At 46.8% G+C, this 72089-nt stretch overlaps 2 long non-coding RNA genes and 2 other non-coding genes across 4 annotated transcripts; 2 read left to right on the top strand and 2 right to left on the bottom strand.

The window, feature by feature from the left end:
- Positions 1–15006: 15006 nt before the first annotated feature.
- Positions 15007–16897, bottom strand: LOC120690229. The gene is made up of 3 exons (XR_005681667.1): positions 15949–16897; positions 15661–15771; positions 15007–15541 (listed from the first exon to the last, which is right to left on the bottom strand). It is a non-coding gene; the product is annotated as an uncharacterized LOC120690229 (long non-coding RNA).
- A 16016-nt stretch (positions 16898–32913) lies between these two features.
- On the bottom strand, positions 32914–33020 carry LOC120693715. Its single transcript, XR_005683169.1, has one exon. It is a non-coding gene; the product is annotated as a small nucleolar RNA R71 (small nucleolar RNA).
- Positions 33021–35644: 2624 nt separating this feature from the next.
- LOC120687542 lies at positions 35645–39134 on the top strand. Its single transcript, XR_005680778.1, has 2 exons — positions 35645–36371; positions 38317–39134. It is a non-coding gene; the product is annotated as an uncharacterized LOC120687542 (long non-coding RNA).
- Positions 39135–60342: 21208 nt separating this feature from the next.
- On the top strand, positions 60343–60449 carry LOC120693722. The gene has a single exon (XR_005683176.1). It is a non-coding gene; the product is annotated as a small nucleolar RNA R71 (small nucleolar RNA).
- The last annotated feature ends 11640 nt before the right edge of the window (positions 60450–72089 follow it).

Genomic DNA, 72089 nt, shown 5'->3' with positions numbered 1-72089 from the left:
GCCACCTGGTTTCCACGAATTTTAACCTTCTGATAAGTTACTCAAATCGATTTGGGGTAGTAAGACTAAATGATGTTTCCTAAGTTATCAAGCTGCTGTAAAAATTTGAGAATTTTTGAAGCCTTCTAGCATGGTATTTGTATTTTTGGATCAACCCTGTGTAAAACTGTTAACTCTGAACCGTCTATACAGACGAAATTTTTCGACCATTATAAGTTGTTCAAACTAAAAATCGTTCAACATGAAAGTTGTAGACAACTAAGTGATGAGATTACCATAAAAATTTGAAATTTTTTTGACGTCTGGGTTGAGAGTTATAGTCAAAATACACCCTCTCTGGACACTCAGTTTTCCTGGTTGACATCACTCTGAATACCTGAGCATATCACCCCCATGGAATCCGAATTGAGCTTAGTGATGACTAGGTGAATTGTTCCTTAATATCAGAGGGATCTTGTGTAAATTTTTGAGAATTTTTGAAGCAAGTTCTCTACAGTTTTGGCCATTTCTTTCACTGTTCCAGAGTTAGTAGTTCTTGTTACCATCAGCTGATCTATCGGTCTTTTGTTGGGACAGATGGAAGAGCTGCTGGTCGTTGACGCGCAGGGGCACGTGCACTCCGCCTGCCTGCACTGGGACGGGTTTCCCCGCCGTCTTTGGGAGCTTTTGAGTGCAGCCGGTTACCTCCAGCCACCGGTTTACGATGGCCACGAGTTTGTTGAGGACGGAGTTCGTCGCTGCAGTGTGACGATGGTGATCCCGCAGCACCCGCTCAACGGGTGGGAGCCGATCGTGACTCAGATGGTCGGTCACTATCTGCTGGACACCTGGGAGCTTACCGCCATGAGGGCGATGACCACCTTTTGCTCTTCGCACCCTCTGGAGGTGGTTCTGACCGCGTTCGGGTTGTTCCCTGCACCTGACCCGGCAGACCCGCTTTGGCTCGACCGGATGGCACACGTGGACGTGGTCGCTACCCTTGACCCGGTCGGGGCACTTCGGACGACAGCGATGTGCTTGGACGGCCTCTACAGGCTTCACACTTACCAGAGTTACGCCGTCGCTCAGTTGGTGGACCACGCTCAGGCCTTGCACCTGGCAGTCCAGCTGAGAGATGGGCAGCTTCAGGAGGCTAGTACCGAGCTCGAGAGCAGGGCTACTCTTATCGCCCAGCTCCACGGCCAGGTTCACGAGCTTCAGGACACTGTGTCGGATCGTGACGCTACGATCAACTTCCTGGAGGACCAGTTTCACGACCTGCAGCTTGAGATGGACGAGGCTCAGGGGCAGCTCCACGCGATACAGCACGCGCAGGATGCCCTTCACGCACCTCCCGACGAGATGCAGGTGGACGAGGAGGACGAGCCCCAGGAGATCGAGGGCTTTTCAGAGATGGACTCCGAGGACCAGGCGCCGCAGCCCGCACCGGTTGAGGTTCACACTCCCGCGGCGAGTGAGGCATCGGTCAACATGTAGACCGAGGCGCTGTTTCTTAGCTTTTGTAGACTCCTCTTAGTGTGGCCTACTTTTGGATCATGACTACTAGGCTAACTTAGAGTTGAGTAACCCCCTTAGTACTGATGTTAGGAGTGACCAAGTAGAAATGAGAGAACGATGGATGTAATGAACCCCTAATGCTACTAGTGTTAATTATAAGTGATCGGCAAAAAAACTGAAGGCAGCAGCTAGTTCGAATTTTTATCCTCTTTTCCTTTCGGATTTAGCTCCTGAGTTGAATACCAAAGTTGTTCCAAATTTCATCAGGAACCTACTCGCAAAATTTCAGCCCAAACGGATTGGTATTGCAGGAGATAATCGCAATTTACAGAAGCTCTGTTTTCTGTGAAGCAGAAAAAACAGAGGAGGAGTAATGGAATTTTTCGACTAACCTACTCTGGAAATCTGACTTTGTGATGACTACCAAAGTTGTAGATCATGAAATTATCTATCTCCTGTAAAAATTTCAAGTTTATATCATATACCGAACTCCAGTTATGAGCATTTTCGTATCGCTGGTTTTGCTGCACAACCTTATTAAGCAATTTCCAGTATCTCCATGTCATGTTGAGTTGTATATTCCATTTGAAATGATGATAATGATGAACCTAATGCAAAAGTACTCACATTTCAGATGGTTGGATCAACTCGAGGCACCCCTAGTGGTTTTGGAGCCGGAGGGAATGGCGATCCACCTCCACCTCCTCCACCAGTGGGTATTGCTGAGGTTCTTGCTGCCCAGACAGAGATTTTGCGGCAGTTGGTTCAAGCTCAGCAACAACCGCGGGGTGGGCATCATGCTCATCACGCACAAGAGGCGAGCTACCAAGATTTCCTCAGCACTCAGCCTCCGCTGTTCAATAAAGCGGATGAGCCTCTGGACGCTGACGCTTGGATTCGCACGATCGAGTCCAAGTTTTCTCTATTGACTACTCCTTGTTCCGAAGCGAACAAAACTCGCTATGCCGCGCAGCAGCTTCGCGGATCAGCTCGTATGTGGTGGGATCATTACCACGGGATGCTACCGGCTGATCATGTGGTGAATTGGAATGAATTCAAACTGGCTTTTCGAGATCATCATGTTCCAGCCGGACTTCTTGACCGTAAGCTCAACGAGTTCTTGGCCTTGACTCAGGGCACTCGTACTGTGGTGCAGTATGCCCAAGTATTCCATCAATTGTGTCAATATGCTGGACATCACGCGGACACCGACGCTAAGAAGCGTGAACGCTTCCGTCGAGGCCTCAGTACCAAGTTACGAGAAAGGCTAAATCTTGTCCATGCGGACTCCTTCAATGAATTGGTGAATATGGCTATATCTCAGGAGGATCTTATTTCTGCACACCGCGCTGAAAAGAAGCGCAAGGCACCTGCTGGACCCTCGAGTGCCTCTGCACCGAGGTATCGTATTGTGCAAAATAGCCCACCCGCACTCTCTCAGAAGGCCCCTCAGCCAGGGCGTTGGATTATTAGGCCTCCTCAACAGCAGCAGCAGACTCGATTCGGGCTTCCCCAGCAAGCTCGATTTGCACCTCAACAGCAGCAGAACGGCCCTAGGCCGAATGCCCAGCCAGCCGCTCGCCCCGATAATAATAACCGCTGTTTCAGATGCGGGAGTCCGGATCACTTTGCCAAGATGTGCCCCCAGGCGGGACAATCTCAAGGGCAGGCTCCTCGCAGAAACGATCAGAACAAGGGCAAGAGGCAAACCATCCAAGTCAGGCAGGGCCGACTTAACTTCACCAACCTTGCTGAACTACCTGAGGGAGCACCAATCATGTCGGGTACATTCTCTATAAACCATCACCCCGCAGTCATTTTATTCGATTCTGGTGCATCTCATAGCTTCATTAGTTCTAAATTCGGAGCAAGGGTTGGGTTAGATTTTTGCCACACAAAAGGGTCATTCATGATATCTACTCCGGGTGGCAAAGTTGCATCAAACCAAATCGTTAATAATGCGCCACTAAGTTTGGGTAGTAAAACTGTCCCTACCACTTTAATATTGCTGCCACTAGAAGGTATGGACATTATTCTGGGAATGGATTGGATGAACAGACATGGGGTAATGTTAGATATCTCTTCCCGAGCTGTCGAAATAAATTCTCCAACTCATGGTCATTCGGTTCTATATTTACCTCATCACCAATGCAAGAACTCTTGTGCCTATGCCATGAAAGATACTCGTCTCGAAGATATTCCGGTAGTCCGTGAATATGCAGATGTGTTTCCGGATGATTTACCTGGTATGCCGCCAGACCGGGATATCGAATTTATCATTGAACTTCAGCCTGGTACAGCCCCTATTTCAAAAAGGCCGTATCGAATGCCGCCCAAAGAATTAGCCGAATTAAAAATCCAGCTGCAAGAACTTCTGGACAAGGGTTTTATTCGCCCAAGTGCTTCACCATGGGGTTGCCCAGCACTGTTCGTAAAGAAGAAGGATGACAGTCTGAGGTTGTGTGTTGACTACAGGCCTCTCAATGCGGTGACCATCAAAAATAAATATCCACTTCCCCGCATTGATGTACTGTTTGATCAGTTGGCTGGGGCAAAGATCTTCTCCAAGATTGATCTCCGTTCGGGGTATCATCAAATTAAAATCCGGCCTTGTGATATTCCCAAGACCGCCTTCTCAACCCGATATGGTCTCTATGAGTACTTGGTTATGTCTTTCGGTCTCACCAATGCTCCGGCTTATTTTATGTATCTCATGAACTCGGTATTTATGCCGGAACTTGACAAGTTTGTCGTTGTTTTTATTGACGACATTCTGATCTATTCCAAAGATGAGGCGGAACATGAGCAACATCTGCGCATTGTTCTTCAACGTCTCAGAGATCATAAGCTGTACGCAAAATTCTCCAAGTGTGAATTCTGGCTGGACACAGTCAAATTTTTGGGTCACACTATATCTAGTGAAGGCATTTCAGTTGATCCCAGCAAAGTACAAGAAGTGATGGACTGGAAACCTCCTACTTCAGTTCATCAGATCCGCAGTTTTCTCGGCTTGGCGGGGTATTACCGCAGATTTATTCCGGACTTCTCCAGAATTGCTAAGCCCATGACAGAACTACTAAGGAAAGATGTCAAGTTTAAATGGAACACGAAGTGTGATGAAGCATTCCATACATTGAGAGCACATCTAACCACTGCACCAGTCTTGGCTCAACCTGACAACAATAAACCATACGACGTTTATTGTGATGCTTCAGGCACTGGTCTTGGTTGTGTTCTAATGCAAGACAATCGGGTGATAGCTTATGCTTCCCGAGCTCTTCGACCACACGAGCTAAATTATCCCACTCATGATCTGGAACTAGCCGCCGTTATTCATGCTCTCAAGCTTTGGAGACATTATCTTATGGGCACCCATTGCAATATCTATACCGACCATAAGAGTCTCAAATACATTTTCACTCAAAGTGAGCTGAATATGAGGCAACGAAGATGGCTGGAATTAATCAAAGATTATGATCTGGAGGTTCATTATCATCCGGGCAAGGCAAATGTGGTAGCCGATGCGCTCAGTCGCAAGGTTCACTGCAATTGCCTTTCAATGGAGTCATATAATGACACATTGTGTGCTGAAATGCAAAGGCTGAAATTAGAAATTATTCCTCAGGGCTCTTTGAATCATATTTCGGTGGAACCGACACTCTATGACCAGGTCATCATGGCACAATTACACGACAAAAGTGTTGGTATCATCAAGCAGCAAGTAGTAGAAGGTGAAAATAAATATAAGTGTTTTCGAGTGGACCATAAAGGAATTTTGTGGTTCGAGGATCGCCTAGTCGTTCCCAAAAATCCTGATTTGCGGAAACAAATCCTAGACGAAGCACATCTCTCTAAATTTTCTATTCATCCGGGTAGCACCAAGATGTACCAAGATCTCAGACAAAATTTTTGGTGGACTCGCATGAAGAGAGAGATTGCCAAATATGTCTCAGAATGTGACACCTGTCAGAGAGTGAAGGCTAGTCACTTGAAAGTTGCTGGAGCTCTCCAACCTCTACCAATTCCGTCTTGGAAATGGGAAGATATCAGCATGGATTTCATCGTGGGCTTACCAAATACTTTTCAGCACCATGATTCCATTTGGGTCATTGTTGATAGGCTCACAAAGACTGCTCATTTTATTCCAGTGCATACTGAATATCGAGCCAAGAAATATGCTGAGATCTATATTGATCGAATTGTCTGCCTACACGGTATACCCAAAACAATTATATCGGATCGTGGTCCTCAGTTTGTGGCAAGGTTTTGGGAGCAACTCCAAGAGGCTCTCGGAACTAAATTAATTCGAAGCTCAGCTTACCATCCACAGACTGACGGGCAGACCGAAAGGGTTAATCAAATTCTTGAAGATATGCTTCGAGCATGTGTCATCCGTTATGACAAGAACTGGGACAAATGTTTATCCTTGGCGGAGTTTTCTTATAACAACAGCTATCAGGCCAGTCTGAAGATGGCACCCTTCGAGGCCTTGTATGGTCGACGGTGTCGAACTCCTTTGAATTGGTCTCAGACTGGGGAACGTCAAATATTTGGACCCGAATTAGTGGTCGAGGCTGAGGAGAAAGTCAAAATAGTACAAGCTAATCTCCGAGCAGCTCAGTCCCGGCAAAAGAGTTATTTCGATAAAAGAAGGGATCCTTTGAAATTCATGGTTGGTAACCACGTCTATTTACGAGTGTCTCCAACTCGAGGCGTTCAACGTTTCGGAGTTAGGGGTAAGCTCGCACCTCGCTATGTCGGGCCATATGAAATCATTGAAGAATGTGGACCCGTGGCTTATCGTTTGCGACTTCCTTCACGACTTGCCGCCATCCATAATGTTTTCCACATATCCCAACTCAAGAAATGTGTTCGAGTTCCTACGGAAATCATTGATCAACAGGAAATTTTAGTGGAGCCCGATCTCTCATATACCGAATATCCACTCAGAATTCTGGATCAAAAAGAGAGAGGTACTCGTCGAAAGGTGGTAAAAATGTATAAAATTCAGTGGTCTCATCACACTGAAGAAGAAGCCACTTGGGAGACGGAGGATTATCTTAATCGACACTATCCGGGTTTCCTTAGCTCTACCTCAGGTATATCATTTTCCCCACCTCAAATTCAATCATCCAATCTCGGGACGAGATTCTTGTTAAGGGGGGTAGGTTGTGACACCTCAGGTGTTAGCACCTTTAAATCCAATCAATGTACCTTAGTTAAAGTTAAAAAAAAAGTTGAGAAATTAATTTAAAGAGAAAGGATCAAATAAAAGACAAATCATACAAAAGAAATTAAAGGAAAAAGAAAAAGGAGTGAAAAGCTACTCAAAAATTTAATTCAAAAATGTGCACAAAATTTTTGTTGGCTCATGAGAGGTGTTTCAATTGACATGTGCTCAATTGAACTTCAGCCAAAATCAAGTCAAAAACTGAATAAAACTAAAGTCCTTTTGTGCAAATATGCAAATGTGCCAATAGTTCAAAATGTGATTTTCAAATGAAAATTTGCATAACACAAAAGTTGTAGATCTTGAAAAGTTATGCAAAAATGGTATTCAACACTTTTCCATTTGAGCCCTCTAATTAGGAGAAAATTTTAGTTTACCGAGAGGTCCCTGGAAATTTCAGAAATCACAAAAGAGCCCCCATCTCCATCTCTCTCTCTCCCGGTGCTCTGTTTTCCCGCCGCCCGCCGTACGCCGCCGGTGGACTTCGTCCACCGCGCGCCCGCGGCCAAATGGACCCGAGGAAACCGTTTAGCGCCACCTGGCCTGCCCCTTGGCGCCCTCCCACGCCCACACGCGTCCCAGGCCGCTCCCGAGCCGCCACGACGCCCCCAGCCATGCGCCGCGCCGCTGCCTCCTCCGCCCGCTCGCCGTCGACTCGCCCAGGCCGAATCGACCGCCCCCCCAGTCACTCCTTTCCTCACCCAGGAGCTCTGTGGCCTATAAAGACCCCCAGAACCCCCGCAGTCGCGCCCCTTCTCCCCTTCTTCCTCCTCCCGCCGCTCCGCCATGGCCGCCGAGATCCAGCTCGCGCGGACCGGCTAGCCCAGCCCCACATTGCCCCCTCCGACCACCGCAACAGCTTCGCCACCTCCCAGTTACGCTCCACGCGCGCAGAATCGAACCCAAACCCCCTCCCGACGCCGTTCCCCTTTTGCGCCGCCGCCGGCGAGCTCGGGCTCATCGCGGACCGGCCGGCTCCGGGGAAGACCGAGCCCGATAGCTACCCCAGAAGCATCCACGAGCTCACGCGGTGCTCGTGCGCGCCTTGTTCCCCTACCCCAAGCCCTCCTTCGCCTCCAGCGCCGGCGAACCGAACAACCGACCCGCCATCAACGCCGACGAGCTTGAACCTGTGCTCCAATCGCTCGAACGTCGACCAGGGTAGGTGTTCCTCGATCCTTTCTCCCCCACGCGCCTCCCCGTGGCAGCCCCGGTAAGCCCTGCACCGCAGAACACCACCGGCAAGATGCCACGGCGGAGAAGGCCGGCGAAGGACCCGGTTGTAATTTCTTTTTTTCGTTCAAGGGTGTCTCTGCAAGTTTTACAGTGTATACCAGTGAACTTCTAAAATGCGAAACAAATCACAGAAAAATCAGAAAAATGCAAACTCAACTGATCTGGAATCCTTGTAACAAAATCTACAAATTTTGTAACATTCACATTTGCAGAAACTCAACCGAATTTAATCTAGGGAAAAGATTAAGAAAATCACCTTATGCATGTTCATGAAGTTCTGCTCATCAAATGACATTGATTTTTGGATATGTTATAACTAATGGGATGCTAAGATCACAGTAAAAAGATGACATCAAACCAAAACAGTTATCAGGTTAGAACAATCAAGATTCTCTAATCTGTTGTTAGCACTCTCGATTTAATTCTGGAAAATATGTACATGAACTTGCTCTGAAAATTTTACTACAGTCTTGTGCCACTGAATCCCTGTAAGTCTCTAAATTTCAAATTTATTAGAGTTCATTTGCTATATACCATGATTTATGCTTGTTTAATCAACTTAATTCCTCATATATAGTTGTTATGCTCGGAAAAATCCATATTTATTTCTGGAGTCTCTTTTTAGCTCTGTGTCCCTATGTAAAAATTTTGAGCTGCAGTTACTGAGTTTGGCTTTGTCGAATAATCATGCTTAGCATCTTATGGTTAGGGTTACTATTTTTGTTCTGAGAAATCTACAATGTTTCTGATCTTTATTTTTGGGCATGATCTTGCTTAGAGTATGTTCTACCCTTGATAAAAAGTTCAGATGCAATGCTGGTCAAATACATCTTGAGAAAATTATGCAAACTCATGTTAAGTTAACTGAATAACTAATTTAGTATAGTGAGTTAAATCTTGAAAAATTTTCTGGAGTATGTTTAACTCAGTACTAGTCTCTGGTAAAAATTTGAGAACCAAATCCTTAGTAAAACTTTCTGTAGATTTAATCTTTGTTAATGGCTTGCCGTTTTTAATCTTTTTATCACCTCTGCTATATAAGTGTATAAAATCTGGAAAAATTTCAGTACTGAGTGTATGCTTTGAAGTTGCTTGCATAAAATTTGTAGCATCAGAATCCATGTGGAACATTCTGTACAAAAATATGAAGTAACTAGAGTAATCCATTTGCATGATTAGTTATAGTTTTTGCTTTATGGTTAAATGCTGAAATCTATACCATAATTACTTATTTTGAATCTGAGTTACTTTAGTGTTCATCACTAGCTCTTTAGTAGTTGTGATGTTAAGAAATAATGAAAGCATGTTATGTGTTGAAATTAAAAATGAAAACCCAAAACCCCACTCATTCATGAATAACCATAGTTATGCTTACTACTCTATAAACGATTGCCCATGCAATGAAATGTGAAATTGGCACTAAATTAACTTACGTGGACTACAACTTTATCGTGAAGGAAAGAAATTGTTATCCATGAATAACTCATAATCTTGCATTGCATATAGAAACGGTTAATCTCGCGGACGGAGACTACGAACTGGTGCCCGCGGACTCTCGTGCGGAGCAGGAGATTAATCTGAACTGTACTAACTTGTCTCAAGACCTGGGCCAAGCCCCCGAAGTTTTTCTGCCTGACAGTGCCCAAGAAGGCAAGCCCCGGAGCATAATCCCACTATTTTTCCGAATTACCATTCTGTTATCTATTTACTAATGTATGGTAATAGTTGGTTTTCTGCATATAAGTTCTCTAGGCGTTGATCGAGAACCCTAGATGCATGATCCATAGGAACCTATGTTTGATACCGGATCTTTTTATCGACTAGTTGCCATGCTAAATAGGCACGGTAGAAGTCGAGTGGTTCTCTGCCTCTCGCGAGCAATAGGAATTGTACTGACTTTATTTCCTGTTGAAATGTAAGGACAACGGGCGGGGTTGTGTAGTTGTGATACCCCGCTGGTATAGTCAAAAATGGCTAAGGTCGAGGTGTGTGGCTCATTTTGTTAAGCGTTTGAAAGTACTAGCCACATACCGAGCAATATGGTAATCGGTAAGCTTAAGTACCTGATTGGACCGGCGAGTGGAACGATCTCGCACCCTCCTGGTAGAAGTAGGGTTTATTTTATGTCGCGACGTACGGGTGCAGAGTGGTCGGACTCTGTAGTCGGGGAGGGTGTGCCGGATCCACGGACTGGAAAGAAAGGGGAAAAGTAGCGTGGGCGGGAGCGAAGTCAATCCCCATGCGTGTGGTCTAGGTTCCCCTGGCCAGGTTGAAATTCGATTCGGAATCGTCCGCCTCTCACGGCATGAGATTGCTTAATGATTTCGGTCACATAGAGTAACAAGTGGAACAGGATGATGATAATACTGCTGGTTGATTAAATGGTTGCTCTACCATGTTTGAGTAGAGTTAGTTGCAAATTTAGAATGGTTGATTCCACTAGAATCTGGCTAAGTAAAACCTGAAAGTAAGGATCAACACTTAGCGGCATTTTTGGCAAACAAACCTCTCCAACCAAAAAGCTTGCATGTATAGTTATCGGACTATGTTATATCCGGAGACGGGTCAGTCTTGCTGAGTATTAGTATACTCAGCCTTGCTTGTGGCACTGTTTTTCAGGTACTAACTTTGAAGATCTGTTTGCGAGTCTTACTTGGCCTTGTACTCTGCCTCCGGGTTGGTCGGTTGAGTGGGATGGCCCTTCAGCTAGTGCTAATCACCCTCCCGCTGAGTGACGCATTCGTACGGGCTTTACCGATGCGTCACGTTATTTCGTTAGTTATCTTTTAATGCTTCCGCTGAACTTTGAGACTTGAATAATTTGAGGAGTTGGAACTCCTTAGTACTTCACTAGTCTGAACATGGTTTGTAATAAATTTTTCTTTCCGCTGCAATCACTCTGAGATGTATGAAATGGTTTGTGTTGTAATCTCTGGGCTCACCTTCGTGTGAGTGTTGTCTGCTGATCCTGGAATAGCGTGGCTTTTATCGAGGCTTCACTCGAGGAACTACCGGTGAGTGCCAAATTGGGTCAGAGTTGCTTAGCAACGAAGATCAGTGCACCCGGGCCCAGTAGTTTTGGGTGGTTCCGCCACACGCTGCACTCTGCGCTTCTGTGATCGGCTGAGCCCGTCAGGACACCACCTTGGACGATGATACTTGTTTTCCTCTTCTGGCTCGAGATCATCCCTGGATGGCCGCCTCACACGGTCATCGTGACGTGTTCTGGGCCCTAAGCGCTGGAACACCGATGTCTCGTCTTGCTGGCGTCCCCGAGGCCTGCACTCCAAGCAATCATCTATAGTAGGCAATCAGCTCATGCCAGAGTTCCAACAGTACCTGAAGAACGGGCAATGCCAGTGGTCGCGTATAGCCTGGCGTCTCCCCAGCGTCCTCCCTGTGCAGTGCTCATACTCCTCCTCTTTCGGTTCATATCGGCGGCGCACTTTGTACTGATACTGGTACTTTTCTAGAAGCCGATTGGAAGCTGGGAGCTGATTGCGGATGTGACGCACTTGTTCTTCAGTAACATGTTGCTGCTCCGGCTCGTCTTCATTCTGGGGCCGTTTGCCAGAAGTGGCCTCTTTCCTCTGCTCGTCACGGCGGCGCATGGGTCCCGCCATGTTGATCTGGAATGCCAAGTTCTGGCCCACAGGTCCAAGATCCGACAGCTCCACCACGTTAGTCTGCGGGAACGGTTGACTGTCCACCTTCATCGTGTGTTGGGCCCGAATTAATCGGCCCTGCTCGATAGCCGATTGGATCTGCCGACGTAGCTCCTTGCAGTCATTTGTGGCATGGGTGAACGAGTGGTGCCACTTGCAGTACAGCCTCCCCTGCAGTTCTTGTGCCGATGGCAGCTTGTGATTCTCTGGGAACTTCAACTGCTTTTCCTTGAGCAGTAGATCGAATATCTGCTCTGCCTTGGCCACGTCAAAGTCAAAGCCCTTCACAAGCCCCTTCTGTTTGACCCACTTGCACGGGACGGGGTTTGCCCCCCGGGTCCACTCTGCCACAGCCACTTCTTGTTCCTCGCCAGAATCATCGGAATCACCTGCTTGGGCCATATTGACATGGCGCTTGAATTTCTCCTGGTATAGCTCCGGATGATAGTGCTCATATGCCGTGAGCTTCTGCACCATGTGTGCCAGCGAGGTGAATTCCAACTGAAAAGCCAGATCCTTGATCGGCTTAGCGAGTCCCAGAACTGCCAAATCAACCGCTTCCTTTTCTGTTATGCGCGATGTGTAGCATCGGTTCTTGACCTCTCGGAAGCGCTACACGTACTCTGAGAACACTTTCCCCTCGCTTCTGCCTGACTTGAGCGAGATCGGCAATCCCGGCTTCAGCAGCCTCTGAGTGATACTGGGTGTGAAACTGATCTTCCAGCTGCCTCCAAGTCCGGATCGAATCTGGAGGCAGTGATGTATACCATCCAAAAGCTGAACCTGTGAGAGACTGGGAGAAGAAACGAACCCTCAGAGGATCCGATACTGAAATCATCCCGAGCTGTGTCAGGTATCGGCTCACATGTTCAATGGAGCTGGCTCCTTCTGATCCGCTGAATTTGGTGAACTCCGGAAGCCGATACTTGGGTGGCAACGGGATCAAATCGTAGTCACTTGGATACGGCTTGGAATAGCCGATCGCCTTTCTCTTGGGCAGGATGCCAAACTGGTCCCTTAGTATTGCACTGACCTGCTCCACACTAAGAACTCCTGGGGCCGAGGGTTCAGCACTCGGCCCGGTAGCGTACTTTGCCAGCCATGCCTGTTTCTCCGCGTCTGCTCCAGAGGCTCCTGTACCCACCAGCTGCCCCGTGCGTGTTGGGTTGATATTGTCAGGTATGTACACGTACGTGTAGCCATGCGAGATCTCTTTGGGCGGCTCGCTCAGGAACTGTCCCTCCCCGGGGTCACCACCGATCTTGTAGACGACGTAGATCGGCGAACTCTGCTGCCCTGCTGCTGTGAGCGAGTACGATACTAGCGGCCTAGATTGCAATGCAGCTTCCCCCCTGTGACTCCCCAGGATTGGTCCCGATGGGGAGTACTGGTTCTTGATCACCTCCTGGACAACGCGATGTGCCACGCGCTCAAGCTCGTTCACCAGGCTTTCTGAGTGCCGATGAAGCGTATGAGCCACCATATAGTTCATCTCCTGGCGTAGGGCCCTGGTGCGCTCCTCTGACGGCACGGACATATCAACATTGTCGAGAGCGCCCTCTGGTGAGAAATCCTTCCACCTGATGCCGTGGTTGCGGGTCCTCTCAAAAGAGCCGATGAGATCGGCTTCAAACTGAGCCTTGACCTCATCATATTTTTGCTTGTGTTCTGGAGTTAGATCTTCATACGTGACAGGTTTGGTGACCGGCGGAACAGGAGCTTGGCCTTGAGGTCCAGTCATCTCTGCAGCGGGCGTTGTTGTTGATGAATGTCCCACCAGGCGTGCTAGAATGTGTTGTCGGTCAAAACCCACCGGCGAGTAGCAACAGGCAACACGAAGAGCCGGGAGGTCGCCGGGGCGCTGGCAGGCACTGCTTCCTCGAACAACGGCCCGCAATCCGGCACACGCCGAAGATTCCGGAGAATGTAAGGTGTGCCACCTGACCTATACCTGATCAGGAAGGTGCGAACGTGCTTTAAACGATTTGCCTGCATGCACAAACATGTGTAAACATTAGTCCGAGCCGTGGTCGGCTCCCCGGGACGACTCTTGCATCGTCTTTCAAAGAACCGATCGAGTCCCGGTGTCAGATTGGATCTGCATCTATCCAGATATTGATGAATAAAGCAAATAATTATGAGAAACTTGCTTCAATTAAATCTAATTGATCCGATCCACAACAGTAAAAGCTTCACCACTAGATCGGAACGTCCTACACGTAACTAGGCCTAGCGAACATAACAGATAACTGAACCATAACAAAAAACAGAGGCCTAAGAACTAGCAAGAGCCGATTCCCGGAACAATCCCTATTAAGGCTACAATAAAGCATCTATTACATCACCGGAACATCCAATCCGTTTGCAGGGCCTAACCTAGCAGATATTGAGCTAATCCTTATAAAATAAGAACAAACCGTAACAGATTGGATCTACTAGATAGAAAAGAAGCAAGGTGTTAAGTCTACGCAGCTAACCCTCTGTAACGAGAATTAGCTTAAGATCAAGCATGAATGCATAGAGAGAACATAATATTCGCAGATGGCAAGCAACAAAAGCATAATGAATCTACTAAAAGCCATGCTACGAACATCAAGATAATTAGTACTACTAGCCATAAAAAATGCTTCAGTACGAGTAATACCAAGGTAAAGGCAAGAACAATGCTGCCCTGATCGCAAGAAGCAATCAGGGCAACATGGCGCTTACTTGGATGAAACCCTAGAATTAGGGGTGGCGGTGCGCCGAGAGTTGTTGTTTGCAAAATGTGATGACATTCTTCTTTTTACGAATATCATAGGGTACATATTTATAGTCCAGAGACTTGGGAAATAATCTAAACTAATGTGTCCATACCAGACTCTATCTCTAACTCAATTTGAACTAAATCTAAGGATACATGGCCCAAATGCTCACGCAGGAGCCGATTCGTAAGCTTTCTTCAATTTCTTCATCAAGCCCAACTCACTCGCGGCCCATAATTAACCCTGTTAATTTATGGCGATAACAGATATTTTGCTTCATGGTCCTACTCTATCATATCGCCTACTGCTAATCCAAGAGTTTTGTGATAGAGCTGCTAGGAGTTTAGCCATATCCAACCATATTCCATCTATGTCATATTTTGCTTCATCTTTCTGCTCTATCCTGTAGACTAATGCTAATCCAAAGGACTCCAAGGATGGAGCTGCTAATTCAGCAACTAAGATAGAAAAGATTAACACAAGGAAAAGGTCTGACTTACCAACATAGATTTGTTTTTGCATAACATATTAAATAATCTCATGTCTAACGTGCCCAATTTTTAGGTCCTGCCCCTCACCTAGCAAGAAAATTGCTAGAAAATTGTTGCTTGATAAAGACAATGAAGATGGAGATGATGACTGTGTTCGACACTCCCAAACCTAGGTATGCTCTTGCTAAAAACCTCAAATGAAACAAATAGATTAGCTACAAATAGCTACACACGGCTATGTCCAATTTATCCATTTGCTGCATCACGATATTATAATTTCTTATCAACCAAAGAATCTTTCTGCACCTAGCCTTGCAAAAACCTTTTTTATTTAGGTGCTCTTACCATGTTTCCATGTTCTCCTACTTACAGTACATATCACCCTTGCTATTTTCTTCATTGATCTTTGGATATCATACTAGCTGTTTTCCTCACATATGATATTTACTATTTTCTTTATGCCCTATAAAAATTGCCGTTATATCTGTGTAAGGTAGCTACTTGTCGCTGTAAACAACTTCAATTGTTGCTTCATCTTATCTTCAGCTATGTCAAAACTGACGGCTGTTCTCGATAATTTTGTAGGGAGCACAATCAATGGTTGAAATTTCCGGCAGCTATACAAACCTAGTTGCCTGCATATCTCAGCTGGACTGCCTTAATCTGCGGCTGTAAATTCTGCAATGCCAGAGTTGATTCCATTTGAAAAAGATGAGAAACTTAGCAATCAATCGATCAAATTCATAATTGGAAACCAAAGATTGGGCGACTCTATTCAAATGGGTTATGACATTCACCTGCTTTTTGGTTAGAGGCAATGTCGCAGCCTTGACAAGGATTTTGAGCAGAATGATTGCAAAACCATAAGAATACGGCACACGAACTGCTGAAAGGCCATCCTTGAGCACCTGTACGATGAGACTCAGATAGCATCAGCATTCCAATGCTTTTAGTGCTACGAAACTTAAGCTGGAAATCTAAGGACTAATGACAAATGGTGAGGCATTACTCGTAACAAAGAAAACGAACATCATAGAGTAGAAATAAAGCAAGCGGAAAGTAGAAAATGCATTGTGTTTAGATACCTTGATTTGCTTGCATCCAGTACAAATACCTATACATGCAACTATCAGTCATTAAGTTATAATGGTGCATATCACGATGGCTTGTGGCTAGTCGGTGATGATGGCACCGGAACGGGTGGTGGAGTGGCGGCAGGAGGTGATGCAGGTGCCGGGGACTCTGGTGGATGCGTTCTTGGCGGTGAGAGCGTGGGCGTCGGCAGGGCAGACAGCGGCGGGGACGTTGGCGGGGGCGAGAGCGGTGTGGGCTTTGGAAGAGGAGCAACTGTCCGTGGCGGGGTGGGCGGCGGTGAGGCAGTAGGCCTCGGAGGTGGAGAAGCCTGTGAGTGTTAGGGTGGAGGGACGGCGCGCGGCGCCGAGGGGCGGGACGGGGGCGCCGCCGCGGCCGCCGAAGTGGCAACGGCGTCGGCCGGTGTGGCAGTGGGCCGGGAGGATCCGGGCGCCGGGGATGGGCCCGAGGCGGGGGTCATGAATCAGGCTTTTGGGAGGTGGTGGGGCTTGGGCTGCGGTGCCGCTGTGGTGGTGGTGTCGGACATGGCAGGGGGAGGCCTGCCGCTGCCGCTGCTGCAAGGGAAAAATGGGAGGTCGCTAGACTCTGACTCTGCCACCGCCAGGTGCCGCGCTCGCCGCCCATGTGAGCTCCGTCGGCCGGTGTTGGAGGCCCCTCGCCGCGCGGCGACATTGCAGCAGCGAACCGCGCAGGCTGCTGGGTAGGCCGCGCCGCCGTCTTTCGTGCGCGGACCCGGCGTCGGCGAGGAAGGCGGGGAGGGAGGCCGGAGCTCAGATCGCTGGATCCAGACGCTACCGCCGTATACGCCATCGAGACAAGGAGGGAGGAGGGAGGGAGGGAGCCGGCCGAGGGGGGGGGGGGAGGGGGGAGCCGGATCTGACCGCCGCGGGGGCGCGGCCGGAGGGAGGAGGGAAGAGGACGCGCGCTCTGCTCACGGGCCGTGCAGCCTGGTGTGAACGGGTGGACTGCCGTCTCCGCAAAGGGGAGCCAAGGACGGACGCGTTGACGTGCTGTAGCAGGTCTTGCGTGGTGCACCTAGCCGATGGGAGCCATGCGATGTAGGATCGGACGGTGGATAGAAAAAAACACAACGTGGATGGGCTGGCTGCTGCGCATAGCGCCAGCCCTTTCATATCTAGAAATGGGTGGATAAAAAGTCCAGGGGGTTTGGTGAGTGATCAAGCACTGGAGAATGCGTGACGGCTGACGATAGAGGCGAGGACTGGCAAGGTGGAAACGGCAGTACGAGAAGTAGCAGCTGAAGTAGCTGGGTGTGGCACGAACCATCTGGGTGATTTGGATAGGCGCATAAAACATGTCAAGAAGGCGTTGGAATCATGTAGATGAAGGACCATTAGCCATGACAGTGTGGTAATAGAGGAGATCCTCAAATATCGACTACAGAAATTAGAAGATCAGGCGGAGCTGTATTGGTGCCAGCGTGTGACCTCTCACTAGCTGAAACATGAGGATTGTAATACAAAATTTTTCCACCAGTATGACACAGAAAGGAGGAGGCGTAATAGAATTAAAAGGGTGGTGAAGGAGGACGGAGGGGGTGGTTGATGATGGAGGAGAGATTCAAGCAATGGTGACTAACTTTTATTCTGCTTTGTTTTCCTTTAGCCCAGGTACTAGATATGAGGAGCTGCTGCAACATGTGCCATCACGGGTTACTGAGGCAATGAACGATGAACTGACCAGGGACTATACTGAGGAAGAAATCAAAACTGCCCTTGATAGTATGCGTGATCTGAAAGCTCCTGGTCCGGACGGTATGCCAGGAGAATGCCAGCCCTATTCTCCAAGAAATTTTGGCATATTGTGGGGAAGGATGTGGTCAAGGAGGTCTCCGAGGTACTGAATGGTGGCCCTATGCTTGGAAGCTGGAATGGTATTGTAGTAGTGCTGATTCCAAAGGTCTAGAACCCCGAGAAATTAAAAGATCTTGACCGTATTAGCCTCTGTAATGTAGTGTACAAAATTGCATCGAAGGTTTTAGCAAACCGTTTTTGTCCCAGGGAGGCTTATTACGGATAATGTTTTACTTGCTTATGAATTGACTCACTACATGCAGAACAAAAAGGAGAGGTGCTGACTGTTATGCGGCTCTAAAGTTAGATATGAGTAAGACGTATGATCGTGTTGAGTGGACATTTCTACGCCTGAAGTTATGCAAGTGGGGATTCCAGCAAGATTGGGTGCACATGCTAATGAATTTAGTGACAACTGTCAAATTTCGATTTCGTGTCAATGGTGAGCTAACAGATGAAGTTGTTCCCTAGTGTGGTTTGCATCAGGGAGATCCAATATCTCCCTATCTGTTTTTGATATGTGCTGAAGCCTTCTCTTGTTTGTTAAACGCAGCGGAGGAAAGGGGCCAGATAGTAGGTGTCCGTGTTAGTCAGGAGGCACCGAGCATCAATCACTTGTTGTTTGCAGATGATTCCCTGCTACTCTTCAAAATTGATGATGGGAGTGCAGAAAATTTGCAAAATGGGCTATCTCTGTATGAAGATTGTTCGGTCCAGACCATAAATAAGGACAAATCATCCATTATGTTTAGTAGAAACACAAGGGAGGAGGTGAAATCAAATCTCATGGCTGACCTTGAAATCTGCTTGGAAGCAAGGAATGATAGGTATCTTGGCCTGCCTGTTAGCATGGGCAGATCGAAAGTTCAGACCTTTAATTATCTAAAGGAATGGGTGTGGAATAAAATTCAGGGTCAGAAGGGGAAGCTGTTGTCCAGGGCTAGGAAGGATGTGCTTATTAAGGTTGTTGCACAAGCAATTCCGTCGTACACAATGTCCTGCTTTGATCTCACGAAAACACTGTGCGACGATATTGGCTCCATGATCTGCAGATATTGGTGGTCGCAACAAGATAAGGAAAATAAAATGCATATGCTTGCCTGGGAGCTTTTATGTATCAGGAAGGAGAAAGGAGATTTGGGGTATAGGGATTTGCACCTGTTCAATCTAGCTATGTTGGAACGGCAAGGCTGGAGACTGCTCATGGACCCTGCATCTTTATGTGCCTAGGTGCTCAAGGCCAAATACTATCTTAATGGTGATCCTCTGCAGGCCTCCGAAAAGACGAGCATCTCCTATAGTTGGCGGAGCATTTTGCGAGGTTTTGGTGCTCTAAAAGAGGGTCTGATTTTGAGAGTCGGTGATGGAACCAGAATAAATATATGGAGTGATCCCTGGCTGCCAAATGGTGTCACAAGGAGACCAATCACACCAAAAGGGAGAACTCTGCTAAATAAAGTGTCTGAACTCATAGACCCTTACACTGGCAATGGCAATTGGGATGAGGAGCTAGTGCATGAGATTTTCTGGGAGGAAGACATGCAATACATCTTAAGTATCCCAGTAAAACAAGGCTATGATGACTCCTTAGAGTGGCACTGCGATGTAAAGGGCTTATTCTCTATTAAATCGGCATACCATGTGCTTGGGGATGGCCGTGAGCAGAAGAAGGTGAAACAAGTTGGCTCAACAAGTTCTACAGAGACTGATCCTGCAGGCAAGGTTTGGAACTAACTTTGGAAAGTTGATTGCTTTCCGAAGGTGAAACAATTCTTATGGGGGTTTGCACATAATAGCCTCCCCTTGTGGATGAATATCGTGCGTCGGGGTATGGAAATCGACACTCACTGCCCTATGTGCTGGCGCCTTAATGAGGATGGTGGCCACTATTTCCTCAAGTGCAAATTGGTTAAGAAATGTTGGTAGTAGTTGAACTTAGAGGATGTTCGTATACTTCTGCTAACACTTGGTTCGGCTAAGGAGGTGGTCGAACATATATTGAGTATGAACAGAGACAAGCAACAACTGGTCATCAGCTTGCTGTGGGCTTGGTGGATAGGAAGAAATAAGGCCAATGTTGGGGATCGAGCGCCTTCGGTGTTGGAAATTGCGAGTAGGGCATCTGTGCTTGCTGCAGAATTTCTCAGAACTCGTAAAGAACAGCCTAGTTTCAGTGGAGAGTCGATAAGAAAAGTAAATAAGTGGAATCCCCCTCCTATAGATGTGCTGAAGATCAACTCTGATGGTTCTTTTCATGAGAAGGAGAAGATGTACAGGTGCTTGGAGTTTTGTGGCGTGCGATAGTGATGGCCATGGTGTGCTAGCAGGGTCTGGAAAATTGGCCGCTGTCCATGATGCCCTGTTTGTTGAAAGCGAGGCTGTTTTAGCTGCACTGAAAGCAGCGATCGACGTGGGGATTTCACTAGTGATTGTTGAGGCTGATTCAACTAATTTGCTGTCGGCCATTCAAACTGCAAGTTTTGATCAAGCTCCTGATGGTGTCATCTTCAGAGAGATTCGGGATTTAATTTCTTTGCACTTTATTGATGTAGAGTTCAATTATGTTCCTCATTCTTGTAATCGGTCTGCACATGAGCTTGCTCAGTCTGGTTTTGTATGGGACCCGGGTCACCCAATCATCTGGATTGACGCCCTCCCAAGCTTTGTAAAAAACTCTGTTGGACCGAGACATCGATTGTCCAGAGTTTCCTGAATAAAAATGAGCAAGTCTCCCTAAAAAAAAGCACTGGAAACTTGCCCAAGTAGAAAAAAACAGCGAACGTGCAAAATACACTCGCTTGTCCTAGAACAAACATATAGGTGGTTGTAGGTTGGTCGAAGTCAAATCTCTAGAAATTCGATTGTGAGTAAAAAAATAAAGATGGTAATCTAAAATTGATGTCACTAGTTGATTCATTGAGAAATCAACTATCTTAATAAGAAGAAAAAGTCTAATTTAGCAAAGATGTATGTGCGTGACGTAGTATTTTTTTAAAAATATAGTAAGCAGAATTATAATGCTAAACTATATGTTTCGAACAAATTCTTATTCAACTTTTCATCTTACACAATACATTGCAAATTTCCACCATAAATATTTTGTTTGGCCTAATTGCAAGGGCCTGATTTATAGTGCAAAAAAAAACTACAAAGAGATAGAAAATGATTAATAGAATCATAGCCTAATCACACAGGCTAACAGGCAAGCATCTTCAACTGAACCCATATTGAATGTTAAAAAATTTCATAGGACTGGGTAACAATGAAAGGCTTGACCCTATTTTGGAGTATTGTAAGTTTTTACGCCGGTAAGCCCATTCAATCTATATTTTCTTGTGCACAAAGACACATCTAGAATGTACCACATTTTTATACCTCTGGAAAAACATTATTTGGGACATTGGGTAAATGGTAAAAAAAAACAGGATAGCTGCTAGCTAGAGAAGAACATGCAAGCTGAGTTCTCCCCAAGTCCCTTGCATCTATAGAAGCAGTGATTGAAAGATGTCGATTTCATCAGTACGAGGGATTTGATGGCGATGACAGCTTCTGAGAGAGAGAAAGAGTGAGAGAGAAGGGGGAGGGAGATTTGCTTGGGATAGCAACTGAGCAGAGGAGCCACTGAAACTCCGACGAAAGCAATATGTAGTCCTTTCAGTAAATTCCATTACATCCTTTTTTTATTTGATCCCTAAATCACCCAAGATCTCAGAACTCAGCGCCTAATTGAGTGAATACATCAAGCAAATAGATCACCAAATTGGACTTGAGACTGAAATTCCTATTTTGAATGGAATCTTCAGATTCAGAAAAAAGAGAAAATTTCAAATCACAGCTCTCGGGATGCAAGTTATCACCAACGAGTGCTTGAGTCCGTCTAAGCAAGTTGTCGTAGCAGCTTGGCGTCTTAGATGAAATCCATACTGATGTCCTATCATTTCCAGGATGGAATAGGCAGAGGTTGGAGGGTTCCGGCAACTTTTAAATGACTAGCTTTCACCCTCATGCAGGTGTCACACTCTGCAACATATTTGGCAATTTCTCGTTTCATTCGGGTCCACCAAAAATTTTGCCGAAGATCTGGATACATCTAGGTGCTACCTAGATGAATGGAAAATTTCGAAAGATGAGCTTCGTCCAAGATTCGCTTTCGCAGAGCGACTAAGCGACCATCGAACCACAAAATTCCCTTGTGATCCAGACGAAAGAATTTATATTTTTTCTCCCTTTTTGATAATTTCTGCTTGATGATTCCGACACCCTTATCATGTAGTTGGGCCATGATGACTTGTTCAAAGAGTGTTGGTTCAACAGAAATGTGATTCAAAGTCCCCTGAGGAATAATTTCCAAGTTCAATTTCTACATTTCAGCGCATAAGGTCTCATTATATCACTCCGTTGAAAGGCAGTTGCAATCAACCTTGCAGCTGAGAGCATCTGCGACAACATTGGCTTTACCCAAATGATAATGAACTTCCAAATCATAATCTTTGATTAATTCCAGCCATCGCCTTTGTCACATATTAAGATCGCTCTGAGTGAAGATGTATTTGAGACTCTTATGGTTAGTATAGATGTTGCATCGAGTTCCCGTAAGATAGTGCCTCCAAATCTTGAGAGCATGAACGACCGCTATTAACTTGATCATGGGTCAGATAATTAAGTTCATATTATACTATATATATATGTCATAGAAGACAACGATATGGATCATAGAGACATATGCGTGCAATCATAGAAACCATATTTCCCAATCGTAAACAGCATGAATAATACCCATACTGCACAATTATAAATAGCGTGAATAATGCTCATACTGCACAATAAAAGAATTTGAATGTCACCGAGCCATAAAAATATGTATATACACGTATAGAAATGATCATATATACAAGGCGTAGAAATCTGGGTATACACACGCATAGAAACGGACATATTTACAAATTATAGAAATGTGTACATACAGACATAGAAGCATGTCAAGGGGGAGCTTGGTTGTAGAGACATACCCAATGCAGACGCCGACATCGATGGTGTACAAGCTTGGTCCATTTGGGCTGCTGCTGTTGCTGTGGAATAGCCAGTGGGCAGTTCCTCGGGTAATTGCACCGACGCGGCTACCATAGGGCCCTAACAAACATCCCAAGATGCAGCTTCAACTCCTCGACGCAGCAGCTGAACGCTCGTCCATCCTCGTGATGGACGCCGGTGAGCAGCACCTGGAAGAAGGTGGTGTGGAGTAGGCATTCGCCGCCTGCAGCTCCCCCCGCCCACCGATAGCTACTGCAGCTCGCCCACCGGAGGTCGGGGGCCAGGGTCGCCGACGGGGTAGAGGGACCTCGGGGTTGCCGATCCAGAGGTCAGGGTCACCGCGACGGGAACTAGGGGCCGGCAATATGCAAAAAGTGGTAAAAAAGAAAAAGAGAGCCGCTCCCGCTGCTTGTCCCTGTCGGCCAATGGAGCCGCCGACGTTCATGCGGATAGAGACCACCGCTCGCCGAACCGCCACTCCGCCAGCCCCGCCGTGCGCATGCCAGACTGGCAGTTCTTTCACCTTCCAGTTCGTTCACCTTCACCTGCGCTAAAAATGGAGGCCTATCCATCTGCAGTTGTCAAATCAATAGCCATGTCTAGCAGCAAAATTAGCTTTTGAACTTCAACGGAAATGCACAAACCCATAGGACATTCAGAAAATTGGGATTCTGACTTTATGAGGAGTGGGCTTCGCCAGAATGCCATCCCGCAATTGGGTTTTGCCCATTTTTCCTCCTACATCATGCCAACACGCTGAGAATGCCATCAGGGTTTTTTCTTCCACTTCTATCCCTCCCTTATCTCTTTGACTCCTGAAGGAGGAGTCAGTCTTCTTCGTTCGGGAGAACAGATTGCGTGAGGAGGGAGCCTCCAGCTCTGGTCACCGCCGCCCCCAGTAGTGCTCGACGCCGCCGGCCAGCGCCTGCCCCCAGCCCTGCTCCACGCAGCCGGCCAGTGCCCGCCCCCAGCTATGGTACACGCCGCACGCCAGCGCTTGCCCCTACCCTACTCGCCACTTGAAACCGGCGGCGCGCAGCTCGTCGATGCCTCTGGGAGCGTCCAGGTAGCCATAGTCCCCGCCGAACTGCTCCAATAACTCCTTGCTCTGCGCCATCTCCCTCCCACAACTCCTCAAATCCCAATCTCAAGTTCGGAGACCGAGCAACTCGATCAGATTAAGCTCGGAGAGAACTTAGAAGGAGCAATTCTATTGGCCCTGGGATTCGGTACTAGTGAAATTGGAGGTGACTACCGACATATTGGTTGGGATGGTGTTTCAGTTTCTCCACCCGTGCAGGACGATGCGGAGTGAAACAAGAAAGTCAGAGGTGGGGATCTCTTCGACGGCGATGGGACGGCTCCACCATTAGCTTCTCCTCCTCAGCACTGCAGGCCGCCTCCTCAACCGCGCCCTCGCCGGGCCTGCGCGTTAGCCAGTGGGGGCGCCCACCGACGCCGTTAGGTCCTTCAGGGGTTAAAGTGTCAGCTCGGAAAATGGGCAACTATCAAACTACTTGATTACTAGTGTGTTGTGCGTTGGAGCAGATATGGTCTAGCACATAATGACTCGAGAATTTAGACTGGTTCGGGCCGGAAAATGCCCTACGTCCAGTATGGGGGTGGTTCTCTTGCTCTATTTCTCGAGCCCAGGTGCTCAAAGTTCAGAGGCGAGCTTACAAGACTTCAAACAGTATGTTTTCTCGAGCCTGAATCACTCGGAGTCGAACCCTCTCCTACGTGGGGGGCTTCCCCTTTTATAGTTCAAGGTGGGCCCCTGTTTACATATATCTATCGAGGTGTCTTAGTTCCGCCCGAGGGTCCTTCATCTTCGTCAGTCGGCGGGCCCCGCTCGGTCGGTCAGGAGTGAAGAGGCTTGTGTCAGATTGGTTTTCTTGGGCGATGGGTTGTCAAGCTGCCGTCCCGTCCCTGGTCAGTCGGGGTGGCTTTGCCACTCGATTGGTTGCTCGGCGGTCGTCTCCTTTCTTGTCTGTCTGTACCAGCTCCTCCGTCCGTAGCGCTACCACACGTCCTTCCCTGCGTGGCTTCTGCTCGAAGGATAGCTCGCCCGTTGAGGGGTGCCTTGCCTCGGTCAGGCGGCGCTGCCCTGTCACAGTCACAGGTGGTGTCCTACGGAAGCCATCATTACGGTACACGGGATGGAGCTCATTGACGCTCTCTCCCATCTCCCATCCATTGCATTGTGCTGGTTGCACGACCCGCACTGTGTCCCTGTCAGGGAGTCCTATGGATTGCGCAGGCATGGCGTGTGGAGGGACTGGGTGACGTGTGCAGCCGTATGGGGTCTGGCTTGACCGGCACGCTTGTTGTACGGGGCGGCATTCTTGGAGCGCACGGCCCGGGTCACTTGGTACGGCACTGACCCAGGGTGTGCTAGATCGGGAGGCCTCCACGTGTCCCCAGAGGGCCGGCCTCTGATCGGCTTGGGTGCTGAAGGATGGCAATCGTCCGTATCGGTTCGTGAGTTGTGCGGGAGTGAGCCCAATAGAATGTTGGGCCGATTAACATTTAAGGCGGGCCTGTTAGGGACCCTGGGTTTATACCCCCATCAGAGGCCCCGAGTGGCTTTGCGAATTTTGAAATTATGAAGTCGCTGGACTTGGTTCGATGGTTCCGATCGGGGCATCCCATCCGCTAGTTCGCGTGCTCAGCTTTCGGCGGGTCGCAGCGCTAGCGTGACTGAGGCGTGCTGGTCTTAATGATCAGCTGGAGGGCTGGCTCCGCAGAATCTCGAGTTCTGTCGGCGCATCCCGTCACCTCGCTGTGGATGCATCGGCTCCCCCACGCTAAGGGTCACTTGCTATTGGTCGGTCGCACGGCGGCGGAACCCCGAGCGACACGGCGGTCGCTCGGCACGCTAGGCCCGGTCCTTTAGCATTGAAGGAGGGTGTGCGGTTTTATGAGGACTTTTGGTGTGCCACATTTGACCAGTCCGTTGGGTGCCACGGCCGTTTGTGTCCACATTTGCCTATAAATAGGGGCGTTGTGGACGCTGGGTTCCACACAAGAAACAGATCATGGATTTTCCTGGTAGTTCTCTTCCTCGCATCCCACGCCCGTCCTCCAGATGAGGGCGGGCCAGTTCTATGTCTTTGGTGCTAGAAGAATGCTTGCGAGCGATGGAGGATCCTTCTCAGGTGGGGGCACATCACTGTGTTCCCCCCTCCAACCATTGACTGGCACCGAGGAGTGCGAAGGCTGCTTGCCTGAGTTAGGCAAGCCAGGCCACTGGTCTGCCTGTTCCCTTGCCAACAAGTGGGGGGGCGCCTTGCCTCGCTGGTGGCCGTGGACCTGACCTGCCATGGGGGTTGCCCCTGTCCGTCCCACTTGCTGGTGCCGCTCCCCCGAGGCTTCGGGTGGGTGCATCACGCGGCGCTGGTGCGGAGCTGCGGACCCGCTGCCTCATCTTCCAGCTCCATCTGGAAGGCGGTGCGGTTTGGCACTGCGCTTGGTGGCAGTGGGGGATGGACAGGGGTTCCTCGCTCTGCTGGCAGAGTGGTCTTGTGTCCAAGACGGGTCTCCGCGTCTCCCATAGGAGACGGGCTGTTTTCCAAGTGGCGAAGGGAAGGTCAACGGCTCGGGCAAAATGACCCTAGGCCGTCTTCCACGCCTTGAGGAGGATAACAGGAAGCTACATCGGCGAGGAGTTCGGGCCTACATCAGCTCCGAAGACTCTCCTCGACGACGTCGCGTGCTTCCTCCACAGCCGGGTTCTCTCGGCGCGGCTGATGCTAGGAGAAGGCTTGCGAGGCGCTAGAAGAAGTCTTGCGACATTCTTTGGCCATGTCCTCCGCCTGCACTTGTAGCAGCTGCTGCCTTAGCCCCCTTTTGTTGCTCCCCTTGTGGGGGTAAATGGATTTGATCCATTGTACCAACTGCTCTCCCGAGTAGGAGGCAGCTAGCTTTTGTTTGTTGTAATGGCCTCTTGGCCGATTGTTTTGAGAAGAAAATGAATAAAATTGCCCTAGAGCATTTTCATTTTGTTCATATGTTTTACCGCAATGTTTTTCGTTTTCGTGCCTCAATGATTTAGTTGCCTCCACTGCGATTGCTGATCGGAGGAGGTGAACCCTACTAATTGTGGCATAACCAGTTTGAATTACACCAGATCAAGTGCACTATACATCTTAATCGGTGAAATCCTTGGTCTGTCGGGTAATATCCCGATATAACCACTGAATATCCGATCGAAACACAAGTATATATCCCGCGCGAAGGCAAGTTGGAGATACAACAATTCCACAATATTTTACATCACATTGATAAGAGGTATAATTTACAACAAAGTTTTGAAGCTAGTACATTAAAGTTCTAGCTTTTTACAACTTATTTGAAAGCAAAGAGATAAAAGTAAGCTATGCTTACTTTAGAAGTTCTACGACAGAAAAGAAGCACAACTATGTATAAACATCGAAAAGTAAATGCCATGATAAGCCCGATCATGACATTATTCCTCTGAGTCATGGCTGGTCGAAGATGGTTCCCATTCCATAGACCAGCCAGAAGGCAGAACACTAGGCCAAGATAGACTAGTGTTCGGGTCTTCCAAGGTCATCCCTGAAAACAAAATCACCAGAAGCCTGAGTATACTAATACTCAGCAAGACTGATCCGATACAGTAGCCCTTTATTTAGATATGCTAGCTCAAAAGGCTCTGGGTTTACTTTTGCTGAAAAGCCACAAAGAGTAGGTCCTTAATTTCAAATTTTATCTTTCAAATTCTAGTTGTTTTAACCATTCTATGTATGCACTTATCTAAGCAATCATGGTAGAAGAATTAACTTCATCCAACCATATTTAGAATCCATCTTGTTCTTCTTCTTACTCTATGTAGCAAAGGGATTAAGCAGTCCCAATAATCGTGAGAAGCGGACGATTCTGAATCGAATTCCAACCTTGCAAGGATAAACCTAGCACACACGCTTGGAATACCGTTGAGTCACTCGCAAGCAACCATTTACTTCTCATTCCGGTTCATGGATCAGGTCCACTCTCCCCAACTACAGAGAATCCCACATCTTTGTAGTCGCGGTGTTGCAACATAATTTAATATATAAACCTATCTCTAAGAGAGAGTGGAAGGTATGTCTACTTGCCGGGCCGATCAGTTACTAGGCTTGCCGCGTACCATATTTACGACATGTGGCTGGTACTTTCAAATGCTTAACTACTGCTACTACACACTGCGGCCTTAATAATTTATCAACACAGACGGATTACAAATGAAGCGCTTGACCAAATCCGTCCATGGTCCTTATAGTGATTGTAGGAAAGTAAACAGTCAACTCCTATAAATCTCGCGAGTGACAAGAAATCACTCGACTTTTACCGGTCCTATTAGCATAGCATCTAGTCGGACTCTGTTTCTAGTGTTCAAACAATAGGTACCTAAGATTATGCATCTAGGTTTTCATTCAACTCCAATAACTTAAATGCACAAATAGATAGTAATAAATTGCATAAAATAATAGGATTATGCACTGGGCCTTGCCTGTATTGATGTCTATAAAGTCAGTAGACTTTGGATCTTCCGAATCCAAGTTCGGGGCTTCAGTTAGTTCAACAATATTAGCCTGGGCTTCAGAAGAATCCCCGTCTGGTTCCTGATTGAGTTCGTATGTTCTGTCTGCTAATGGGGTGATCTCTATATAAATGCAATAGTTGGAAACAAAAGTAAGGTACTATACTTGAGTATAGCTTTCCTTCACGAAAAAAGATTAAAACTTTTCTCAACCAAACAATCCAATTCATCCATGTCAAGTACTCTAGCAAAGCATGGAGAAAGGTTTTATAAACCATAGAAAGAATTTTGAATGATTAAATAAGAGCATAAGCAAAACCTAGTAAAGAAAATTTTGAAAATACAAACTAGAGTCTACTAAAAGGGTTTAGAAAATAAATAGAGCTAGACATGCTCTAAGAAAATTTATGTTTCAAAGTTCACAAAAGAGTAACATAGAATATAAATGAAATGAACTAGATCACACTTCTATTTCTAAAACTAGTTGTAAAAACTTTCAAATCAAATTCATAACACCATCAGGTAGAGCTAAACACAAGGAAAATAACAAAACTAGTTTTGCATTTTTCTGATTTTTGTACAATTTACTATGAATTTTCAAAGCTCATAAAGAAAAATGCTTGAACTCTTGCAGCAAGGTCCCTGGAACATTTTTTTCCTTACAAAAAGGCCCTTGACCGAAGAAAGGAGGGGACAGGGAAAGGGTCAGCCGTGTTCCGGTGAGATAGCTCACCGGCGGCGAGGGGGAGGTGGTTAGGAAGGTAGAGTAGGTCGAGGCGCACCTGCTGATATGCTAGGATAGGCGCGGGGTGGCCGGGAAGGAGCTCGTCGGCGATGGACAGAGCGCGGCGGCGGAGGTCGTCGGCGTTCTGGTGGTGCAAGCTGAGGAAGTGGAGGGGAAAGTGGCTGGGAAGCTTTGCAGGCTCAAGGTGAAGCTCAACTAGGGACTTGTGGAGGTGGGATTAAGTCTGGGGCGATGGGTCCACGGTGGCAGGGCTCGTCAGAGTAGATGGAAGAGGGCGGCGGTAGTGGATGGCCGAGAATAGAGGCTAGTGAGGGCTATTTATAGGCCAGGAACAAGGGGATAAGCAAGAGGGGATGCTCAGGGAAGGAATTCGGCCGAAGAAAGGGCGAAATCGGCGACGGCGCTGGGGTTCCCATGGGCGCCGGTGAGGTGTCAAAGCAGGGGAGCTCCGGGGTGGCGTGGCGCAGGGCATGGAGGCCATCAGTGGCGGCGCTAGTGGCGGCAGGATCTTGCGTGTGGCACGTGGAGTTGGTAGGGGTGCCGAATAGGGGCAGGGGTGGCTTCCCGCGGCGGCGCGCTCGTCGGAAAGGGGAAAATAGGAGCGGCGGCGGCGGAGTGCCTCGGGGAGAGAGAGAGATAGGCGCTATTGAGTAGGGAATTAGGACCAGCAGGGGCCAGTGAAGCTTATCGGCGCACTATTCAATGGTGGGAGTGGTGGTGGGCTGGGAAACCGGCGGCGTGGCGGCGCTGCCTGGACTCCGAGATGGCTAGAGGTAGGGGATAAAGTTGAGGACTGGTTTGAAATTCGTGAAAACTTCAGGGGCTTAACTGTAAACTAAAAAATTCCACTGATCTAGGGCTCAAATAAAAAAGTGCCCAACATGAAAGTTGTTCAATTTTTCAAGATCTACAACTTTCATGTTATGCAAATTTTTACTAGATCAAAGGATTTGAAGATATTTTCAAAAATGCAAAAGAACTTTATTCCATTAAGGAAAAAATAATTTTAATAACAAATATCCCAATACTTTTGGGCGGAAATGCAATATTGCTACCAAAATAATTATTAATAGCATATTTGCAAAAAGGCCCTTAACAAAGTTGAAATTACTCCCTAAGTCAAAACTTTTGCACAAAGGGATTTATAATTTTTCAAAATTACCAAAATACCCCTACTTAGCACTCCAAATTTTTAGCAGTAAAAAAAGAATAAACATAAAGTACACACACTAATCTTTGTTTTAAAAGCTAGACACCTGAAGTGTTACACTAATTAACCTCGATGGCCCCGAATGGCAGGTTCGGTGAGCTCAATAACGGGTACGCCCAATTAAGAGCAATCCGAGTGAAGTCCGCCGGACGGGGGGGGGGGGGGGGGGGGTCGACGGAGCCTGCTGGGAGCACTCCACTACTCTACAGCCCGCATCCCGGCAGATGCCCAAGTCGTCCGCGGGCTCGAGGGGCTTAGATGGCCTCACCCCTGGAGGGGATTCTGTGGGAGTGCTAGAGGCCGGATCGGACAAGAAAAGTTGAGATGACCCATTGTTGACGGTCATTATCTCACGTTTGGACCGTCAACTTCTCAGAAATAAATTGAGTTTTGCACCATGTTCCATGCATATTTCATTTGGTTCTAATAAGTTTCACTAGTTTTAGATGAGTTGTGCTTGCAGGAATCTACTGTCCAAAGATGGTCGAAACCAGAAAAAATCCCGGCCGCCCGGCACATTCCGTGCCGACCGGCCTGACACCTCCACAGACATGGGTCCAATAATTTTACTGGAGCAATGTGACATGTTCATAAGGTTCCAGAACAAGGCGAACATCTCATATCCTGATGGTGGACCCAGAAGGCACAAGGTTCAACCCAAAGACCCACATGCCAGTGCCAAGATCGTCAAATGGGGAAACCACCCATTCCAGGGGTAATGTGGAGTGTGGTTGTGCAACGTCGGCGAAGCGGAGGATCGAGGGGCCCTGGAGGCAGGCCGCCCGACCCAAGAAAGAGGCATCCGAGGAAACTACCCGGGGAACCGACGTTCAAGAGCAATCAGGAGCCGTCCGCGGGAGGTCGGTGGCCAGATGGCACACCCCTAGGCCGGCCGGCCTAGGGAGGGCCGCCCGGCCCCACCTTGCAGAGACTCAGCTCCTGGCTTTGCATGGAAGTTAAGCACCGCCTCTACAGTTGCGTGCACGGGGCGCTACGTGGATTGCCGGCCTTCTAACAACCTTAAAAGCCTATAAATAGCACTCTCCCCCTCTATTGTAAACACACACTTAAGGAGAAATTCTCTCTTCTGAAGTCTAGAGTTGGTTAGTAGTTGTGAGTTAGAGTCGAGTCGAGCTTGTCTCGGGGATTAGGAGCCGTCATCGGAGCTCGGTATAAGCTCTTGTATATTTTCCTTTGACTATTTTTATATAAGTTATCTTCTTTATTTACTTAAGTCAGCATTACTTTCCGCAAGTATTTATCTTTCCAAGTACTAGTACTTGTCTGCGGGACTAAGTTTTACCTCTAGTTCAGTTTATGTTCTCTTCCTTGCTTGTCGGAGTTAGTCTTACGGGTTTTCTCGCCCGTACTAGTGTAACTCAAGTTAGTTCACTAGGTTGAGGGAGATTTCTCTTGAAGGCCTCAAGAGAAATCCTAGTACCAAGAGCAGACGTGGTGTCTGACTCAGTGCTAGCTAGAAAGTGTGTTCCACCCCATGGTACCACAGTGGTAGGCGGCAAGTGGTGACAGCCTTGTCTATCCCTCGTAGTCCACCACGTTCGGGTGCTTTCATAGCAGTATGATTACCAAAAGTATGTTGGGCCCCTTCTCACCCCTGTCTGCGCCCTTCGCTTAGGTCGCCGAAGTAAGCTCCTAGTTCCGACATCAAGATAGAAGCTTAGATTAGTTCTAGTGAGGCTAGCTCAGTAGTTTAGAAGTGTTTCAGGAGCCCTTTCTCGTTCATTGTCCTCCCAGCTGCTACCTCTCTAAGGTATAGAATCTATTGTGTGTCACGCAGTCATAGACTGGCTATTTACCTTATTAGTTATCTGGTTTACCCCAGCTGAATTAGTCGGTCGATAAACTCAGTAAAGGTTGTCACTACAATTTACGATACACTTTACCATGGTGCTTCCTTGAGGATTTCATGATACCCTGGAATACTCCAAGGTGAATTGCTATACCGGTGAATTCTGTGCGCTTGTAGAATACCTATTCAGATTGAGCAGAAGAGACACCAACAAGCATATCTGGCACCGTTGCCGGGTAAGCAATTGGCTAAAGTTATCGTATAATTGAGTGGAAAACCTTACTATTTTATCACCGCTAGTTTTAGCATGCTTACCATAGCTCTCTCTCTCTCTCTCTCGTTCATTCGATGCAGAGCAGTGCATGACCAGTTGTGAGACGCCGCGTCATCCCACCCCAGAAGAAACCCACTTGGAATCCTTGTTTGTCAGTCTCAGCACCACCCATGGCCAAGACTTTCAGACAGTACTCGGCCTCGTCCAGCAGCCACATCCCTACTGGACTGAACAATGACCAAGGCAATGATGGCTTTGAGCTCAAATCGAGACTGGTGAACATGGTTCAAGTGAGTCCATTCTATGGCAAGGCATCAGAGGATGCTAATGCTCACCTTCAAAACTTCTTGGAAGTGAGCAGTACCATCAACCCCAGAGGTACCACGATGGATAACGTCGTCTTCGACTGTTCCCGTTCTCCTTGCTAGGCAAGGCGAAGACATGGTTTTACACCAACAAAGCAGACTTCACCACATGGGAAGCTTGCTCCAATGCATTCCTGACGAAATATTTCCCAGTAGGCAAAACCAATGCCCTCTGACGTAAGATCTCTAGATTTCAGCAGCTCCCGGATGAAGCCATCCCAGAAGCTTGGGAGAGATTCCAGGAATACATCGCAGTATGCCCCCACCACAGCATGGAGGAATGGCTGATTATTCAGAGTTTCTTCAATGGCCTGAACACACCAGCCCAGAACCACATCGACGCAGCATCAGGTGGTTCCTCCCTTTTGCTCAGCATCATTGCAGCGAAAGCGCTGGTAGAGAAGATTGCTTCAAACCAAAGTTGGAAAGGTGAAATGCAGCAACAACCCCGTAAAGGAATCCACCATATTGATAATATCGATATGCTTGCTACCAAGATGGACCTTCTCATGAAGAGACTGGAGTCTCCGCACCAGGAGGCCAACCAAGTTATGGATTCTTGCATGACATGTGAAACTTGTGGAGACTCTGGACACACAGGCAACTCTTGCCCGATCACTCAGGAGGAAGCTCACTTCATTGGAGCGAACAACTCCAACAATTATGGCTTCCGTCCTCAGCAGGGTTGGAATTCCAAACCCAACCTCCCCTTCGGTCAGCAGCAAGGTATGAACTTTAATAACAATTTTTAGCCTACTCTAAAGGACCTAGTTTATGGATAGAAGCAAATCAATGATAACATTAGTAAGAAATTCCTTGCTAATGACAAAATTTTAGAATCTCTGGTCAGGCAACTAGAGGGCATAATTTCAGTTATTAAAAACCAGTTAAGCTTCAATAAAATGATAGAAACTCAGGTTGCTCAACTAGCCTCATCTTGTCCTAACAATAACTCGGGAAAACTTCCTGGGCAATCGGAAGGTCCTCCCAAGTAAAGTGTTAGTGCGGTGACTACGCAGACAGGTAAGTTCACGCAAGAACCACCATACCCTAAAGATGCCGGATCTCGGCGGAAAGCCATACCCGCCAGCAATACCTCTGCTATAGACGAAGATCAAGAGGAGGCAGAAGAGTCCAACACAACTGCTGCTCAGGAGAAAACCGTGGAACCCCCTATAACTTCAGGGGAGTTTCATGACACTACTGTCTTACCATTTCCGGAACAGATAAGGAAGCCGGTGGCTGACGAGCAATTCAGCAAGTTTGTCGAGGTAATAAGGAAGTTGTATATCAACATATCACTTCTTGACGATATGCAGGTCCAACTTATGCCAAGTATATCAAAGATATACTTGGTAACAAGAGAAGCCTGCCCACCACCGAGGTCGTGCAACTCACAGAGGAGTGTAGTGCAGCTATACTCGATCCTCTCCTGGAGAAGAAGAAAGATCCAGGATGCCCCACAATCACATGTTCAATCGGAAGTCAACATTTCAACAATGCTAATGTTAATGTATCAATGTGGGTAGTTTGTTTTAAGAAGCAGGTTAAACTCCAACTCTTAAGAGTAAAGGAGTCTTTTCATCCCCAGATAGTCCAATGGCTAGAGACACTTGTATAGAGTCTGTACTTCTGTTTTTTATCTCTTTTTTCCCACCTTAGCTTCTCTTTGTAAGTATTTTCCTCTCTGTACAGTTTTACCTTTTATGAAATTAAAATTGAACCATTGTGGGGAACTCCCCGACAGAAAAAAGTGTCAGCGTCATGCCTAAGGTAGTTTACGATAAACTAAATTATCATGAGCTTGCCCCTAATGCCATGTGCTTGCAGCTAGCTGACCAAACGGTTCGTTACCCCGCGGGAATTGCAGAGAACGTCCCGGTTAAAATCCAGAACTTCATTATTCCCGTTGATTTCATCATCCTCGACATGGAAGTCGACGCCAAGACGCCCCTCATTTTGGGAAGGCCGTTCTTGGGTACCGCAAATGCACACATTGATGTCAGAGCCGGAGAAATCCAACTCAATATCAATGGGCAGAAAGAGAGGTTCGCCTTCCGACCGAAGGTCGAACAGTGTTCCCAGGTCATGACATTCAACCGGAAGAAATCCGAGAAAGGGCAGGAGAAGCCATCAACACCCACAATCGATATCCTTGCCGAGCTCTTGGAACGACTAAGAATCGACAGGGAGATCAGAGTGCATAACTACAGGAACGCAAGACTATGAATCCTTCACAGAGAATTTGAGGAATCGGAGGCGAAAGCGATCAAAACAACACTCGCCACCAAGAAGGAATGGCGGAGAAAGGTGTCCTCGTCTGGAACTCCATCCGGCAACGACAATAGAACCCGAGGGATAGAGAGTCCTGCTCTGGACTCAAAACCCGAGCTATCGCCATGTGAACCATGGTACGTATCCATTCTTGCATTTGCATATAGGACAGTTTAAATTCTTCTTGCATAATCTTTCTTTTCAAAGTCATGGCATGTTTACAATTCTAAACCAAAATTTAGATTTTGTTTTGCATCAGTTATCTTTGCATATAAAAAAGGGGCCGAATTGTAGGCCAGCCGGCCCCACTCTCTCTCACTTGATCAGGTTGTAGCAGGAATCCGAGACTTTGAGTGCCCAGTGAGCAAAGCAAAGTGGCCACACTCAATCGTGCGGAGGGGGCATGCTGGCCGTCCTCATCATGGCCGCCCGGCGCCTCTCCACCACTCCCGTCGCGTCGTCACCAACTGGAGCATGAGCACCTACGGGTCTAGCACCTAGGCATCGACGTGGAGGAATGGAGGCCACGGGAGGTGCCGCCCGGCACTCCACAGACCGGCTGGCCTAGCCCCTGCGCGCCTCTATAAAAGCCGCCGTGTCGTCGTTGTTCGTCGCACTGTCGCTCTGAGTACGTAGGTCACTCTCCCGAGCACACTTTCTCTCTTCCTCTCTCTGAGTTTTCTTGCCTAATGAAGCTTTTAGGAGTTAATTAAGTTAAGAAACTCAAGTGCTAGCCCCACACAAAACAGTAGTAGTGCTGAGATTAGCTCAACACGGATGCAATAAAATTAGTAGTAACTCTCTCCTAAAAATGAAAACCACAAAAATCTGTCCCATTGAATAAACAAGCTCTGAACGAAGAACAATTGTGGTGGATTGATCCCCACAAGAATGACTAACCACTGTCCCCTCCGATTATTTTTTCCTGCATATTCTCTATACTAATCTTTTGCAGGAGTCATGTCGCTGTGGGGGAACATCAAGGGCAAGGTGAAGAAGCTAGGCTCGTCATCCCGATCCCGCAGTTTGCGAGCGTCATCAGGTTCCCTGGATGACATGTCGGTGGAATCTGTTCGTCGACCGTCACGATCCTAGGAAGAAGAGGAGGAAGCCCCTGCCTCTCCAGCAGTCCCGAGGCCCTGTCTCAAAATTAGAGTTCTGACATCGGTCGATCAGATCGTTGTTCGGACTGATTATGAGCGGGACGCCCTCGAGTTGTTGAAGAAGCAGTCGTACGACCACGCCAAGCGGTTCGATACAGAATTCCTCATGATGACAGGACTCCGCCAGGACATGAACCGCGCGTTCACGGCTGCGGGATGGTCGCGCTTCGCCGACATCACCGAACCAGGTTCGCACCTTCTCACCATGGAATTCTTGTCTACGCTACATGTCGAAACCATTGGAAAAGAAACTAAAATCCACTTCTGCTTTTTCAACAAGTTCTTTGAAATGTTACCCAGAGATTTTAGTAATGCACTAGGCTTCAGTAAGAAATGCATATTAGAAGCTAATGCATTAGCAGATGATCTTGAGTATGACCGTAGTGCTCAGTGGAACAAAATCTCAGACGAACCAGTGAGTAGTAAAAACAGCATAGTCTCCATCCATAACCCAACTCTTGGAGTTCCAACCAAGTATCATGCTATGGTAGTCTTTTCCCGGGCAGACCTCAGGCTGTGTAGCTCCTCGGAGCTCATGTGCTTGTATGCTATGGCAAAGAGGATTCGCCACTCACCTGTCATGGGCATGGTCGTACACTGGCAGAAAATGATCACGTGCAAATCTCCCATCGACATAACCTCATTGGTCACCCGCATTGCGCGGTATGTTGGTGTTCTAGAGAATGCACAAGTCACATATCTGCCCGCAACGGATGAGTACCGAACCTTCATTGGTCTGGACCACTTTGTTCGTGCGCACATGATGCGTGAAGGTCTCGTTTACATTGGTCACATGATGCGGACTGTTTGAGCTTTGCATGTGCCCCATTTACAGCTTTTTACTCATCTAGTACCAGAGCTAGTTGGCACATAATAGACACATTTCAAAACTGTTTGTGTGGGAGCATTAACATGATTTCTAAGTCTAAGTTGTTGTGGGATTTAAGATGGCCTACATTGGAATTAAAACTGTTTACCTCAGTAAGGGAAATTCTCGGAATAACATTACAACATGATAAAAGGTTTCCCTGTTGGTTTACATATCCCATCCAGAGCCATACTGTTATTTCATACTTGAGCTATCATAGGCTGTCTTGATTTACTTTGAGCTTTGTCAAATGGTGAGTTCGCTTCAGAAAAGGTACTTGTCATCTGCCGGTCTTTCTCCTTTGCGTACCTATTTTGTTACTAGCCTCAAAATGTCCGGTACGATAATTACCTACTCCGGGTATTGTCATCCACTTTCACCCAGACAGTTGCACCACAACTCCAGCCCAAAATCTCCACTATGTGCCTATCCACTCCAAAAGGGGTCAAAATTTTTCAAAAGTTCCCTCTAAAAAATTCAATTCAGGAAGGACATGGAGTTATCTTCTTTAAAAAAAATGAAAAGAAGTGACCATGATCCTCAGCAAAAATAGTTCAAAAAGAGGAGTTCAATAAAATGACCAAAAAATGTTTCCAAAAGTGTGAGTTCATTTCTCCCTCTCCCCTGGACATTTGTGATTCCATAAGATCGGAATTTTACCAAGTACCTACCTCTTGCGAACCACTCTTTGGCTTGGTGACATAGGTAATCAAGTTATGTCACACTCTTCCGATCCAAAACTCCAGATACCAGCCTTAGAATAGGAAGCAGTTGGTCAAGTTTTGACCTTGGTGAGGACTATACACCTTGAGCGATTGAGAGTTCCTTCAGGGAACCTTAAACATATGCATACTTAAGAAATATTCCGAGAATGAACCTGAATAGGAAAGACAGGAACATATTCCGGTGAAGGTTGTTCAGTCCCCCAACCTCTCAAGTCAAAGGGTGAAATGTGAAATCAGCCCCATCATTCAGAACAAATAGGTATGAGCTAACTTACTCGAAGTACATACGGATAGAGTAATATGCTGTGCATAGGGTACCTGCAGAGGGCAAACATCGATGCAACTCCTGATCCACTGAGCCTCAGTATTAAGCTTTGCTCGAGGACGAGCAAAAGTTTAAGCTTGGGGCGTGTTGACGGTCATTATCTCACATTTTGACCGTCAACTTCTCGGAAATAAATTGAGTTTTTCACCATGTTCCATGCATATTTCATTTCATTCTAATAAGTTCCACAAGTTTTGGATGAGTTGTGCTTGCAGGAATCTACTGTCCAAAGATGGTCGAAATCAGAGAAAATCCCGGCTGCCCGGCACATTCCGTGCCGACCGGCATGACACCTCCACATATATGGGTCCAATAATTTTACTAGAGCAATGTGACACGTTCATAAGGTTCCAGAACAAGGCGAACATCTCATATCCTGACGGTGGACCCAAAAGGCACAAGGTTCAACTCAAAGACCCACATGCCAGTGCCAAGATCGTCAAATGGGGAAACTACCCATTCCAGAGGCAATGTGGAGTATGGTTGTGCAACGTCGGCGAAGCGAAGGACCGAGGGGGGCCCGGAGGCAGGTTGCCCGGCCCAAGAAAGAGGCATTCGAGGAAACTAACCAGGGAATCGATGTTCAGGAGCAATCAGGAGCCGTCCACAGGAGGTTGGTGGCCAGATGGCACACCCCTAGAAAGGCCGGCCTAGGGAGGGCCTCCCGGCCCCACCTTGTAGAGACTCGGCTTCCGGCTTCGCGTGGAAGTTAAGCACCATCTCTACAGTTGCGTGCACTGGGCGCTACCTAAATTACCGGCCTTCTACCGACCTTGGAAACCTATAAATAGCACTCTCCCCCTCACTTGTAAACACACACTCAAGGAGCAATTCTCTCTTCTTAAGTCTAGAGTAGGTTAGTAGTTCGGAGTTAGAGACGAGTCGAGCTTGTCTCAGGGATCCGGAGCCGTCATCGGATCTCAGTATTGTTGGTGTCTCTTATGCTCAATCTGAATAGGTATTCTGCAAGCGCACAGAATTCATCGGTGTAGCACTTCACATTGGAGTATTCCAGGGTATCGTGAAATCCTCAGGGAAGCACTATGGTAAAGTATATCGTAAATTGTAGTGACAACCATTACTGAAGTTATCGACCGACTAATTCAACAGGGGTAAGCCAGATAACTAATAAGGTAAATGGCCAGTCTATGACCGTGTGACACACATGAGATTATATACCTTAGAGAGGTAGCAGCTGGGAGGACAATGAGCGAGAAAGGACTCCTGAAACACTTCTAAACTATTGAGCTAGCCTCACTAGAACTAATCTAAGGTTCTATCTTGATGTCAAAACCAGGAGCTTACTTTGGAGGCCTAAGTGAAGGGCGTAGACAGGGGTGAGAAGGGGCCCAACATACTTTTGGCAATCCTACTGGTATGAAAACACCCAAACGTGGTGGACAACAAGGGACGGACAAGGCTGTCACCACTTGCCACCTACCACTGCGGTACCGTGGGGTGGAACACACTTTCTAGCTAGCACTGAGTCAGACACCACGTCTGCTGTCGGTACTAGGATTTCTCTTGAGGCCTTCAAGAGAAATCCCCCTCAACCTAGTGAACTAACATGAGTTACACTAGTACGGGCGAGAAAACACGTAAGACTAGCCCCTGATAATTGCGTCGTTGTGCCTGGTCCGACAAACAAGAAGGGAGCTTAAACCGAACTAGAGGTAAAACTTACTCCCGCAGACAAGTACTAGTACTTAGAAAGATATATACTTGCAGAAAGTAAAGCTGACTCAAGTAAATAAAGAAGATAACATATATTTAAAATAGTCAAAGGAAAAGATACAAGAGCTTATACCGAACTCTGATGACGACTCTGGATCCCCGAGACAAGCTCGACTCGACTCTAACTCCCAACTACTAACCTACTCTAGACTTGAGAAGAGAGAATTGCTCCTTTGAGTGTGTGTGTGTGTTTACAAGTGAGGATGGGGGCCTATTTATAGATGCTCAAGGTCGGTAATCAGGTAACCGCTGCAAGATTACGCTACCCCTGACTTGGCTTGAACTTCACGCGAAAGGGGAGCTCTAGTGGGCGACTTGTGGGGCCGGGCGGCCTGGCCTAGTCCTGCCGCCACCTGTCCTCCGACTTCGTGTGGACGGCTTCTGATCGCTCCAGGAGGTCGGTTAGTCATGTGGTTTCCTCGGATACCAGAATCTTAGGCCGGGTGGCCTGGGTTGGGACAGGCGGCCTGCCTCTAGCACTCCTCGGCCCTCCATTTCACCGACATTGCACATCAACGCTCCACATTGCCTCTGGACTGGGTGCTTTCCTCATTTGACGTTCTTGGCACTAGCATGTGGGTCTTTGGTTTGAACCTTGTGCCTTCCGGGTCCACCGACAGGATATGAGATGATCGCCTTGTTCTGGAACCTTATGATCGTGTCACATTGCTCCAGTAAAAGTATTGGACCCATGTACGGGCGGCCGGGATTTTCTCTGATTTCGACCATCTTTGGACAGTGAATTCCTACAAGCACAACTCATTCAAAACTTGTGGAACAATTAGAATCAAATAAAATATGCATGGAACATGGTGCAAAACTCAATTTATTTCCGAGAAGTTGACGGTCAAAACGTGAGATAATGGCCGTCAACACCCCGCAAGCTTAAACTTCTGCTCGTCCTCGAGCAAAGCTTAATACTGAGGCTCGGTGGATCAGGAGTTGCGTCGATGTTTGCCCTCTGCAGGTACCCTATGCACAACATATTACTCTATCCGTGTGTACTTCGAGTAAGTTGGTTCATAACTATATGTTCTGGATGATGGGGCTTATTTCACATTTCATCCCGTGTCTTGAGCGGTTGGAGGACTGAACTACCTTCACCAGAATATTTTCCTGTCTTCCCTATTCAGGTTCATTCTCAGAATATTTCTTAAGTATGCATATGATTAAGGTTCCTCGAAGATACTCTCAATCGCTCAAGGTGTATGATCCTCACCAAGGTCAAAACTTGACCAACTTCTTCCTGATCTAAGGCTGATATCTGGAGTTATGGGTAGGAAGAGTGTGACATACCTTGATTACCTGTGTTGCCGAGCCGAAGAGTGGTTCGCAAGAGGTAGGTACTTGATCAAATTCCAATCTTATGGAATCACAAATATTCAGGGGAGAGGGAGAAATGGACTCACACTTTTGGAAACATTTTTGGGTCATTTTATTGAATCTCCTCTTTTGAACCATTTTTGCTAAGGATCATGGGCACTCCTTCTCTTCATCTCTTTTTTTTAAAGAAGGTAACTCCATGTCCTTCCTGAATAATATTTTCAGAGGGAGCTTGTTGAAGAATTTTGACCCTTTTTGAAAAGGTTAGGCACACAATGGAGATTTTGGGCTGGAGTTGTGGTGGAGCTGTCTGGGTGAAAGTAGATGACAATACCCGGAGTAGGTGATTGTCTTACCAGACATTTTGAGGCTAGAAAAGAAATGGGTACGCAAAGGAGAAAGACCGACAGATGACAAGTACCTCTTCTCCAGCGAACTCACCATTCGACAAAGCTCAAAGTAAATCAAGATAGCCTATGGTAGCTCATGTATGAAATGTCATTATGGCTCTAGATGGGACATGTAAACCAACAGGGAATCCTTTTATCACATTTTAATAATACTCCAAGAATTCCCCTTATTGTGGTAGACAGTTTTAATTCCGATGTAGGCCATCTCGAATCCCACAACAACTTAGACTTAGAAATCATGTTAATGCTCCCACACAAACAGATTTAAATTGTGTCTATTATATGCCAACTAGCTTTGGTACTAGATGAGTAAAAAGCTATAAACAGGACACATGCAAAGCTCAAACAGAGCAACTATTCATCATTTCCAAGATAGGAGTTTGCACGGATTTCCACACATTTATTCTAAGCATGGCAATTCCTTTTTTTAACTAAGCTGAACGAACGGGCATGACAACTTACCTGGATACTGATGATCTCTCCCCCCAAGTTTCAATGAAGCTCGGGGCTACTGGTCTGGATGTGGCGGGGGGTAGTACGCACCATGGTGCCAATCATAGGACAAGGAGGATAACATCCCCCAACTCTCCTGTGTGAGACTGGTGTTGTGATTGAGGCTATATCCCAACTCCTCCTGTCGTAACTCTAAGGCGCCCATTCGGGCAGTGAGGCCTGACAACTCCCTTGTGAGTGGGTTGTCGTACTTGAAGCATGCTGACGCAGATGGACCAACCTGTGGGCCATGGGAGGTCCCCATACCTGAGGGATAGTAAAACCCCTGGTCGTGCCCGTACCCCGCGCTACCCTCAGGCTAGTACGAGGTCTAGCCACCCTGGTTGTAAAACCCATAGGCCTCTGTTGGGGCTCCTTAAGTATCCATTTTATTATACAATTAGGAGTTGTTTTGGTAAATTCTTCAGGATGATTCATGTACTAACCCGCCACTTGGCTCCCGAACTTGACCATTTTCGATTTTGTCCTGGATTTTGGAGCATGTTTTATTTTGACAGGAATTGGGACATTTTTGGAGATGTTTTGACGCATGGTTACAACTGGGCTAAGATGAGGAATAAAAGGAAGAATCAACACGCAAAAGATGGGACCGAAAGGGGCCAGAAAAGGCCCAGGCCGGCCGGCCTGGAGTCCTTGGGCCGGCCGGCCTAGCCCTTTTCAGAGCCCAATCGGTCTCGGTTTTCTTCGGCACGAAGTATGCGTCAACCCTAATCTATGTTTTACCAAAACCACCGACCATATCTGCCTATAAATACCCCGAAGCCGCCGTCAAAAAAGGGGGATCGCAGGGAGGACCGCAGAGGAGATCGCAGAGATCGCAGAGAAGAGCATCCAGAGATACATTCGAGTTAGACACAAGAGAAAGGTGACACCGGAGGCCTCATCGTCCCTCGGCGCCGCTGCAAGTTGGAGGACAGCAAGGGATCCATCCCTTACCGGAGATTTCGTCACCATGATCGACTACGCTTCGCTTAGCTTCATGGGGTAAAGTCCTCATTTGTTCATGGGGTTGTAAGGAGACTTGAGTTGTAATTGACGAATCCTTTATGAGATTGATCTATCACGATTCTTGTTGATGATGCTTTGATGCCTAATAGTTCGCCACTTGGCTTTGAGTTTGCTTTGCTCTTGCATGGTTTACTTAGATTACATCAACTATCGTGTTCCTGTTGATTCGTTACCGATTATCCTCGTGTAGTGATAGTATGCGGGAGGGAAAGTTTTTGATCTTGGAACACACCTTTGGTAGATTAGATCTGTTCTTCGTTGCTTGGCGATTACATCTCTAGTGATCCTAGACCCTATGGACAAATTCTCTTCATATCTTGTGCACACATCTATCATTGCTCACTAGTCTAGATTAGATTAGATTGGTTAGATTAGATCTATTTCACACTCAATCATTCAATATAGATCTTTTACTAACATCATTAGTGCTTAGTTAAGCATAGTAATACACTTTATTCCGTGGATTGATAAACCTTGGGGGAATACTCCAAGGGAAAAGCTATACATGATCCGTGCGCTTGCGGTACGTAAATTGGCGCTTTAAGAAGCGTCAACGAGCTTTTCTGGCGCCGTTGCCGGGGAACAAGCGATTTTGCTACGTTTAACTTTGTATTAATTTTGTTGGTCACTAACACCTAACCTTTTCCCTAGAAAATTTTTGTTTTCTTGTTTTTGTTTTGATTGTCTAGATGGGCCATCTCATTCAACACGTGGAGGAAGGAGAAAAATCACTAAGGGATTATGCAAGCCCGCGATCGGAGGACTTCGACATGCAAAAATCAGATTCGGTGTTGCGAGCCACCGAGTATGAGATCAAGCCTCAAATTATCAAGATGGCGGCGGCAAACCCCTTTAGAGGAGATGAGACGGACAATCCATATAGACATATCAAGTGGTTCACAATGCTATGCAACACGGGACAACAAGACGGAGTTCCGCTAGCTTGGTTTAGATGGAATCTTTTCCCATACTCACTTGCAGAACAAGTGAGAAGATGGTTTGCACTTGCATCCTTCGAGGTAAAAGGAAATTGGGATGACTTGATGAAGAAATTTTGCGAGCGGTTCTTTCCGTTAAGCAAGGTTCAACATATTCGGAAGCAAGTGATCAACTTCGCGCAGGGAGAAGAAGAAGGGATAGATCAAGCATGGGATAGATTCAATGGATTGATTGAACAAGGACCGAAGCTCGGATTTTCCGGTGAAGTACTCTTGCATACCTTTTACTTTTCCCTAACCCCCGAGTGCATGAAGTTTGTCCAAATGTGTGCAGGAGGAGATCTCATGGAGAAAACACTCACGGAAGCTGCCCAACTCCTACAAAAAACAGCAAGGGGGCGGCCATGCGAAGAGATTGGGAAAAACGATGTTTGGCAAGCTCCGAGGAAGAGTCTCAAGTGCGGGTGCTTGCTGGAATTTTCAGAAAAGAGGCATCGGAAGTGAGGGAAGAACAACCGAAGCATGGGAAAGTCATAGGGACAAACCACGATGAAGAAGCATCGATCCGGAGTGCAACGAAAGATGACCCGGAAAAGAAAGGAAGAACCATGGGCACCGCCAAATCGCTAAGGGAATTCGAGCAAATGGATTGGATACCAATTGACTTCGGAAAATTGTTCGACAAAGCAAGACCGCATCCAAATCAGCGAGGAATGGTGAAGGTGATAGCTGAAGACTTCCCGCCGGATAATCACACGGGATACACATTTGGCAAGGAATCAGCCGGTGATATTATTCGGAAACTTTTTGAAGAAAAAGAGGAAGAGATTGACTTGGACGAAGTGCTGGAGATCAAAAGGACCCTAGGAGTGAACTCGGAATCGTCATCCTACACGCACATAGCCCAAGTATATGCGATTGGAAGCGATCAAGGCGAAGGTAACCCATCACCTACACCTCGCGTTGATTGCATGATAGAAGGAATAAAATGTTGCAATGTTTTATGTGACGTTGGCGCCCATGTTAGTGTGATGAGTTCCAAAGTTTATGTTGAGCTTTTTAACGAAACATCAAACCTAGATGCCACAATCATTAAATTGATCATGGGAGATGGTAGATTAATCAAACCGCTAGGAGTGCTTAGAAATCTAAATGTTGCCATAGCGGGTAAAAAAATTCCTACCGAGTTTTTTGTGATTAATGCTAGTGATGATGAGCATGAAGGCATAATCCTTGGAAAACCCTTTCTCAAATTAGTAAATGCTGTTCTAGATGTTGGAAAAGGGATTGTCACTTTTGATCTAGATGGAGAGAAGCGCTCAGTCGAATTTCATTCAAAACCGTCTATTGCTTCACCTCTACCTCTTGATAACGAAGAGGTAGAGAGCGTTCGTTCTATTTATTCTTTCAGGGATCCTCTCCAACGCGCTTTGGAGAACGAAGACGCTCAAGATAATCAAGACGAAGAACTAGTGGAAACGATGGAAGAGTTGAAGCCGCAACACGGGAATTTGGAGGAAGAAAAATTTGAAGACATTGGAGAGTTAGATCAAGAAGAGGATGGTGCGCCCGATGTTGAGATGAAGCCACTCCCCAAGGGGTTGAAATATGAATTTTTGGGAGATGGCAAGACTTTTCCGGTGATTATTAGCGACGAATTGAGCTCGGAAGAGACGGAGAAGTTGCTGAATTTATTGAAGAAGCACAAAAAGGTGATCGGCTACTCGATTAACGACTTGAAAGGTATTAGCCCAGCTTTTTGCACACATCGTATACAACTCGAGGAGCAATACAAGCCGGTCGTAGAGCATCAAAGAAGGTTGAGCCATGCAATGCGTGATGTGGTGAAGAAGGAGGTTATCAAATTGTTGAATGCCGGAATAATATACCCTGTGCCACATAGTGAATGGGTAAGCCCCGTTCATTGCGTTCCAAAGAAAGGAGGACTCACGGTTGTGAAAAATGAGAAGGAGCAATTGATACCACAAAGAACCATCACGGGATGGAGGATGTGCATCGATTATAGAAAATTGAATAAGGCAACGAGGAAAGATCATTTTCAACTACCATTCATTGACGAGATGCTAGAAAGGTTGGCAAAGCATTCACACTTTTGTTACCTTGACAGATACTCGGGATTCTCCCAAATACCTATTCATCCGGATGATCAACATAAGACCACATTTACTTGCCCGTATGGAACTTTTGCATATCGGAGGATGCCTTTTGGGTTGTGCAATGCGCCCGCTTCTTTTCAAAGGTGCATGATGGCTATATTTTCAGATTTCATAGAAGAGATTATGGAGGTATTCATGGATGATTTCTCGGTGCATGGTACTAGCTTTGATGATTGCTTGGCAAATTTGGAGAAAGTTCTTAAAAGATGTGGAGAGGTTGATCTTGTGCTTAATTGGGAGAAGTGTCATTTCATGGTGAAAGAAGGAATTGTTCTCGGTCATGTTATCTCCGAGAGAGGGATAGAGGTGGACAGAGCGAAGATAGAAACCGTGGAAAAACTGCCACCACCTACGGATATCAAATCTTTGAGGAGCTTCCTCGGTCATGCCGGATTCTATAGGAGGTTCATAAAGGATTTTTCGAAAATCACCAAGCCATTGACACAACTTCTCCAAAAAGATGTGGAATACATCTTCGATAGTGATTGTCTTCACGCATTTCGAACACTCAAGCAATCCCTCATAAGTGCTCCTATCATGCAATCTCCGGATTGGAATCTACCTTTTGAAATCATGTGTGATGCAAGCGATTACGCCGTAGGAGCCGTCCTTGGACAAAGGAAAGAGGGGAAGGTAAATGCTATCTACTACGCAAGCAAGACTCTCAATGAAGCCCAAGTTAATTATGCAACAACGGAGAAAGAATTGCTTGCCATGGTATTCGCCTTCGAAAAATTCAGATCATACATAGTAAACTCTAAGGTGATAGTTTATACCAACCATGCGGCAATCAAGTATCTCTTGTCCAAGAAAGATGCTAAACCACGCTTGATTCGATGGATCCTATTGCTACAAGAATTCGATGTAGAGATAAGGGACAAGAAAGGGGCGGAAAATGTTGTGGCCGACCACCTATCAAGGATGAACCATGGAGACGATGGAAAAGAACCTATCGAGGATCAAATGAGAGATGATCACCTATATAGAATTCTCGACAAAGATAGTTGGATGAATGAAATAATAAGGGCAATAAAAGGGATGCCCTTGGATCACTTGGACAAGAATGCAAAGAGAAGAGTGATCACGGAAAGAAGAAAATACTATTGGGATCCACCATACTTATATAGATATGGAGAAGATGGAGTCCTAAGAAGATGCATACCGAGAGAGGAACATGAAGAAGTTCTAAGAAAGTGTCACTCGTCGGGATATGGAGGACATTATGGGCACTTTAGAACTCAAGCTAAGGTATGGGCTAGTGGATTCTATTGGCCCGAGATGCATGAAGACGCGAAAAGATTCGTTTCGACTTGTCCGGACTGCCAAAGGATGGGGAATATCTCGCAAAGGAATGCCATGCCATTGAACTACAATTTACAAATAGATCTATTTGATGTCTGGGGAATCGATTTCATGGGACCATTTGTGAACTCACATGGATTTGAGCATATATTGGTGATGGTGGACTATGTTTCGAAATGGGTTGAAGCTATGGCATGTCGGAAGGCATCAACGGAGGAGTCCATACACATGATTAAATCGGTAATCTTCCCTCGATATGGCATACCGAGAATCTTGATAAGCGATGGAGGAACACACTTCACGGGCAAAGACTTTGGTAAATGCTTGAAGAAATTGGGAATTGAACATAGAGTGTCCACGGCTTATCACCCCCAAACAAACGGACAAGCGGAAAGTTCGAACAAGCAATTGAAGGACATTTTAAAGAAGACCGTGGTAAAAGGAGGAAAAGATTGGTCGAAGAGACTAGATGATGCACTATGGGCATATCGTATGGCACATAAAACCCCGATTGGTATGACTCCTTATCAATTTGTTTATGGAAAAACATGCCACTTGCCGGTTGAGCTAGAACATAAGGCGTATTGGGCAATGAAGGAAATGAACTTTGATGCGGAAGCCGCTGGAATTAAAAGGAAGAATCCAAATAAGCGAATTGGAGGAGTTAAGATTGAAAGCGTACAATAGTGCATCAATTTACAAAGAAAGGATGAAGAGATGGTACGACAAACGATTACAAAACAAGGAATTCAAAGAGGGAGACAAGGTCCTACTCTACAATTCAAGATTCAAACTCTTTGGCAAAGGAAAATTGCAAAGCAAATGGGATGGACCGTACGTCGTACACTCAGTTTCACCCACGGGAGCGGTGACAATCATGGATGCGAAAGGTGACCAATATGTGGTGAACGGATAGCGACTAAAGGTATTCTTGGAGCCCGACATCGTGCCCCTTCATTACATCGACATATACACCATGGAGGAGGAACCGGAATGTCAAGCCTAACGACGTTAAGCAAGGATAAGTTTGTAAATATTCTCTTTTAGATTTTATTTTCGTAGTTTTATTTTTATTTTGGACGAACTTCGAGTAAAACATAGACTCATAATTTGTTGGAGGGCACCTCGGAAAAAGTTGGAGTCCAGGGGGCTAAAAAACCCCCTGGGCCGGCCGGCCCAACACCCCTAGGCCGGCCGGCCTAAGCCTCCTCGTGTGCGAATCGGTCTCAATTTTTGGTAGGTGCGAGATAAGGAAATTTCAAACTTGTGCCTTATAGATTTCGCATGCCAAAACCGAAGAGATTTTGGACTTTTCGTCCAAGTCTTTTCGGGACATAAATAGAGGGGCAGGGTAGATCTATTCTCTCATACTTTTCAATCTACACCACCACCTCGGGAGAGATGTCGACAATGGCCGGTTCAGCGAGCGCAAGAGCCATGATTGCAGCAATGGAGATCGAGGAGAGGGGTTGGACGCCTGACACCCCCACGCCAAAGACGCCTAGCCCCATCTCGGCAACCGGTGCGCAGCCCCTCCTTGTTGAAGCAAAGCGATGTGAAGCGAAGGCCCCTCCGAAGAAATTCAATACCCAAGCACGGATGAGCGTCGGAGGGAAGGGCCTTCATTGGTACAACGAGAGGCTAGCTCAAGCCCAAAGGGTGGTCGTCGTCATCAGCAGCGACGAAGACGAAGGCGAGAAGCGACAAGACAAAAAGCCACCCACACCTAGGCGTTCCTTGCGCCTCCTCGGAGTCAAAAGAAAGAACTACATCGAGCACACCCCGGAGCCGAAGGATTATGCGGGGGACAGCGATTGGGAGAGCATCATGAGCCCTGGTTCATGGGGTGCCACCGGTCGTGACTACGATGATGATTGGCCGGGGTGGGCCGAAGAGGAGAGAAAAGAGGAAGATGACCCCTCCGGAGGTGATAGCGGCAAGAAGAAGAAGGACGACGACGAACCCGAAGATGACAGTGTCAACAGCGGCGGGCATCACTTCGGGTGCTGTTTCAAGTGCCGCAATGAAATCGCGGATCTCCGCGCCACCATCGATAGGTGTCACGATCAAACCGTGGCAATGGATCAAAGGATGGACGACATCGAGAGCTTGGCCGAAAAAGACTACAACTTCCTTGTCCGCAATATAAGGAAGTTATTTGGGATGGTCGGAGATCTACAAAAGCAAGGAGGAGGGCATCCAAGATGCAATTGCCTGAGGTGCCGTTGAGAACACCGACGAGCGTCACACCCGTCTTTTATATCATTGCGACGAGGACGCCGCATAATCTAAGCATGGGTGGGAGGTGTGACGGCTCCTAGATTGAATTTTGGTCTTTGTTTACTCAAAAGTTCGTCGTGTTGTGTGCTTTATTTTTCGCATGTGTGAGAGTCATAGTTTAGCATTGTGTGCTTTATTTTTCGCATGTGTGAGAGTGAGTCTTAAATTTGTGTTGAGTCATGAAAACAAAATAAAAAGAGTCTTTGTTTTTGTTGGATCGTGCAATTTTATTTATGCAATCAGTTTTACTTTATTTTCTTTAAAGCAATTGTTCACGAGCGTTGTCATGAAAATTATTTCGTATTTGTGGAGCTTAGTAGATTATTCGTCCATGTTAATACCCACACTTAAGCTTTGATCTAGCGCTTGGTTTTGATTACACTTGCGAGTAAGGCATGATTTGGAGGACTTTAATTTCATAAAAATAATAAAACCCCTACAAGCATAAGGTTGATCCAGTTCTTGACAAGTTGAGAGTAAAAATCCTATCATCCAAAAGCTTTATTCGTTCCACCATAAGTATTGGATGTACATTGAGTTGAGTTAGGATTTCTTTCTCTTGGGAGTTTTAATTTCGAGCAATGATCATGTCCGTATTTTTTATCTCTAAATTGCTAGACACGTCAATATTCGGTAATGAGAATTCCTCATCGGAACAACTCATGAGATCTACCGGATTCCAAAACCCGAACCCGAGATTATCTTGTTTATTATCGTCTTCCTTGACCACAACCCAATTATGAGGATACGTTCTGTTTCTGCGCATGATTTGTATAAAACATAATTTTGGGATGAAGAAAGGAAGGAGTATTCGAAAGATGGACCGAATCCGACCTGGGAAAGCCCCAGGCCGGCCGGCCTACACCTCCTGAGCCGGCCGGCCTAGGCCCCTCTGGCCTCGGCTCGGGCTCCAAAAACTCAGGGAGCCACTTTGGAGAATTGCCTATCTATGTTTTATAGAAAGTGTCCTATGAAAAGGTTCGGAAAAGAGAAAGAAAATTCGGGAGAAAGAAAGAAAGAAAAAAATGAGAAAAAAACAATGAATGAAGGGATTCTATGGTTAGAGAAGTGCAAAGAGATATCACCTTGTTATTTGAGAACAATATCCTCAATTCCAACCATGTGCAATCCGACAACTGAGGACGATGCTTGTGCCTTGAAGTCAATCTTTTTGTATGCCTTTGCACATGTCCATCATTCTAAATCTTCTTACCCTTGAACCCTTTACATTATGAAGAAACTCTCATGATCATTGGCTCGGAAGGTAAGCAATCATTAGAAGGTTTTCTTAATTTGACAATATATGTATACACTTTGCTAAGCCTCACCTATAGCCCCACTTTACACTTGAGAGACTTTTGGGAGATGAGAGTTTGCAAATAATAATAGGATAGCCACCTATATTGAGAGACATGAAAGGACTTGTGCAAGAATTTTTGGTCTAACCTTTGTTGCAGGGTATTTTGTTTCTTAAATAAAAAAAAGAGAGAGAAAAACCTCCAAGGATGGCAAGAAAAGCAAGTGCTGTCGATATTCGAGTTGCCGGCTAAAGGTAAGAGTTGTGGAGTAATATTGGATGAGTTTTTAAACTCCCATGATATGATTATCCTCGCTGCTCCTCTGACCTTTGTTTGAAGAAATATTGTTAGACTTGTTTGCATAAGTAAATTTTGCAGTTCGAGAACTCTTGAGCAACCCATGGAAGGACTTGATGATTTGATTTGCTCGAGGACGAGCAAAAGCTAAGCATGGGGGGAATGTTGGCGCTCCTTAAGTATCCATTTTATTATACAATTAGGAGTTGTTTTGGTAAATTCTTCGGGATGATTCATGTACTAACCCGCCACTTGGCACCCGAACTTGACCATTTTCGATTTTGTCCTGGATTTTGGAGCATGTTGTATTTTGACAGGAATTGGGACATTTTTGGAGATGTTTTGACGCATGGTTACAACTGGGCTAAGATGAGGAATAAAAGGAAGAATCAACACGCAAAAGATGGGACCGAAAGGGGCCAGAAAAGGCCCAGGCCGGCCGGCCTGGAGTCCTTGGGCCGGCCGGCCTAGCCCTTTTCGGAGCTCAATCGGTCTCGGTTTTCTTCGGCACGAAGTATGCGTCAACCCTAATCTATGTTTTACCAAAACCACCGACCATATCTGCCTATAAATACCCCGAAGCCGCCGTGAAAAAAGGGGGATCGCAGGGAGGACCGCAGAGGAGATCGCAGAGATCGTAGAGAAGAGCATCCAGAGATACATTCAAGTTAGACACAAGAGAAAGGCGACACCGGAGGCCTCATCGTCCCTCGGCGCCGCTGCAAGTTGGAGGACAGCAAGGGATCCATCCCTTGCCGGAGATTTCATCACCATGATCGACTACGCTTCGCTTAGCTTCATGGGGTAAAGTCCTCGTTTGTTCATGGGATTGTAAGGAGATCTTGAGTTGTAATTGCCGAATCCTTTATGAGATTGATCTATCATGATTCTTGTTGATGATGCTTTGATGCCTAATAGTTCGCCACTTGGCTTTGAGTTTGCTTTGCTCTTGCATGGTTTACTTAGATTACATCAACTATCGTGTTCTTGTTGATTCGTTACCGATTATCCTCGTGTAGTGACAGTATGCGGGAGGGAAAGGTTTTGATCTTGGAACACACCTTTGGTAGATTAGATCTGTTCTTCGTTGCTTGGCGATTACATCTCTAGTGATCCTAGACCCTATGGACAAATGCTCTTCATATCTTGTGCACACATCTATCATTGCTCACTAGTCTAGATTAGATTAGATTGGTTAGATTAGATCTATTTCACACTCAATCATTCAATATAGATCTTTTACTAACATCATTAGTGCTTAGTTAAGCATAGTAATACACTTTATTCCGTGGATTGATAAACCTTGGGGGAATACTCTAAGGGAAAAGCTATACACGATCCGTGCGCTTGCGGTACGTAAATTGGCGCTTTAAGAAGCGTCAACAGCCTCCTCGAAGCTCATGTGAGTGGTGTCTGGGTGAGGCTGAGCTGAGGCATCTGGTGAGGGTGCAGCGTGTGATGGTCCGGCTTCCTGAGAAGCACGGGCCTTGCGTGAAGCTCCTGGCTGGCGAGAAGTTCCTGCCTGGCGGGATGTGCCTACCTGACGGGAAACTCCTGCCTGCCGTCATGTGCCACCCTCGGCCAACTGTGCGTCACACCGAGTTCTGCCACGTGTCATAGGACCAGCTGTGCTGTGTCGTGCTGGCTCCTTCTTTTCCATTTGGAGGGTTTCTGGCATGGCAGCTCGAACACCTTCTCATACCCCAGATAACACATGAAAACTGAGTTCCTGGTACCTTCACGCATCATGTGTGCGTGAACAAAGTGGTTCAAACCGATGAAGGTCCGGTACTCATCCGTCGCGGGCAGATATGTGACTTGTGTATTCTCCAAAACACCGACATACCGCGCAATGCAGGTGACCAGTGAGGTTATGTCGATGGGAGATTTGCACATGATCATTTCCTGCCAATGTGCGACCATACCCATGATAGGTGAGTAGCGAATCTTCTTTGCCATAGCATATAGGCACATGAGCTCTGAGGAGCTACACAGCCTGAGGTCTGCTTGGGAAAAGACTACCATAGCTAGATACTTGGCTAGAACTCTCAGAGTTGGGTTATGAATGGAGACTATGCTGTTTTTACTACTTACTGGTTCATCTGAGATTTCATTCCACCAAGCACTAAGGTCATATTCAAGATCATATGTTAATGCATTGGCTTCCAATAGGCATTTCTTACTGAAGCCTAGTGCATTACTAAAGTCTCTGGGCAACATTTCAAAGAACTTGTTGAAAAAGCGGAAGTGGATTTTAGTTTCTTTTCCAACGGTTTCGACATGAAGTGTAGACAAGAATTCCATGGTGAGAAGGTGCAAACCTGGTTCGGTGATGTCGGCAAAGCGTGACCATCCCACAACCGTGAACGTGCGGTTTATGTCCTGGCGGAGTCCCATCATCATGAGGAATTCTGTATCGAACCGCTTGGCGTGGCCGTACGACTGCTTCTTCAACAGCTCGAGGGCATCACGCTCATAATCAGTCCGGACGACGATCTAATCGACCGATGTCAGAACTCTGATTTTGAGACGGGGCCTCGGGACTGCTAGAGAGGTGCGGGCTTCCTCCTCTTCTTCCTGGGATCGTGACGGTCGGCGGATAGAGTCCAACGACATGTCATCCCGGGAGCTTGATGACGCTCGCGAGCTCCGGGATCGAGATGATGAGCCCAGCTTCTTCACCTTGCCTTTGATATTCCCCCATAGCGACATGACTCCTGCAAAACATTAGTACAGAGAATATGCAGGGAAAATAATCAGAGGGGTTAGTGGTTAGTCATTCTTGTGGGGATCAATCCACCACAATCGTTCTTCGTTTAGAGCTTGTTTACTCAACGGGGCTAGCACCTAAGTTACTTAGCTTAATTAACTTCTAAGAGCTTCATTAAGCAAGAAAACTCAGAGAGAGGAAGAGAGAAAATGTGCTCGGAAGAGTGACTTGCGTACTCAGAGCGGTTGTGCGATGAACGATGACGGCGTGGTGGCCTTTTATAGAGGCGTGCAGGGGCAGGGCCGGCCGGCCTGTATGGCGCCGAGCGGCACCTCCAGTGGCCCTCCTTGCTCCACGTCGAAGTCTAGCTCGTAGACTTGCTAGTGGGAGTGCTCTGGTTGGCGACGACGGGACACAAGCGGAGGAGGGGTGCCGGGCGGCCATGATGAGGCTGGCCGGCCTATCTCCCCCTGTGAAAGGTGTCGGCCTCCTCCCTTTGCTTCTGAAGTGCTCAAACTCCCTGGTTCCTGCTGTCCCCTGGCAAATTGAGGGAGAGTGGGGCTGGCCGGCCTGGGTGGGGCCGGCCGGCCTACACTTTTGCCGTTTTTTGATATGCAATGTAATAATAATTGATGCAAAACAAAAATTTATACTTTAGTTTAGAATTGCAAACATGCCATGACTTTGAAAAGAATGTCCTATATGCAAATGCATGAATGGGTACGTAAACAAGAAGGGAACTTAAACTGAACTGGAGGTAAAACTTACTCCCGCAGACAAGTACTAGTACTTGGAAAGATAGATACTTGCGGAAAGTAAAGCTGACTCAAGTAAATAAAGATGATAACTTATATTTAAAATAGTCAAAGGAAACGATATAAGAGCCTATACCGAACTCCGATGACGACTTCGGATCCCCGAGACAAGCTCGACTCGAATCTAACTCCCAACTACTAACCTACTCTAGACTTGCGAAGAGAGAATTGCTCCTTTGAGTGTGTGTTTACAAGTGAGGATGGGGGGCCTATTTATAGCTGCTCAAGGTCGGTAATCAGGTGACCGCTGCAAGATTACGCTACCCCTGACTTGGCTTGAACTTCACACGAAAGGGGAGCTATAGTGGCCGACTTGTGGGGCCGGGCGGCCTGGCCTTGCTGCCACCTGTCCACCGACTTCGTGTGGACGGCTTCTGATCACTCCAGGAGGTCGGTAAGTCGGGTGGTTTCCTCGGATACTAGAATCTCAGGCCGGGCGGCCTGCCTCTAGCGCTCCTCGGCCCTCCATTTCACCGACATTGCACATCAACGCTCCACATTGCCTCTGGACTGGGTGCTTTCCTCATTTCACATTCTTGGCACTGGCATGTGGGTCTTTGGTTTGAACCTTGTGCCTTCCGGGTGCACCGATAGGATATGAGATGTTCGCCTTGTTCTGGAACCTTATGATCGTGTCACATTGCTCCAGTAAAAGTATTGGACCCATGTACGGGCGGTCGGGATTTTCTCTGATTTCGACCATCTTTGGACAGTGAATTCCTGCAAGCACAACTCATCCAAAACTTGTGCAACTTATTAGAATCAAATAAAATATTCATGGAACATGGTGCAAAACTCAATTTATTCCCGAGAAGTTGACGTTCAAAACGTGAGATAATGGCCGTCAACAGGTATAAGCTCTTGTATCTAAGCATAGCATGTGGTGGAAATGTGTACGTGATCTTGATCATGGGAGTATGAAATGAATCTCACTAAGGGTCACAACAATTTGACAAAACTCAATGAGATAGCAAGTTGCATATGTGGACGGTTTTGTAATGAAAACAACATATGGCTTTGGATAGGAATTTCATACAATCGAGGAACTTTTATTATATTTTTTTGTTTTCAAAATTAAATACTCTGGATATCAAGCATCACATAAGAGAAGATCATAGAAACTCTACTTAACCATATCATAGCTCACAACAACTTAGATTCGGATCATGCTTTTTGCTACCCACAAGTTTCAAGTTTAAGGTTTGAACTTTTAAGCCAACAAACCCAAAACTAGATAGAGCATAAAGTTGTAACAAAGCATATGAAGAAAATTAACAAAGCAACTATTCATCACCTCAACAAGGAAAACTTACACCATGCTTACTACACATACTAAAGGAATATTTTTGGTGTTTTCTAAGTTTTGCAAATTTTTAATTGTTTTTAGTTATGTAAATTTTTATGGATTTTCTAATTTTGCAAATTTTTATGGGTTTCATGTAGGGTTATGAAAGCAGTAAAGATAAATGATACAAGTTACCTCTTGTGGGGGTCCTCCTCCAAGCTAGCTTCAGGCTCACTACGGCTGATCGGAATTGAAACCCGTCTAGCAGGCAGTACGCCCTCCACTCCTCCTATCGCTGCAACTGCTCCATGTCGTGGAGTCTCTCATCAGTGTGATGCTGCCATGCTTGGGATGTATCGATGTGCTGGTGCAGTGTTTCTTGTATGTTGTCGCTCTGCACTCGTAGCTCACCTAGCTGCTGGGTGATGGCACCGAAACCTCGGGACGAGGCCATCCGTCTGATGAGGTTCGGGGCTCCGCTGGAGCTGGAACTGGTGGACCGGTGGCCTGGTGCCTGCCGTGCCCACTCCTCGGTGCTGGCACTGTGCCATGACGAACCACCGGCCTCATGCTGATGTGAGTGCTGTGGCTGCTGAGGCGGTGGTGTCGGTTCTGCTTCCCTTCGGGTCCTGCTCCTTGTCATCCTGCCAGGCAAACTAGAAGATCTATGCCTACGAGCTCCTTCTCGTGGAACGAGAGGGATGGTTAGCGAATGGCAATTATACAAATGGAACTCCGCATTGGGTAGCGGAATCTTGTTTGTAAAGCCCAAGTAGAAGAAAATCAAAGAGTCATTCGGGCCTTTCTTTAGGGTGTGACCTTGGATCAAATAAGCCTCATCGATATACGCACGGTCACCCTCAATGAAAGGAATAGAATTCCCCTCTAAGGCACCGATATGTGTAGCGATACGAGCAATCAAAGAAGTGCACTCAATAGGACCCGTCATCTTGAAATTTGAAAGCCCTTACTTAACCAAAGCTTGCGTGGGGGAGATTTTGATCTTGTTGACCATGGCATATAGAATGAGCAACTCATCATTGCGCACGGGTCAGACATCATCTCTTGGAAAGAGAGTGATGGTTAACCACTTGTGCATCAACTAAAAAGTCAGATTATGAATATCGCTGCACCGAGGTGCAAACTTGCCATGGACAACTTGACCCAAAATCTGCCCCCAAAACTCATGACGATTAAAACCACGGCATGCTTGCTCAAAAGAAATTGGCCAGCATTTTTTGAAGTCGAGGTGGCCGGCAAAAGTTTTCCAAGAAAGCAAATACTCTTTCTCGAAAAAGTCGAAAATAAACCCCGTTTTCCACCTCCTGAAGACTATAAAGAAATTGGATAATGAGGAGTCGAGAACCATACTCCTCAATGGGAACGAAGTTATCCCATCCAATTGCATGCCAAATGTTAGAGAAGTCTTCGTACATACCTGTTTTGATGATGAGGTCCGGATCAAATGCTCGGGTGTGGACGAAGCTTCGGTTCTTGAGGATGGCATAGCCTTGACGTTCACGATCATCTCGCAAGTCGAGGTAGGGAGCATCTTCTGCGTCAATCTCTATGGCCTCAGCTTGCGGTTCGGCTTGCATCTCTTCGTATTGTTCTTCTTCCTCATAGTCCATCGTGCTTGGTGTAGGTGTAGGTTCGGGTGTGTACGAGCTTGAGCCACCCCAAGAACGGGATGAACTTCCACCCGTCATCTTCTTGAATGCGCCGGAGACCTTCCACCCTAAGCCATTCATGATGGAGCAAAACAGAACACGTGCAACTCGAAATGGGTTATGTTAGTGAAACCGAAATGAACGTTCTTAACCGCAAGTTGCTCCTTCTTTCTTGATGCAAAGAAATGAGAGAGAGGTCTCTTGAAATCAAATCTTGAGCAAAAATCCAATGAAAACCCAAGAGCAAAGTTTGAGAGAGTTTGAGAGGGAGTGAGTGAATGAGAATTGAGTGTGAGAGCTCAACACCCACCTCTCGGCCTCTATTTAAAGAGAGAATGGCTGGGCACCGTTGGAGGAGACAAGCCTCAATGGCTAGTGACCGTTGGAGAAGAATGGGCCCACTAGCCATTGGCAGGGGGTCGGCCAACCCTAGGGTTTGGCCGAACCCTAGGTCGCTCACCCTGCTGATAGCCAGGGCCCACTGCCCTTCAAACGGTCATGTGCTTTTTAAACTTTGGTGCCGGCCAAACTTTGCTTCGAAATGATGTTCAAATTTATTTTTGAAAGGATTTTAATGCTCGAAAATATTTTTGGATTTTATTGAAAAACAGAAAAAGTGCTAGAAAAGTTTCTAGCATGCATGAGTGTTTTGAAAATTCAAATATGTAGTGGCAAAAATCGAAAAAGTCGAGAAAAGCAAAATGGTGGAAAATAAATATGGGATACATACCGATTTTCCTTCAACAAGGGCTCGTCGTTTTGAGTCTAACGAGCAGGACCTTTCTCCTGCTTTGTTTACCATTGTTCGGCTCGTCTTGGAGAATTGGACGAGGATGAACTTGCGACTTTACGCCACACCTTCTTTGTTGTCTTTGTGGATCATGTGGGCGTAAGTTTTTGGTTAGGAGATGTCGCTTCAGCTTTTTCTAGTGTGCTTGGCCTAGATTTGATGTTGATCAGTGAGCATTGTTCTTTCTTGGGCCGGAACGGGAATTTTTCTTCTTTCCCATTGATGTTGAAGCGGATTTCTCCAACTCCCCCATCGATGTGTGCTGCAGTAGTGCTCAGGAATGGCCGCCCAAGGATGAATGGTGTCTCTTTTGATACTTCCATGCCGAGCACTACGAAATCAACTGGGATGAAGCAGTCTCGAACTCTGACTGGAACGTCTTCAGCGAGTCCCTCTGGATAGCGGACTGAAGAGTCTGTTAGCTAGAGGTGCAGTTGGTGTTAGATGCGTGAAGTTGAGCTTGTCGAAGACGACCTTGGGCATTACGCTGACGCTAGCCCCAAGGTCACACAAGGTATTGATGTAGTGTTGAGTGCCAATCGAACAATTGATCGTTGGGCATCCCAGGTCTTCTTTCATCTTTGGAGGTTGGTTGAGTATAGCAGCGCTACATTCTTCTGTAAGCTTGACAACCTCCATTGTGGGCAGCGGTCGCTTGTTGTTGATGATGTCCTTAATGTAGCGGGCGTAAGTTGGTACATGCATTACGTCCAGCAATGGGACGTTGACATGTATCTTCTGGATCATCTCAACAAAACGAGTGATCTGCTCGTCCACAGTGATCTTTTGTTTTCGGGAGGCAAACGGGAGGAAGCTTGTATCAAAAGTTTTCTGTGGATTTTGTTCCTCGGGTTCTTCAGAGTCATCATGTTTTGTAGATTCTTCCTCTTCTTCTTGTGGCCTTGTTGCTTTCTCTGCATGGTTATTATGTGGTGGATCACGACTGGACTTACCACCCCTCGTGGTCACTGCATTTATCTTTTCTGAAAAGGGAACAACAGCAGCTATTTGCGCAAGTTGTGTTTCTATCATTTTGTTGAAACTTAATTGATTTTTAATTGCAGAAGAAAGAGTTTCAACTTTTGCATTTATACTTTCCAAAATTTTATCATTGGCATCAAGCTTTTTGTTTAAAGATTCATTTATTTTAGCTCGGCCAAAGACTAGATCTCTCAAGGAGGGTTGGTTTGAATTGAAATTCGAATTAAAATTTGCGTTAAAATTGTTACCTCCTCCTTGGAATGGTGGGCGTGCTTGACCCCACCCCTGGCCTCCTTGTAGACGGAACTCGATGTTGTTGTTGTTGTTGATGTAGGTTACGTCTTTTCAGGTCTCGGGGCAGTCATTCCCCGAGTGTCCACCGTCACCACAAACTTCGCACGTTAGGTACGAGTTCATGGCATGAATGAGAATGGGCATCTGTTGCCAGTTCCCTTCATTGAGTTTCTTCAGCAAGAGGTCCAGCTTGGCGGCGAGAATGTCTGTCTCTTTGACGGTATGCATTCCGCCCTTTTGTTCTGGGCTGGGAATGCTGCTCATTCCAGCCCTGGTTGGAGACTATATTTTCTATTAAGGTCGTAGCCTTGGCAATTGTCAAGTCCAGATAGGCTCCTCCAGCAGCGGCATTGAGATGGGCTCTAGATGTTGTCATTAGCCCATTGTAGAAACTTTGGAGTACGAGCCACTCGTCCATCCCATAATGAGGACATGCGAGTATGTATTCTTGGAGTCTCTCCCAGGCTTCCAGGATGGATTCCATCCCTGTCTGCTGGAAACTTGAAATCCTTCCACGTAGGGCATTTGTTTTGCCCAACGGGAAGAATTTGGCGAGGAACGCCATGGAACACTTTTCCCACGTGCTGACGGCTTCCTTATTCTGATAAAACCATTGTTTCACCTTCCCCAGGAGGGAGAAAGGAAACAAACAAAGCCTGATGGCGTTAGCCATAACGCCCCGTATGGTTACGGTCTTGCATAACTCCAAAAAGTTCTGGAGATGGGCATTGGCATCCTCATTTGGCTTTCCACAGAATGGGCTAGCCTGCACCATGTTTATGAGGCTGGACTTCAGCTCAAAGTGCACGTCCCCAACATCAACGTTGGGTCTAGTTGCCACATTGGCAGCTGAGGAGAAGGAGAAATTGCGGAGAGTCTTCTCAGCCATGGGTTTGGTTGTTGTTAATGGTGCTTGGAGAGCTGGTTCGCTTGTCGACTGTGAGAGCAGAGGAGGGACGACACGAGGTCGGACCCTTCTCATGAGCTTCTCGGGATTTTCAACGAAGTTTGTCGGTAAGGAGAAACCAGAAATACACTACCCTGTTTTCATCCAAGCAGGAGAAAACAGAAAGATAAACACATTAGCCTATATAAGCAGTAGCTACCTCTTACTCATATTGCTAGGTTTATGTGCTTAGTAAAATCTTTACACTTAGTGCCATCCCCGGCAATGGCGCTAGAAATGCTTGTTGACATTTTTTTGCGCAATCACTAGGAACGGGGGTGTCCCTAGCAGCAGCGCCAGAAATGCCGTGTTGGTATGTCTTAACATTTACAGAAGAATCCGCAAGCGCACGGATATACTGTTGTAGCATTTCACCCGGAAGTATTCAGGGTATCGTTATTTATATTTTCCCAAGAGATGGCGAGGTTGTGTAAAGATATTTACTAGTTACATAACCATGACTTTATGAAATAAGGTGCAGACTACTGATTAAACAGGGGTAAGTGATGAATAAAGGATAATAAGGGGTAATGTGACACACACAGAACACTCATGAATAAAGAATAAACAAGCACACCTAAGGTTAGTGGGAGCATAGGCACAGATCCTAGTATACTATTCATATCAGCAGATAAGTTATGTTAGCCACATGCTTAGAGCTGCAGGTGCTGGGAAATTAGGGACATTGGGGAGAATGACTCGAACTAGAGAACATCCAATCCCATTTCATCTTTGCATGAACTCCTACACTATATCCGAACGTCGGGAAGTATGCTAACCAAGAAGCAGCTTCCCAGTGGACCGACAGGGCTGTCACCACCTGTGGTCCACCCCAGTCAAATCATGGAGCACCGTCATATCCGAGGGATCCCGCATACCCAGGCACCATGCCCGCATATGAGGTTACTACCCTAGCAGCCCCGGGTCCCCCACCCTTCGGATGGACAGGTAAGATGCTAAGGCAAGCCCGAAAGCACAACAAACCGATATCCTTACCCATATCATCTGGTCTAAGCAAGCAACTAGTATAACTTGATAAAGCACAGATTAAGGCTAAGAAAGCTAAGAACATAGCAAGATAGCCAAGAACGAACTCAGTATGAATAGCACAATGAGAGTCAGAATACAAAGCCATACCAGAGGCCGAGGATTGCTCGCCGACCCCGAGGACGACTGGATTCGCTAAAGAGATGAAGTACTAGCCTAGCTCCAATACCCTAAGGAGTACAAGTCACAAGAGAGTGTGTGAGAGAGGCCTTCAAGTGGTGTGTGTGAAGTGTGTAGAGGGAGGCCCCTTATATAGCTTGGATAGGTCGGTTCCCACCAAAACTATACATGGAAACACAAAGAACCGCCTTCAGGAGGATCAGCACCGCCTTCCCGCCAAAATGCACTAGGACGGGACTCAGGGGGCGTTCGGCTGAACCCCTAGTTCGGCCGGCCCCACCTTGCCGCCTCTGGCCACCGTCTTTCTCTGGTACAGTGCCTAGTGGGCCCTGATGTTGGTACGTCGGTGCCGGTGCTTCGTTGGTTGGTTTGGTCTGGTTTGTGGACCTCTTTTGCATGTGTTACGCAGGATGCGATCTTCTGCTGCTTTGTCTGCGTATTCTTCGCATTTTCTTCTTATTCCAGACTTGTGCTCCTGAAAACATAAATCTTCGAAAACATCTGTGGAGCTAAGTTAGTGATACAAATATGCGAGTAAGAGCTATGGTTTTACTTCTTTTATGAGTATAGTTGATGGTCATATTTCGCACTTAACGACCGTCAACAATTCACCGCCCTCCCTGCCAAGTATAAAAATTATTAATCTATTTGATCTATTTGCGATCTAATTAGCCATTACTCTATTGGTCTATTTGTGATATTAATCTATTTGATCTAATTATGTAGTCAAGATACTCAAACAATATAAGAATTATTGAATTATGCTCGTATTCAGCAAAAAAATAAGATATCATCAGCCTCGAGGGCATTTCAGACATTTTACCACTCAACTCAGAGAATCGGGTCAAAATAATCAGGATTGCCAAACACCCAGCTTATCCAGACAGCCGATTCTCTAGGCAGCTGGATTATCTCAGAATCATGATTCTCAGAAAAGCGAGATCCAGAAAAGTGGAAACAAACATGCCCTAATGTTTCTGCCCTCTGCATCCTTTCTTTCGAAACAACATGCTGATCGTAGGCTGTGACGTGTAGTCGAGAGCTGGCCCAGAGGCGTCAGGCGCTAGTCACCGTAGACCGTTACTTGGATTCGATTGATCGGGTAGTTCGGGAAAAAAAACATTTGAGTAGGGTAGAAACGCGAGACAGCAGAGAAAGTTGTGTCATGTGACAAGAGGAACGATGCGCATGTGCTACGCGGTCCGCCCCAGTGGGGCCCTGAACGCCTTGGCCTGAGAGAGCTCGGGTTATGGGGCTCAAGAGGCGAAAATAGCGAGAGGTAAAATGGTCGAAGACCATGGTCTGGCCCCCGAGCACTCCGAGCCAAGTGTGTTTGGGTCGGGGTGCTGGAAACTAGAGAGCGTGTGTGTGTTGCAAAAAAGTAAGGGACAGGTCCGGGGCCCCGAGCATTTTCGAGCCGGAAGTGACCGGGTCGGGGCATCAGAACGGGCCGCTATGATGTGTGGGGAGAAAAAAACAGACAGGTGTCGGGCTCCCGAGCGCTCCAAGCCGAAAGTGGCCGGGTCGGGGCAATAGAGCGATCCATTGTGCTCTTACGGAAAGAAATGACGCAACTGCTCTATTTTCCAAGTGTTGGTCAGAATGTTACTGTCGGAGTCTTTTAGTCTGTAGGTGCCTTGGCGTATGATCTCCATGATCGTGTAGGATCCCTCCCATGGCGGCGAGAGCTTGTGCTTGTCCTTCGTCGACATGATCTGGTGTAAGACTAGATCTCTGACTTGTAGCGTCCTCTACCGTATCCTTCTGTCGTGGTACCTGCGCAAAGTTTGTTGGTAACGGACCGATCGGTTTAATGTTGCCAACCGAGCTTCTTCTAAAAGATCCATGGCGTCCCTTTGGGCTGCGACTGCCGTTGCTAAGTCAAAGGCTTTGAATCTCGGCGCACCGTAGTCCAGGTCAGAAGGGAGTACCGCCTCTGAACCATACATGAGAAACAAAGGGGTCAGCCCCGTAGAGTGGTTAGATGTGGTGCGCAGGCTCCAGAGCACTGCCGGCAGTTCTTCCACCCAACAGCCCGTGAACTTTTTGAGCTGGTAAAAAATTTGCGGTTTGAGCCCTTGGAGGATTAAGCTGTTGGCTCTTTCGACTTGCCCATTCGTGCGCGGGTGTCTGACCGAGGCCCAGTCGATCTGGATCCCGTATCCTTCCGCAAACTCCTGGAAGAGTTTGCCCATGAAGTTGGTTTCGTTGTCTATGATGTTGGAGTTGGGCACACTGAATCGATATATGATGTCCAGGAAGAACTTGACGGCTTCCTTGGAATCGATCGTAGTGATCGGCTTGGCCTCTATCCATTTGGTGAACTTGTCGATTGAGACAAGTAGGTGAGTGAACCCTCCTGGTGCCTTTCGTAGTGGCCCAACCATGTCCAGGCCCCACCCGGTGAACGGCCATGTGATGGGAATGGTTTGCAGGGCCTGGGCTGGTAGGTGGGTTTGTTTCGCGTACAACTAACAACCCTTGCATGCGCGGACAATTTCTTCTGCGTTGCGTAGGGCTGTTGGCCAGTAGAAACCTTGTCGGAAAGCCTTTCCAACCAAGAAGCGCAGCGTTGCGTGGTGTCCTTAGATTCCAGTGTGTATCTCAAGAAGGAGCTTCTTGCCCTGGGCAATAGAGATGCACTTCATGAGAATGCCAGTTTCTGAGGGGCTGCTCTTGTAGAGTTCGTCATCGATCACGATGAACGTTTTGGCTCACCTGGCGATTCGGCGAGCTGCGTTTCTGTCCTTGGGGAGAACTTCTTGGAGGAGATAATCTAGTAGGTCAGCTCTCCAGTCCGTTTTATTTGCTTGGCCGGGGTCAGGCTGACCGGTGGCCAGGCATTGTGGGCCCCCGAGTGCCCAGTCGGGGGCTGGGTCGGTGGGCACATGCTCTGTTTTCTCTACATGCTCTGTTTTCTCCGCAGGGGTCTTGTTCGCAGTCGGCGGCTTCTCTCTCACCGATGGTGTGTTCAAGTCATTGACAAAAACACCGCTGGGGACCGGCTTGCGCTCGGTGGCCATCTTTGCAAGAGCATCCACGTCGGGGCTTTCCTTTTGCGGGATGTGGTGAAGCTCCAAACCCCGACACTTCCCTTCCAATTTTCGGACTTCCTGGCAGTACCTGTCCATGAGAGGGCTCTCGCAGTTAGAGTCCTTCATGACTTGGATGACTACCAGCTTCGAGTCACCGTAGACATAGAGGCGAGTCGTCTCGATGTCGATGGCTATACGAAGGCCATTGATCAGCGCCTCGTACTCGGTGACATTGTTGGACGCGGGGAAGTGGAGGCGAACTGCATACCGGAACTTGCCTCCCACTGGGGAGATCACGACCACTCCGGCCCCCGCGCCGGGTCCTATGACCGACCCATCGAAATAGAGGGTCCAATACTCGTATGCGATCTCTGGGGTCGGGGCTTGGACTTCTGTCCACTCGGCGATGAAGTCGGCCAGAGCCTGAGACTCTATCGCCGTGCGTGGCACGAATTTGATGTTGTAACCCATTAGCTCGACCACCCACTTGGAGATCCGTCCCACAGCGTCGCAATTGCGGACTACCTCGCCGAGCGGGAACAAAGTGACGACCAACACCTCGTGCTTGGTGAAGTAGTGTTGCAACTTCTTGGTCGTCATCACGACGGCGTAGAGAAGTTTCTGCGTCTGTGGGTACCACGACTTGGTGTCGGTCAGTACCTCGTTGATGAAGTACACGGTTCGTCGGACTTTGAGAGCGTGTCCCGTCTCCTCCCTTTCTACCACCAAGGTGGCGCTGACCATGTGGTTGGTGGTGACCAGGTAGAGCCAAAGGGGCTCGCGGGGATCCGGCGCGATGAGCAGTGGAGCAGAGGACATGAGACTCTTTAACCAGTCGAGGGCCACCTACGCCTCCTCTGTCCAGACAAAGGTGTCCGACTTCTTGAGGAGTTTGTACAGCGGTAGTCCTCGTTCACCCAGCCAGGCGATGAACCGACTGAGGGCTGCTAGGCACCCGGTTAACCTCTGGATGCCCTTGACTCCGCGGATTGGACACATGTTGGTAATGGCCGCAATTTGTCGCGGTTGGCCTCGATGCCATGCTCGGACACCATATAACCGAGAAGTTTGCCCTTGGGGACCCCGAACGTACACTTCTCAGAGTTTAACCTGATGTTAAACCTTCTGAGGTTGGCAAATGTAGCGCTCAAGGTAGCGACTAGGTCGTCCATGCGCGGGGTTTTGACAACAATGTCGTCAACATCGACCGCGACCGTTGCCCGAGGCGGCTCCGCCCGGTCGGGGTCGGTCGGCAGATCCATCTAGTCGGAGAAGCAGGCCTACATGCAATGCTGGTATGTTGTGCCTGCGTTCTTAAGCCCGAATGACATAGTGACATAGCATTATGTGTCGGTGTTTACCGCCAAGCCTGCTCAGGAATACCGTTAGCAGTAGGATTGTAGGTAGGGATCGACTGCTCTGGAACTTGATGGTGCAAGAAACACAAAGATTTAGACAGGTTCGGGCCGCGAGTTGCGTAACACCCTACGTCATGTGTGGTTGTTTGTATTGCCTTAGGTGTTGATGTATTTTGAGGGGGGTCCCTGCCCGCCCTTATATATCCGGGGGGGACAGGGTTACAAGGAAAGTCCTAGCCGAGTATAGTTGGAATCCTACTACAACACAATCGTGTAGTTTCCTTTGTACTGCATCTAGTCCTACGCCTATTCGGGTAGTTACAAGAAAGGTAAGCCACATCCATGAGCTATCCCTTACTCTAAAACATTCTGTGCCTATAAGCAGTCCCGTTGCCCCGGGTCTGACAAGCCCCCGAGCTCTTCGTAGCCGAGTCCTACAGGCGTCGAGTACTTTGTGGGGCATCTTCGAGTACTTCAAGTAGTCAGGTCCTGATTGCTTCTAGGTCTTCATTCTGGCACGTCGAGTAGTCCTCCGAGTACTTTTGATTACTCCGATGCTGTGAGGTGCTCATGCCCCAAAATTTAGATCATATATGGTGCACAAAGTACTCGCGCTCCATATGGAGTAGCCCCCGAGCCTTAGGTTGAATCACAGAATCGGGCTGAAGGTCACTTCAGTCTTTTTCTTCCCTTATTTTCCAAAAAAATTGAAAAATAAATCTCTGATGTACATATCCCGCAGCCCCCGAGCCTTGAATTTTAAATCTTTCAATTTAGATTTAAGGATCCAAAACTCGTGGCAGACGATTATATCTCAATTTTTCCAAAACTGTTCAGAATAGACAACAACCGTTGAGCTTCCAAATATTCACAAGATTGCCATTCGGAGCCTTATTAGCCCGACCTGTAACTTTTAGGGTTCTTACCCCTTTGATTCTTGGTCGCCGCTATTTTTAGATCCAAACTCCCCAAGCTGTTGCCTTCTCAGTTCTTCATCCATTAGCCACTCTCGTAGCCCCCGAGCTAAGATCATAGCTCGTGACGCTGAGATGGCTCCCAAGAAGAACAAGTCCAAGGTCAATGATGAGGAGGTTGCTAATCTTTCCACGGCTGGCGAAAGAGCAAGATGTCAGAAGCGGCTGTGTAGGAATTGGAGAATATGGGCCTGCTCCAGAGTCAAGCTGTGATCATGTGGCGTTCTGCTGAAGGGGAAGAGTACCCATTCGAAGGTACATTGGAAACCATCATGTTCCGCGATTTCGCAGAATGTGGTCTTGCAATGCCCGTCTCAGAATTCTTCCATGCTCTTCTTCAATTTTGGGGAATTCAATTGCATCATCTTACCCCACAATTCATCTTGCATCTTTCGATATTCACCCATTTTTGCGAAGCATTCCTTGGCATCCTCCCTCATTTCCATCTTTTCCAGCATTTCTTCATCCTTGTATCCATTCCGAATGCTAGCAAACCTGCCGTCGTCGGTGGATATGAGTTAGTACTCCATCCCGAGACCCGAGATGAGTACTTATCTTATGATCCAGATGGTAAAGGATTCGAATGGAAAAGTTTCTGGTTTCATGTCGGGAACTTTGAGTCTCCACTTCCTGAGAGAAGTCCTAGTGCCCCCCAGGTTCGAGCATGCTGGTCGAGTACTGGACTTGGTGGCGGCCAAGTAACATGCCTTCTCAACACCATTGCAAAATTGAAGGAGGAAGGAATCACTGGAGACCATGTGGTGTTTTACTTTGTGAGCCGTCGAATTCAGCATCTGCAGTGTCAGAAGCATCCTGCCTTCTGGTATGAAGGCGTGAAAGATCCTACCAGGTTTACTCTAGAGGCTATGTCTCATGCTGAGATAGTCAAGAGGTGCTGCAAAGTACTCGACCAGTTCGACAACTCTTTGGTGCTTCCAGCACTCTTCTCGGTAGTCAATCCACCCGAGAATACCTGGGTAAGTATCAACAAGCATCTTCGAGTACTTGTAAGTAAGCCGTTTGCTATTATGATGAATCGTCTTTTTTGCAGAAGAATTATAAGACATGGTATTGCATGCCTTCGTCTTCTTATGATGCCGCCCATTCTGGTGGTGATAGGAAGCATAAAGCGGCTCCCGGATCTTTGTTGCAGAGAAAAGCATACCGACCCGATAGTGGCCAGTAAGAAACTTTTCTCCATTAGACTTAATTTAGCCTCATTCTGCCTTGTGCTGAATTTGGCTTGTACAAGATCCAGTATCTTCTTGCGCATGAAAAAGATCAAGTCCAAGACATCCGTAATTGGGTGCAGAATGACCCAGAATCAACTACTCGATCAGCCCCCGAGTCACTAGTGATTGGGCTGATTGAGAACTCTGCTGCTGCTACTTGTCAAGAAACAAGCACATCTGGAACGTCGAAGGAGTCTGCTCTGGAAGAAAAGAAATCTTCCCCCTTTGTAGCTAATACTGGTGATGGTGCGGCTGGAAGATCAGAAAATCCTATTGTGCGAGTCCCTTCCAGTCCCTACCTCAGTCTACTCAGGAGGAATTGGGAAAAGAACTCTTTGACGATACATTGCTGTCTGTGGAAAATGTGAAAAAGCTTGCAGATTATATGCAATGGAGCTTCAAATTTACCAAGGTAAGGCTTCTGCTATCAAGTCTTTCCCAGTATCGAGTAGTATATGATATTTGACATATCATCTATTATATTTGTAGGATGTTGCCAATCGGTCTTTCTTAAAGTCTCAAGCTTTATATCAGACTGTTGACAATCGAAAAACCTTGGCACAGCAAAATGCACAAATTGCCAAATGTCTTGATGAGGCTCTCGCTGCACGGAACAAGCTTTATGAAGCTAACCGTGAACATACACGAGAGCTTTATAAGATGAAACAGTAGATCAAGAGCCTTGAAGAAGAGAGGACCAAGCTCCAAGAACAACTGCAAACTGTCTAAGCCTGTAAGTACTTGAATCTTCACTTGATGATATTTTGTCAATAATTGCATATTCACTGAAATATCCTTGTATCAGGTTCTTCAAGTGATCAAGCTCGACTAGAAGCTGCAGCTCAAGTTATTGTGAACATGATAGATTCTGAAGGAGGGGCGTCGAGTAGTAAATCTCTGGTGGATCACTTAGAAGAAGCTCCCAAAAAGATTTTCGACTTCATGATGGCGACCTCCAAGAATTATCTTACCCATATGCTTGGGATTGTAAAGTCTTACTGGCCTCAGCATAACTTAGCTCCCATAGCTAAGGGAATAGCTGCTGATTGCTCTGAAGAATCTTTCCAGGCCTATTGTAAAGACACATAAGTGATTGCTGAGGAGATCTTGAAGAACTTGGCAGAGTAATCCACCTTGTAATAGGTCTTGTGATCTTTGTAAAGACTTGTCTTTGTACGTATTGCTTTTTATCATGTTGGTGTGTCTTTAGAAGGTTGGTCTGATACCATAGGATAAGTAGTCGAAACACAAACTACTCGAGAGGTCGAGTAGAATGTTCCTATGGAGTAACCTCCATAGTTTATCAGTTAGGATGAATCCCGTCGGATTATCCAGATAAAAAAACTGTATAGAAATATCCACAATCTACTCGAGCGAGCAAGTAGGGTGTCTAACATGTAGACTGGAGTAGCTATTAAGATTGACCAGTTAGGATGAACCCCGTCGGGTTACCCCAGTAGGGCAAATTTTAATAGTATCCAAAACATACTCGAGCGAGCGAGTAGTTGTGCTTTTAACACAGGACTGGAGTTATCTTTATAGTTGACCAGTTAGGATGAACCCCGTCGAGTTACCCAAGTTGGACAAACTAGTAAAGGTATCCATGGACCTTCTCGAACTAGCAAGTAGGTTATGTCCCATGCAAAGGATAAGGATGTGGCTTGTATAGTTATCCTGTTTGGATGAAGCTTGATAGGTTACCCCAATGGAAAAACTGTGTAAGCTATCAAGATCGGGTTATCCAGGTTGGTATGAATCTGTAAAGATTATCCTGGTTGGAAAAACCCATTAGAAAGTAGTCCAATGTGATGCTGCCAGGTTGATGACTGCCTTTAATGTAGTCAAAAAGTTGATAGAAACCTTTGATTCATTAAAGAGATCAACTGACACCATCATACAACTTGAATCAAGGATAAAACTTGTGCAAGTACTCGATATTCCAGGAATTGGATACCTCATTACCGTCAGCATCAGTAATTATGTCTGATCCTGGTCTTGTAACTTTAGACACTATGAAAGGTCCCTCCCATCTGGAATTTAACTTGTGCAGTCCTGTTTCATCTTGAATTCGTTATAGAACCAGATCTCCTATGTTAAAAGATCTTTGCTGAACATTGCGATCATGATAGCGTCTGACTCCTTGAAGATATCTAGTCGACTGGGTCAAAGCATTGATCCTGACTTCTTCGACTGAATCTAACTCAAGATGTCGAGCTTCATCTGCTTCTCCTTCCTGATTGGCTTCTACCCTTGGAGGTTTCCACATGATATCCGTGGGTAAAATGGCTTATGAACCGTATGTGAGGAAGAAAGGAGATTGTCCAGTTGCTTTGCTGGGCTGCGTTCGCAGCCCCCAAACTACATGGGGTAGTTCTTGGATCCACTTGCCACCCTTCTTGCCAGTTTTCTTCGATCATCAATACTTCCCTAACTATGGCCGAGGCCTCCGCGTCAGTAGTTTGCTGACTGATGGATGATGTAATTCATGGACGAAGACTCCGAGTGGAACAACTGCTCAAGTAGATCCAAGCTTGGATAGGACATCGACTCCCATGTTTTTGTCACGATCTACATGGTGGATTTCCAATCCTGAGAACTTGTTCTCTAGCTTTCTGATTTCTTCAATGTATGCGTTCATTGTGTCCTTGTTAATGTCCCACTCTTTATTGACTTGCTGTATGACGAGTAGAGAGTCGCCGTAGATAAGTAGTCGCTTTATGCCGAGAGAAACTGCTAGGCGAAGCCCATGTAGGAGTGCCTCATATTCTGCTACATTGTTAGAGACCTTAAACAGGATTTGGAACACATACTTCAACTGCTCTCCTTTGGGAGAGATGAACAAAACTCTGGCACTGCCTCCGTCGAGCTTGAGTGAGCCATCAAAGTACATTATCCTATGCTCTGGAACATTGAGAGGTGCTGGAATTTGGTTGTCACGCCATTTAGCTAAGAAGTCGACCAGTGCTTGCGACTTGATTGCTATTCTTGGTTTGAACTTGATTTCCAAGGCTCCCGGTTCGACTGCCCACTTTGAAATTCTTCCAGTGACATCAGGATTGTGGAGTATATCCGCCAATGGGAAGTCAGTGATGACAGAGATCTTATACTCATCGAAATAATGTCGAAGCTTCCTGGAGGTGATTATAATTCCATACAAAATTTTCTAAATTGACGGATATCTAACCTTTGATTCATAGAGTACTTCACTGATGAAGTAAACTGGTCTCTGGACACAGTAAGTGTGGCCTTCCTCCGGACGTTCGACTACTATCGTCGTGCTGACTACATGAGTAGTCGCAGCGATGTAGAGGAGTAGGTCCTCTCCTGGTAGTGGAGCTGTAAGAATCGACGGTGACTGGAGATGACGCTTGAGGTTCTCGAGTGCTTCCATAGCTTCTGTAGTCCACTCGAATTTGTCTTGTCGTTTAAGGAGCTTGAAGAAGGGTAACCT

The sequence above is a fragment of the Panicum virgatum genome, chromosome 9N (assembly GCF_016808335.1).
Source record: "Panicum virgatum strain AP13 chromosome 9N, P.virgatum_v5, whole genome shotgun sequence".
Classification (NCBI taxonomy): Eukaryota; Viridiplantae; Streptophyta; class Magnoliopsida; order Poales; family Poaceae; genus Panicum; species Panicum virgatum.
Note: the sequence above shows the minus strand (reverse complement) of the source record. Positions and strands in the feature narration are given on the sequence as shown.